The 51876-nt window shown below is 42.0% G+C and overlaps 1 protein-coding gene across 1 annotated transcript; it reads left to right on the top strand.

The window, feature by feature from the left end:
- Positions 1 to 20449: 20449 nt before the first annotated feature.
- On the top strand, positions 20450 to 43945 carry htr2aa (5-hydroxytryptamine (serotonin) receptor 2A-a; the record flags this gene model as incomplete). The annotated part of the gene is made up of 3 exons (XM_079277497.1): positions 20450 to 20921; positions 36931 to 37131; positions 43083 to 43945. 3 exons carry the CDS (start codon positions 20450 to 20452, stop codon positions 43943 to 43945), a joined length of 1536 nt encoding a protein of 511 aa, XP_079133623.1.
- Between the last annotated feature and the right edge of the window lie 7931 nt (positions 43946 to 51876).

Below are 51876 nucleotides of genomic sequence, written 5' to 3'. Positions count from 1 at the left end.
CCCACACACACACACACACACACATGGATGGATGGGAGGGGCTAGTCAAGTCTATCAGAGCATCTCAGGATGTTGTGAGTTTAATCAGACTGAAGCAGAATCGAATAAGCTGCTAATGGGCGGGAGTGGGCCATGAACGATAATGTCTGATGTGTGTGTGTGTGTGTGTGTGTGTGTGTGTGTGCACGCTCCTTTTGTTACTGTACATTTTGTGTGTACCGCGTGACCAGAAAAACAAATAAATCTGTACAATGTGATGCCATTAAATTAGGGCTGAAACTAACGCATCTACAATTACTTCCTAAAAGATTCCTTTGTTACCTTTTTTCTATCAATCAATATTCAATTCAGGCGTATCCTCAGGTGACATCTGCAAATGAATCGTTTTGACTGACCACGAATCCAAAAGATTTACAGCGACAATAAATCAGAGCAGAGAAATTTGAGAAGCTGTTTGACTTGATGAACGACTTCAACGAGTAATTTATTGTCGACTGTTTGGAAAAGAGACGCCGCGGTTTCCTCATGAACATGCTGCGTTTCTAAGCATTAAAGTGACAGTCAACACAGTAAAGAAAGATCCAATTTGGAGCAAGATGTTGTCAAACTGATGAGTTTGGACTGCAAGGACTGGTGGTAACTACACTGCTGTTGTGTTTATATCGTCAATGATGCTCTATTAGCTATCAGTCAGATAAGAAATGTTCTTTCAATATTGTTTTTATGCGTATTCCACCAGCCAACTCTATTTAGTTCAGTACTTTCCCTTCATTTGTTTCAATAACAACAGACAACAAATATAAAACAATTGAGAACATGAAGAGAATGAATTGTCTGTGACAGCTCTATATTGCTGATAATGCTGGTGTGTTGTGACGTGTGCACCGACTGCCAACAGAGGGTCGTCTGTAGAAATAGAACAGGCCGGATGAACTCTTGGATTTGGGCCATTTTGCACATGTCACACCTGGACCTGCGTTGGCATCGTTCCACTGATCTGAGTCACGGATCATCAGGTGAGAGAGGACAAAATGGAAGAGACACAAGAGAAAGCTCAGATAAACCCATAACTGGGCCGAGAGAATATGCGATGCGATTGGTAACACGAGCCGCCGTCCTCCAACAGGACGCCGACATCTTCTCAAAGTCATGAAGCCTTTGATGCAGTGTGCACAGCTCATCAGATTGGAGCAAATGGTAAATGGATAGAGGCTCCTTTCTGAGCTCAGCCCTGCTAATTACATGTTCCCCCATGATGTTAATCAAATAACATGCAATCACTTTACCAGCAGGAGCCGGAGGGAGACGCAGGGTTTTAAATGTGCTGGGTAATTCACCCCCGTATCTGGCTTCGGGAGCATGACAGGGATACTAGATGTTCACATGTCTCATCTGTTAAGAATCCTGCAGGTTTTTACTTTGCTACTATCAGCCTGTTCACTGATTGAATTCCCTTCTCGCTCCCTTTTGAACTCGGAATACTTTTCAATTAAGAGGAACACACACAGAGGAGATAAGAAGGAATAAGGTTCACGTGCATACACAAATCAGCTGTTATATTAAAGCCTTTATTTCTTCAATCATGAGTTCAGTATGAAAACAGTATCAGTCAGACACATAATGATTTATTTTCATTTTAAAGCCACACTGAATAAAAGTTATTGAGGGAAATATCAGATCATGAAAAGACAAATATTTCTAATAAATGAAGAAAGTTGTTTGTGGTCCGGAGCTTTAACTACCATCACAGTAGAAGTCCCACAGACTCACAAAGGCTCAAGCCTTCTAGTTGTCACACTGTTGACCTCTGTGGGGCAGAGGTCAAGTCCTTCCCCACATCGAGGTAAATGGTAAATGGACTGGACTTGTAAAGCGCTTTTCTAGTCTTCACGACCACTTTCACACTTCTTGTCATTATTCACCCATTCACACACATTCATACGCTGATGTTGGGGCCATGCCCACCATCAGGACGAACTATCATTCACACACATTCATACGCTGATGGTTCATAACAAGCTAAATGTTCCTCACAGTAACTTTAAAGTGTGGCAGATTGAAAAGATCTGCTTTTTATAGATAAATGGATTCAATTAGAGATTATTCGATTTTTAAGATTCGTGTCAACCATTTATTTCTAATATACATTAAATCATCATCAATTTGATCATCAATTTGGACCATAATTTGCATGCTCACCATAGGAAAAGTGATGCACAAACACAATCATTGTAAACACCTTTCTACCCATAAATTGAGAGAAATGCCTCAATTTCATCTCATATTCTGCTCTTTGGATGTCAAGAACACTCATGTTTTTAGACACTCGGAGGCTCTGTTGCTTTAGATATTAAGCACCATGCTGAGTTGTAGCTGAAAGTCAACCACGCGAGCCGCTCTGAGAACTCTGTGGTTCGTCTTTTTGTGTTTTCACAGAAAAACATCAGGGTGTTACAGTTCTCTTGTTACGACATGATGTGCAACGGCTGTCGTCGGGGCTATTAGAGCTACAGTGAACAGGAAGCTCTGCTTGTGGAGTGCCTCAGATGGACGACTATCCAGCGCTTAGATTCAGTAAGCAGGAGTGTGTGATGGTTATTAGCAGTAATGAAAGGAAGAGCCGAGCCGTATGTTTACTCCAACAGCTTGAGGAAGCATCTGCATCGTCTTTCAGCAGCATCATAAAGGAGACGAAGGAGACACTTTTCCTCACTGATTGTTTCTCTACATGAAACACATGATGTTGATTCAACAGCGAGTCATCTTCACCTCCCAGCTTGTTTAGTGTCTGATGAATAAATCAGCATCACGTCTGGGATCTCCAGCTGTGAGCAGTTTCCCTCTGAAGACAAACAGTGTTTTGTTTCCTGATGCTGCTTTCCGAATGTATTGCTTATCCGTGACATGGTGGCTGGTATTTTCCCCTCGAGAGTCTTTGTGTGTGCCATTCAACATGTGGTCCTGGAGACACATACAGTACTGTAGAGGGAACTACTACAGTATAATCTGTGAGTACTTTGCCAGGTGTTTATATTTCTGTCTGTATGTGGACATATTTTATTACAGCAAGACACAGTCACGAAACGTTACATGTATGTAGTCGAGGTCAACATGAAAGCCACTTAACACCACCGGCCCTTTCTGGCAAAGCGGCTGGAGCGATTTTATCACAGGATGGTCTTCAGTTTGTATTCTTTCCACTTTCACATCGCACTGTAGGCAAAGTCAACCAGTCTTTATTGCTCCATAAAAAACAGTGCATGCGCAGAAGAAATGGACATCGATGTCCGTGTGTGGCGCTCACAGTTGGAGCCGTATCGGGAGGACCACATGGTCCCACAGGCTGCTCAGTGAAAACACCTCTGCACTTAAAACAGACTTTTTATTTGATGTGGGAGAGAGGGAGCACTGAGGAGGACATTTCATGAGAATGTGATGGTCAGACATCGAAGTCACTGTCTTTTTGTCCACAACTCAAGGGTTCATTCTGCTAATTCTCATAAATATCCAATTGGATGAAGTGATGATATTTTGGACGGACATGGATGTAAACTGCTACTTGACTGGTTGGCGGAGGCGGTCATTTATTTGTATGAAATTGTCACTGTTTAAAACTGTGCTGAATTATCTGTCAGCAGTTCCTGTTTTCAGTGCACCCATAGATGTACAGACAACTGTCACTGGATTGCTTGGAAACTGAGGAAAACTTCAAATACGTGTTATTCACGGGCAGGTTCTGCAGCGTCTTTTTTTTCGATCATTTCTTAGCAGATTTATGGACGTTTAATCTGGATGGACATCAGAGATAATGATATCCTCGGGAAGAGCACGTCCTTTTGAATTATATCAGTAATTCAGAATGATCCGCCAATTACATTATGTTTGTGCGTTAATGTTTTACTGAGTACTGGCTCTGAGAAGGGTACAGTACAACAATGTGTTGTGTATTTTATAATTGCAGCGATAATGCAGAATAGATGCTCATTACAGGGCCTGTGGTGTGGCTATACCTGGGGTATAATTTAACTGCAGTTTGCTGGAAACTGTACAACAGGACGTGGTTTTCCTCAAGCCTTCAGTCCACAGTTATTTCCGAACATCGGCTCGGTGAAAATTCCTTTTTGTCACTCGGTGTGATAGATTGTCTCTGAGGTTTATGAGCCATAGGTGTGAAAACACATGTGACCGCCAGCTACACTGTGTGTGAGTTTCTGGGAAGTGTGGAAGATTCTGAGGAGAAACACTAACTGTAAATAAAGAAGTCCATTTCCACTTCATCCGTCTCCTGTCTTTGCCATCTCGTATTTGCTCAGAGGGTTTCCTTTCTTCTGACTCATCTTGAAGATACAATCAGGGTCCTAATGAAGCAGAAGGTGGAGGTAACATGGACTCCGGCCCAAAGGGACTTGCTCACTCCAAACAGTGCTCTTCTTGACTCATTGCACTACAATACATTCAGCCGCTGTCATTTCTGTCCACCATGATTAACGGCTTTTGCTATTAACAGGAAATTATGGGAATGATGTGTCAGCTGAGGCAGACATCAAGCAGGAGCTTGAACGGTACAGACGATGTTTCTTCAAGCATCAATTACATATTTTACCTTTATTTAGCCAGGAAAATGCCATTGAGTTTTTGAATCTCATTTACAAGGGGGTCCTGGCCAAGATGGCAGATTAAAAGTTTTTTTTAAACTACTCCTTTAAATGTAATACAAAGTGTCAGAGTGGTCTGAGCAGAGTCAGAGGAAGAGCGCTGCAGGTTAAAAGTATTAACGTGGATGTTTTTCCAGCGGTTAGCAGTGCGCACAGACGCAGCACTTCTCCAGGATGCATCCGCCACAGTAAAGCCGGCGCTCTGTCCCACGTGTCAGCACAGCGGTGGTCGCGAATTCCAGGGAATCATCCGCGGGGAGATGAACTTCGAGGCAGCGCCACGCTTCAGTGTTCAAGGTGGGAATCGGAAAAGAAAAGCCTGTTAAATTCTGGGGATCATTTAACTCTAAGTTTCCACCGGTCTGCCTCTGACATCCGCTCTCAGTCTGTTCTTCCAACAACGGGCTGAAAGATGCCAGACTGAAGGAACTATTTCAGCACCGGGCTTGTGAGGGACTGAGGTCATCACTCGCTCCTCTAGCGCTGCTGACTCAAAGGATTCCTGAAAGAGCTTCATTTAAAACAGCATTTGCAGGAGCCATTTCCTGTCTGAACTTCTGTATTTCCAAATGTTCATTTCCTCATTCCTTCTGTGTGTCTTTTCTTTCTTTCATAATTGTATCTGTGCTCCTCGAATTCTTTTGTTCTGTGCTTTCTTATTCTTATTCTCTGAAGGGAGGCAGGAGTGTCACTGACATGCTGTGAAATTGGGACATTACATCATCGATACACTCGCGCATTTTGAAGAGCTCTGACCTTTCCTGACCTTTCCTGACCTTTTGCTGTCCCCCATTTATATTCAGCCGGATTCTTCTTGGGAGGAGACCAAAAAGGCTTCTGACGGTTGATTTGGCTTCAGCTGGAGAGCTGATGGAGGATTAGGAGACCAGCCAAAGTACAGCCATGTTTATTACTGAAGCCGTAGTCGGAGGTGTTGTTGTCGTGAAATATGTTTCTAATATTCATCTCCTGTCATGTGCCTCTGGATATGATGCAGTCCAGTAGCCTTAACAATAAACATATAGTGAAATGAATACCTCTCCGAACATTGTTGTCTTTGTAAAGGTAAAATGTATGGCTGGACTGTTATGGCTGGACTATAGGTGCACCTAATAAAGCTGCCACAGAGTGACTTATTGGACAATAGAGTGACGAACAACAATCGATATAGTTAGAAAAGTCACATTAGAATAAGTAAGAATATTCAACATTCTGTGGTAAACATAAAACGTCCCAAACCAGGTTTGAACAAATATGTAAACAACTGTGTTAGAAAAACACGCTGATAATTGAATGGTTATTATCAGCTGCTGCTGAAATGAACACCATCTGCAGGTATTTGGTAATAAACCAAAGTATTGGAGACATAAAAATGTTGACCTCATGATGGCGCGAAATGAGAAGTCAGAGGGTCACCAAAGTTATAACAATTCATCCTGAGGGGAACATGAATGTCTGTCACATAGCATCACAATCCATCCAATAGTTGTTGAGATATTTCAGTTTGGACCAAAGTAGTGGCTGAAAATTGCAGTTTAGTTTCCTTGGACACACATGCTTGTACCCTCTTGTAAGGACCCTCACACATCATGTGTTTCCTAGCCCCCTACCTCTAACCCAAACCTGACTCTGACCGTAACCCTAAAACCAGCTCCTCACCCTCTTTAGTGCACACAATGTCCTCACTGTCAGTCCAAAGCTCACATCGGTCCTCACAGAGGCAGAAATACAACAGAACACACACACACACACACACACACACACACACACACACACACACACACACACACATGTCCAATAAGCAGGCTGACCTTTGGTGACCGTTGGTCACTGAAAGCAGAGCCCCACCTGCCTCCCTCAGCTCTCACGTCGCAGCCAATTACAGCGGCTTCCTGCTCGTCTGATAGGATTTGAGCGGCCAATCAGCGCCAATCAATGTCAGTCCGGAGCAGAGGGACAGCAGCTGTTGCCATGGCAGTCGAACGTCACATCACGACTTCCAGACAGCAGCGAATGTTTCTGTCGATACACTGTACCACACACACACACACACACACACACACACACACACACACACACCTACACACACACATGATGTGGATTTAGGAACACAGTAGTGCAGATGGTTTTATTTGCCGATTGCTTGATTGACAGCTCCCTCTCTGGCTCTGAGCGTGCTCCGTCTGTCAGAACAGCGGGAGAGAATAAAATGGTATTTCATTATGTTGGGCTTTGATGCTGTGCACTGTTACCCTGAACTGTCTGCACACTCGACTCATCGCGCCCTCATAAACTTGCAGCCACGGGGGAAATAATGTCCAAACTTCCACCACGCCTGGAACTTATTTCAGTCTTTACACATCCTCTCCAGTGTAAACATCGAGCACGTTCTCTTTCCCAGGGCGTCAAATACCGACGCGTCGTCTGATGCCAACGCACGAAGCATCCTTTAGCGTGTGTGTGAGACGAACCAGGCTTTCATCAACAATGTTCTACCAGAAGACCGTAGCTTGAAAAGTGTTGTTGAGTTATTCTGTAATGTTTGAACCAAAACCACATTTCCTAAACCTTTGTGCTTTTGTTGGCTCGACCTAAGCAAGCGTTTCTTTGTTGGACTTCACCGCGTTAACGTGTTTACAGTTTGACGCGCTGAAAGAAGAGAAACCCCGACCAAGCGCCATGTGTGTGACGAGTTGGAAGTGGAAACATCCCGTAACGCACTGCCACAAAACAATTCAGAGTGATGCAGAATAATTCATGAGCCCTCTCATTTATGCATTGAAAGTCCACATGTTTTACTTCCACAGGCAGCCGTTCAAATCACACAAATCTCATCAGTCAAATGTTCTTTATCTGTTCTGGGAATGTAAACGGAAAGATCATCCATCTCCACAGAGACTCTTTCACGCATGGGAACTTTCTTAATAACTTGAAAGAAGACAAAGGAGATACATTACCAAGACTATAAGACATGATGTCTTCCATCTGGTCCCCCTTTCTTCTCTTCTGTTTTACACATATTTGTTTCTATTAATACTTGTTTATTGTTTCATGTGATTGATTAGTGATTGTCTGTGTGTATACTTTATTTTTGTGTTTAAACTAATTTAATTGATGTCATTTGGTAATGTGATCAATATTAAGGATGCCATAACTCAGAATCCATCCACTTCAGTAACTTAATCCAGAAAAACAGCAGATGTGTGGGAGCTGAGAGGCAACAGTGCCTCTAATGTTATATAACAGTGAGCAAGTGTTTGTGTGGTGCCCCAGAAATGTGACAGGCAGTGAGGAAGACCGCCCCGAGGCCTGTAGGACCTCTCGAAAGAACTCCAGCGCGTCTCGGAGGCAGAGACGCATCGCTCGCTCTTATCTTTACGCCGCCGACACCTGAGATATCTGCTGCGCGTGCGTCCGCTTTCACGTGTGCTCTGTGTCAGTTTGCAGGTTTAGATTTTGTGCTACACATAAATGAATCAAACAGCACACCAGTTGGACCTCTTTTCAATTGTTTATTCCAAGCTATTTTTTTCTGTTGCATTATGTGTTTAATCCCAAACACAATCCTGCTCCGGGTCACACCGGCAGCGTTATTTAGACTGGTTTCGTAAAATGTTTCGTGTTTTTTCTCAGGGAATAGCTTCAGTCTTTGTTTAACCATCCGTCAGACATAACAGTCCAGATATACACAGCAGCAGCAGCAGACTGCCATTTGAGGCAAAGGCTCAGTGAACTCAGCAGAATATCGTCTTTTCACTTTGTCTCTCTTGTAGCAGACTGACCGAGCAGCTGTATTTTCCAATAAGCAGACACAGCAGAAGTATTCTCTCTTTTTCGGCTTCTTTCTAAGCAAACAAGCAAAGTTTTCAAATGCCAAGATGGCAATTAAAGCTGTGTGTTACAAATGCCATTAAATGTGTCGAGAGTGTGTCAAAGAAGGCAGACAAGACCAATTTGAGGCTTTCTTTAACAACAGCGGGTTCATAACAATCAGCTCAATCGTGGTTTTAGTCGTTGAGACTCCCGTGGTGCTTTGCTTGTATTGACAGCTATTGTCAGATGAAAAACAACGACGGACAAAAGGCACAAACAGACAGAACAGAAGTGAGTGCACAGCAGCCTCGATAACTCAAAGTGATGAAGAAAGATTCAAGAAGAGGTGTTGTTGTCCAACAGTTGCGGCACGTCCTGGGTTCTTAAATAGGCAACAACGAGTTTAAAGTTTATTTTTTGATTCAACAACATAATTATTGACAGTATGATCGTGCAAAACACTGAGCGAATACAACCAAACAGCCTAAACTGGCTGAGTGACACCAGTTCATATGGTGTAACGAGGTGAAAAGGTTCACAGAGTATGAAAAAAACAAATATATGTCAAAGAACTACATTTAGGCTGTTATACAGCCAGATCTGGCAGAAAAGGACTCTTTCAGGGTCATTGCATTTCAATATAATGTGTTGTCAGCAGACCAGTAGACAACAGTAACAACTATATGGCACCAGCGAACCGAAGCAGTTCAGCAGGTAAGAGCGGCATGACTACATCAGTCGAAACTAACAACAGTGATGTAAGTGTCTCATCTCCCTGTGCTTTAAGTGCCAACGAGAGATTGATTATGTACCACTCAAGGATGAGGCTCTCAGACTAGACACCAAAAAAAAAATAGACAGATTGTTGATAGATTGTTGCACAACAGAGTTAGAAGAAAAAAATGGATTTCACACGACAAGTCCTCCCGGGAGCACTGGGAGAATTACCGGTGGTCTGGCCAACTGATGAGATCAGGAGCGCCTGCTCTTAAACTTGAATGTATGATCGCTTGTCTGGCATCACACGCGATTTGTTGCACGGATGTTTTCACCAATGCACCGTTCAGTCATGACATTGCATGTATTTAGCTGAGTCTTTTATACAAAGTGACTTACGATAAGTGCATTCAACGATGTCGGTACAACCCCAAAAGTGTGCAGGAATCATACAAGTACTTCAGGAAAGATACCGAAGTACTTCAAGAGCTACATTAACGGACAATAAGAGAAAGAGTTTATTTTCCATGGGCCAGGGTTGGCTGCACCAGCTCCAAGGTGCAATCTGAACAAATTATGTCCGATGTCAATGAGTATGTGTTACACCATCGTAGAGCCAGGACAGCAAACGTTCCTCCTTCGTATTAATGGAGTAGCAAGCTGATTGGCAGCAGCAGAGAGTAGTGGTTGGGCTGGGGTGTGTGGTTTCCCCCTGTCCTGGATGTAGAGTTGGTCTAGATGATTCACAGCATGATAGGTAAGTACCAGCGTCTCGAATCCTAGTGGAGCAGCCACCGGGAGCCCGTGCGAGGTGCAGAGGAACGGGGTAGTGTACAACGGATGAGCTGCAGAGGTCGCCTGGCACATGTAGGCACACCTGTCTGTAACTGGAACAGAACCTGCCGCCTCCTCACCTGCTCCCTGCCTGACCCGTCCCTCACCCAGGAGGTCCAGCAGGAGGATGACAGAGGAGATAGATGCTGCATTAGCTCCCGCTCTACTCGTCACTGCATGGATCACACGCGGGAGAGCAGTGGGGAGATAAAATGGGCAGCGCAGGAAGAAAAGGTGAGACAAACTAGCAGGTCTGTGTCCTCGGCACGTCATAATATCAACTACTCTTCCCCTGTTGATTCTGTGTTTTTAAAAACTAATACATGGTATCATATATCTTTTTTCTTTTTCTTTTCTGTCAGGTGGAGGATGATGAACCGTCCAGTCAGCGCTCTGGGGAAAGCCAGCAGCAAAGCAAACGCTCCAAAGCTGCACAAATATTATGATTGACTGTTGAAACCGTACACACGGAGCGGTTTGTAACTATTTTGGAGGTTTGTTGAAGCAAGTTTTGTTAGTAATAAAACTCAAAGATATTTTTCTGGCAAAATATTGCAACAAAGAGTTACAGTATACCAGATAAACACTTAATATATTAATTTATTATCCTAGCCCAGTTCTGCTGAAAGACGATATTCATAAGTTAACGTCACAAGTTAAATATTTTGGGACGTTGGGGTCTCCCTAAGTCTTCTCACAATAAGCTCTCTGTGTAAGGATTTGAAGATGGTGTCTTAATAAGTATACAAAGCGACACTTAACCACAATGGGTTAATACAAAAATGAACATATCTGCATCTATATGTCGTGATTATTATTGGAGAAAACCTGCACTGATCACACACAGAAGTAGTGTGAAAATTCATACTTTCTTTCTTACTTATAAAAAGGGGCAGCTGGCATGCACCTTAAAGTAAACATTGACATTCTGTCGCCGGAGTCATCAGTCACATTCGTTTGTCACTGTAGTTTTTTGTCTGCTTGAAGAACCCCATATTCCATTTCCTCTCCTGATTTGTGAAACTAAACGTAGGACTCTGAACGTATCCAGCGTGACGCTGTTGGATAACTGAATGTGCTGCAGTAAGGTGTGAAACAGCCCTGTTCTCCATCTCTTCAGCTGTAACTGGTCCTGTGATAGAAGCACCAGATCCACACAGTCTCTCCATCGCTTCTCTATCAGACAGCACCGCTCTCTATCTCATTCATTTCTTTGCCGTCAGCCATCAATCATCTGTTCGTTCGCTTTGAAGCGCCCCTCTCCTCCTCACCACGCTTTCATCCTCTTCCTCTCAACTTCACTCACTTCTTCTTCTCCTCTTTACCTCCTCATTTCCTCCCCCCCCCCCCCCCCTGTTGACTCAGAATCAAGGAATTCGACCTACATCCTGCCGACTGCAGTAAACAACCCGTCCGTCTGTCTGTGTGAGATAAGCTGCAGAGGGCGGATACGTCCAGTTGAGTCAGACTTTATACATAAAATGTTTGTTTGATTTGCTGAACAGCTGGAATGTAGCAAAAATACATTTCCTAAAGAATTATACGCCAGGAAACTTTTATTCTACTCAATGCACCTCAGGGAGAAATAATTCACTTTTGACTTCACTAGTGACTGGTACATTTGCAAATAAAGATTTTACAACCAAAACACAAGTCACTCCTTTTGTATATTGGGGTATTAATACTTATTAATATTAAAACTTATCTAAAATATCTGAGTATTCTTTCACAACTGGAAAGCATAAGGCAAAATAGGAAAACATAAAAGATTAAATTCAACAAAATGTATTAAGAATAAGAGTTTCTGACATATAGGTTTCCTTAGCAGTAATAAATAATATTTATAATAAGAAGAACATTCATTTGGAAGCTTAAGAAGGTTTTGGGAAACTGGGCAAACCCTGACTATTAACCTACTGTATTATTTTCCCATATCTTTAATGACTTGTGGCAGCTCATTCCTACACTTTGAGGAAGAAGAACTGTGTTGTTATGTCAGAGCCTGCTGCCTCCCCCACCAAAAACAAAACAAAAGTCAGAATCACCTCCGAGTGACAGTCCAAGCAAACCGACGCGACCCCGCTGACATTCCTGTGAAGTGCCAGATGGGGGACACGGTGCTTGTCGAGTATTTTAAGCCGGTGGGTGTACCGGCCGGCCTCGTCTCTCTCTTTGTGTCATGCAAGATCATTACCAACCCTGTAGTCTGCGCTCATCCTCTTACCATCACATGTTTACACAAACACGCACGCACACACACACACACACACACACACACACACACACACACACAAAGAGCCGCACTGAGCCACCTGAAGGGCACCGTCTTATACAGAGTCTGATTGTCAGGTGGTATTTGGGAGGGCGAGCCATGGGAGAGAGCAGCTGCAGGCAATATCCAGGATTAGAGAGAGGTGGTGAATCACAAAAACTCTGCACACACACACACACACACACGCACTGTGAAATGTACACACTCAGATGCACGATCACACGGAAGAATATGTTTTGACTTCACTTGTAGACTTTTTTTGTCTCACTGTACATGTTGGAGCTCAAAACAAGCTGGAGTTTGAGATACGTGTTTTGTTTGTGCCATGATGTGGAATATTTACTTTCAGGATTCACGCATACACATGAATACTAAATGCTCCACAAATGCTGCTGCACAGGAAATGAATGTCAATATTTTTACGTTTTGTGTTCATTCTGCACGACTCGTCTGGGGAATACACACCAAAAATAAGGCGCTGTGTGAATAAAGGTTGATTACACAACGAGCAAATACATCCTCACGTATACAGACAAATATCAATACAGTGGTCTAAGAAGTATGCGTATATTTTAATTAAAGTAAAAGTAGTAATACTGCTCTGTGAAAATACTGGAGGAAAGTGGAAACAGCCGAGGGCCGAGGTCAAAGAAGAGGCAGCAAGGTGCAGACTAAAAGGGATATAAAAGGGTAAAGATGGAGACAGAGGGGGCTGACAGACGGGTCGGGAGAGGTGAGAGACGGGGGAGACTGGGGACAAAGAAGAGGGCGGAGGGAGGGAGGGAAAGGTAAATAAAAAGATGAGGAGAGGAACGTTTAAAGTACATTTACTGTTCAGTGTTCATGATGAGCATGAAAGTCTTAAAGCTCTTGCAGCTTTATCTTTCCCTCTTCTGTCAGCTTTCTTTCATTCTGTCTCAGAAAGAATGGACGAGAATGAACATTTTTTGAATAAAAAAGTGTTTTACTTTTTTATGATAAGATTTACTGAGCTTGGGCTGTAGTGCTGCTACACACAGCTGCAATCAACGGCCAAGGATACATTCTCAGCAGCTCTTTCATAGAGTACTCAGTAATGGCAATAGGACTACATCAACATGTATATTCCTTGATTTGCACCACAAGTTTCAAGCCAACTAAATAAATCCAAACACTCTCTTTTTCCAAAAAAGTATGCAACAAGCGCAGAATATGTAAGCATGCTTTAGATATCTGAACAGATACGACAACCAAGCTTTATAGACGTCAACGCTGTGTTTTTACCCCTAAATGTGAAAGACCTGTGAACGAACTAGAGTCATAGGAATGAATTCCCTGAATTTGTTTATACAACTATAGGTTCAAGGTTTTATTCTCATCAGAATTGCACACTGACATGCAGTTGTAGCCCCCTCGATTCTACAACACCTTTACAAACAGATATTTAAATATTTAAATTAGAATTGAACATAAGGATATAGAGTTGAGTAGAATACGAGTTTGACAAACACTGAACATCCTGAGTTGGTAACAAAGCTCTGAAATGAGCAACATCGGCAGTATTTGACGCTAGCAGTTGTCAGTTCACAAGGTCATTAGAATTAGAGTTTAGTTTTGACCAGCGCTATTTCAGATGATAAATTGCAAAAAAATCAGAACCAGAGGAGATGATATACATTGGAAAAATACCTGAAAATCATGCTTAAACTCTCTTTATCCATTCATTTAATTCCTCCACTCAGAGGAAGCAGGGCAGCTCCAAAGGGCCCCGATTGTCCACAGGCTGAACAGCGTTGTTGTTGCCGTGAGCGAGGTGCTTCCACATGTGGCCGGGTGACTCATACCTGCTGGCTGCATGAGTCAGGGGAGGAGAGGGGGCAGAGAAGAGACAGAGAGGTGTGCTGGTGCGCATATACCACAGAGCTCATTCTGCACAGAACAAGGCCATCATTTTCAACGCAGAGTGCAGCTGTGAGTTCAGCAGCATGCGCCTGGTTTTGTGGGCAAAACGTCACACCCAAATATTTAGATTTATGAAACGGATAGTCATTACGGACACTGTCATTAGATAAATTCACAAAAGACATAAAGATAAAGCTGAAGAAACAAAGAGAGACTACAGTGATTTCTATCTTCATCCAAAGCGGACAAACTGCATGTATGGAGCTATGGATCTATGGATCATGGATCTATGGATCTATGGATCTATGGATCTATGGATCTATGGAGCTATGGATCTATGGAGCTATGGATCTATGGATCTATGGAGCTATGGATCTATGGAGCTATGGATCTATGGAGCTATGGATCTATGGATCTATGGATCTATGGATCTATGGAGCTATGGATCTATGGATCTATGGATCTATGGAGCTATGATCTATGGATCATGGATCTATGGATCTATGGAGCTATGGATCTATGGTATCGATGTAACTTTAGCTATAGCTTGCAACTTGACTAGCGTGACAACAGCTATAGGGGAAAGTAAGCATAATGTTGCCGATGGTAATATTAACTGCAACAGGATGATAACTTTGTTTCCATTCTCCTAACATTAGAAATAGATGATGCATTGGGGGTGAACTTCTTTGGCTCCACGTAGCCACGGATTCATAAAGCAGCTGCACAATCTACACCATCCACTGCTTGCAAAGCACCACTATCCAAAAACGTTCTGCTGCCGGCCTAGAGGCAACAGAAATCGTGTCAGTAACGGGGGTATACGTGTGAATCGTGCCGGCACTCTTATTGATGCCCAAACTACAGCGAGAGAAGATGCTGGAGCAATGTCCTCCTGTGCTTCCGGCACCGCGCAATTTAAAGTGCACTTGTCCAGAGTCAAACACCCGGCACAGAGGAGCGCTAACATGATTGAACATTACTTCGACAACTCCAGATACACGTCAACAATCACCCCCAAGCTGTAAGCATGCTCGCCGCTGTGACTGTATTTTCCTTTGCAACTGTTCTGAGAAATGTCGCTGAAGAATTACTTTGCTTGGCAGCAGAATGATTATTAGTGTTCGATCCTGGGGTACTTCTGGCCCGATACGGGGCTGCTTACTGACTCAGCTCTCTGTTAAAAGATTGTCGAGCTGGTGTTCTTGCGAGGGAACTCGCCTGGCTCCGCTAACTGCATCATCATTATTGTTAACATGGTAGACATTACGCCTGCTAAACATCATCATTATTGTGGGCGTGTTAGCATGCTGATGTTAGCATTTTAGATCAAAGCACAGCTGTGTTTCAGCACAGCCTCACAGAGCTGCTATAGCTGTAGACTGTTAAGTCTGGTTTCTCTTTGAATTTTGAAGTCTCCTCTTGAACACAATTACATTGTCACTGTCACAGTAAACAAGAAAACAAATAAAACAAAGGCCAAAGAGCCTGATGGATGAGTCACACAACATCACGTTTGAGTCTCCAATGACAGAGGTTTAATCTGTAGACACTGAACATAGGATTGATGGGTATTTATTTAAATGAGGGTTAGCGAGCACAGTGAAACAGAGTTCATGTGTTGTGAGATACTGAGGCACACAGATGTGTGTCAGCTGTGTGCTACTATTGGTCCTGCAGGAAAGTGAGGGTGTCTGATCCCAAAACAGCAAACACAAACGTGTACAGCATGTTCATACAGTTATTACATCAGGGAATGTAAAATCATAGCCTTATAACAAGTGTGTGTCTGTGTAATTATTTTAAATGCCGTGGTTTGCTATTTCTTTTTCCTTAATCTTGTCTCGTCTCGTCTCTCTCTCTCGCTCTCTCTCTCGTCTCTCTCTCTCTCTCACTCTCTCTGTCTCTCTCTGTCTCTCTCTGTCTCTCTCTCTGTCTCTCTCTCTGTCTCTTTCTCTCTCTGTCTCTCTCTCTGTCTCTTTCGCTCTCTCTTTCTGTCGCTCTCTCTGTCTCTCTCTCGTCTCTCTGTCTCTCTCTCTGTCTCTTTCTCTCTCTCTCTGTCTCTCTCTGTCTCTCTCTCTGTCTCTTTCGCTCTCTCTTTCTGTCGCTCTCTCTGTCTCTCTCTCGTCTCTCTGTCTCTCTCTCTCTGTCTCTCTCTGTCTCTCTCTCGTCTCTCTCTGTCTCTCCCAGCTGCTTTGCAGAAAAACTATGTGTGTGTGTTTCATTGTTTGCACATATAGTGTGTGTGTGGAGGATTTAGTTGTTTAGGTTTGAAGGATAACAGACAAACTGCTGTTGTCTCTTCTTCATCCCTGTTGTCCTCTTTATCTGCTTTCCCTCCTGCTGACTCTTCACATTTATCTCTTTATCGTTTTATCATTTATCGCTGTCTATCTATTGCTAAATTATCTTCACCCCGTTTTCATTCCTGCTTATCTGTTTCCCTCCTTCTCCTCGTGTTACAAGGCAGGTCGGTGTGTGTGTGTGTCTGTGTGTGTGTGTGTGTGTGTGTGTGTGTGTGTGTGTGTGTGTCGGTGTGTGTGTGTGTGCCATCATTGATCCATCAATAACGTTTTTTAGAGAGGCTCTTTAATGGTGGGATTCCTGCAACAGGGACAGGCAGGAAACAAATCAGAAATTGAAAGTGGGGAGAGACGGAGCCTGAGAGAGTTTGACAGACAGTCAGCTTGAGAGAGAAGATTCAGTAAATGATGGAGAGTGCGAGAGACACTTTGAGACTCAGCAGGTGAACACGGGAGACAGTAATTACCCTTCTGACTGAGAGGGAGAGGTAGAACGAGAGAGAGACTCAGAGAGACCATTTCATTCATTCAGTCTGAGTCACACCGGGCGCTTACTGTCCCTGATGTTGTTTCAAACAGAAACATCTTAATTATAGCAGTATACCAAGTATACCAAGTATATTTGTCTGAATACTACAAACATATCTTATTTAATGTAAGACACCTAACACGTAGCATGTAAGTGAAATATAGTTCCTTGTTTTTAGACGATCTTGAATATCTTGTTATGTACAAATTAAATACTACTTTTTTGCATAAAATTATTTTTTGAAAGTCTAAGATTAAAAGTCTAAGATTACAATAACAAATCCGAATTTTCTTCAGAGTTAAACATGAACTGAGTTTGAAAAACAGGAGAGAATCATGAGTCATAGAGACAGAATACATGGAGAAGTACAACAATACGTCCTTCCTTTGAACTACAAAAACAAGGATGAAGCCGTTCTTCTCTTTAAAAATACATAAATACAAAAAGGTGAAAAAGAAATGGAAAAAGAACACAGTACACTGTGACGGTAGAGAACAGACTCCTTAAGTGCGTGAGTCACAGGAAGAGGTTCAGCAAAAGAAAACGACAAAAAGAGCGAGAGAATAATGTTTGATAATCTCCATTATGAGGTTTTGTGAGTTTTTGCCTAATTGAACAGCTTCCGTGTGATCAAGGCTTTTTATTTCAGCAGCTGTTCCGGAGCATGAAACAGCACTTACTTCACCTGAGGGGAATTGAAGGAACACAATTTTAATTGCATGATTTAAATGTTATTTTTTTGGACCTGACACAACAACCCCACGTCAAGTTGTCAATGGTTTGTGTGGTCAAATGCAAAGCTGTGTTCTGTCTTTCTCCAGTCACCATTAGATGGAGCATTAACAGCTTCATTACAGTTAGTTACCACTATTTGTTCCCACTTTACCTGCTCTGTCAGCTTTATGCGTACCCTGATCCCTCACAATCATTAACCGTGAACAAATAAAGGCTGTGTGGCACCTTGAAGGAAAAACAGCTGTAAGGATATAAGGGGGGCACGAGAAGAGGAAATAATCTTCACGACGGTCCAGTGTCATTTATATGACAGTTGGTACCAATGCAATTCTTTCCAATCTCTACATAAGAACATGTTTTTTTCAATGTCAAAACATGACTCGTTGATTTTACGGTCAGATTTTGTAATGCAAAACCCTGTCCTAGCACTGAAATAACCGCTATTGCACCTGGATTTGCTCTGATTCTGCTCCAAACTGTATATTCTGTAGCCTGCACAGATTCATTGAGCTCCACCTTCAGCCCTTCTCCTCACACTCAGGCTGCTTCTGTGTTTGATACTATGGCAGCAGACCTTCACTCACAAAAAACATAGCGGAGCACTACAGAGCTTATCTTAACTATGCATGAAGCTAACAGATGCAGATGTTTCATGAGCACACAAGCAGCCCAGGTGTGAGGAGAAGGGCTGAAGCTGGAAAGAAGGAATTTTGTGCAAGCAATAACATAACTGAGTCTACAGTTTGACCTAAAATCCAAGCGCAAGCAGGGGCTATTTGAGTGTGAGGACAGGGTTTATGGGCTTTATGACGTGAAATGAATGAGTCATGCTCTCAAATTTAAAGACCATGCTCTTGAATAAAGACAGGAGAAAAACTCCATAGAAACCTGACTAATGAGACGACAGTGATGAGATGACTGAGCCCTTCAATTAATTTATATATGCATATACGTATATATATATATTTATGTATGGAGGCAGAGAGACAGAGAGCACAGTTGAGTGAGAAAAACCAGAGCACAGGACTTTCAGACTCAGCAAAAGAGAGAAATGGATGTACCGAATGTGAGAGCGAATTAGAGACGCTTAAGATAGAGAGAGAGAGCCAATACGGAACAAGGGAGAGAGACCCTGGGTAAAGAGAGAGAGAGAGAGCAGTGAGAGAGCTGCGGAGAGAGTGAGGGGCTGAATGTGAGAAGCAGCGTGAGGAGAGTGATAGCAGAAAATCATTCAGCTCCTGATCATCACTGAAGACGACTCAACAACTAACCGACTCTCTCTGGAATCCTGAAATCTGCAGGAAACCTCTTCTGCGTGCTGACGGTTTTAAATAAGGAACGAGACTTCCTTCTTCTGTTAGTTTTTCTTAAGGAAAGAGATGTGGAAATATCCTTCGAGGGAAAGATGAAGGTTGTAAGAACCTGAAGATTTTTGTTGGAGCTGAAGGAATACCGAACCAGATCCACGTTGGTTTGTGGAGGATTTAGAGCGTGACTGACATTCTCAACTGAGGGCTTATGAAAGCAGGAGGAGGAACAATTTAAAGACTTAAGATCTCTGTTTTTTCCTGTTGGGACTTTTTTATCGACCAACTGAATGTCTGTGAAGAGGCAACAGAGAGGAGAAAGTTAGCGAAGTGTCTTCAGGTTATACGCACACGTCAAACATCATGTTCATCATCAATCTTTGTCGGCCGCAGACGCACTCTCACAGGTGCAGGGATGAGTTGGGACAAAACAGCAAGGACACTAGAGGATTTCCACACACGTTCATGACCACGCGCACACGCAGCAATTACATCTGTGCAGGTATGTAGTGGAGGGGAAACCCACCATGACAAAGGAGACCTCTTAAGATCGGCTTCAAACTGAAATAAGTTACGTGTTTCTCTGCGTGTGTCATTTAAGAGTGAACATGAAAAGATTTGTGATTTTTTTGCAACCGTTCTTGGATGTTTGCATCATGACAATCAAAGACTAAAGGTCAAGCTTCGTCTGTTTGAAAAGAGACAGAGACTTGGAGGACATGAAATTCAGATTTGTAAGATCTGGGGATTCAGATGGGCCTAATGTTTTTATCACGAGCCCAGACTTCAAGGGTGAGAAATCTGCAACTGTGTCCCCCATCGCTCCAGCGTCAAATGGATTCTATAATCGGAAGATGAGTAGAGGTTTTTCTTCTTTCTTTTTTTTATGACTGAAAACATGTGAGTCAAAACCACTCCAACATTTGGTTTGGAATATTTCGAGCAGAGCCCAACTGGAACTATTCTTCCTGTTTGTTTTTCCAGTGCTGTGGGTCGGGCTGCACACAGTCACGGTATTAACCAAACAATTTCATTTCTATCCATTGAAAATTGTCCGTTGAGCTTGAACAGCTGCGCTTTTTGTTCTGCTGAATTAAGCAGCTATTTTTGTTTGCCGGTGCGGACAAGATCGTCATCTGTTGATCCTTTGACAGACGATTTGAGGCTTCAGAGTTTCCTCTGAGATCATGAAGTAAATACGTGACAGCAGATATTGAAATACAATTCATTACTCCAGTGATATATGGTGTTATATGGATGGCATTCACCTGGGGAAAGGATTTGGAGAGTGAGTAAATGATGACAAGACTTCCCTCTTTCTGTCTCCACTCTGACCCATTTTCCAGGCAGCAGTCCTGAGGCGTTTCTGTCTCTGGCTGTGACGCCCTCGCCGAGCCGACGCCATGAACCTGCGTGGTGGCAACGTGTCAGAGTTGATCTCCGACACCGTCAGAGTCGTAACCACTCTGGAGTCCAATACCTGGTCTCCACGTAGATTTGAGGAAATCACCCTGCGGATCAATAACGTGACAAACCCGGGGTGTCACGGGAATGGCGCGCCCCGTAATGGCATTGACGTACAGTTGGGGAACTTGTCTTACCGTAACGTCGGAGGAGTTTATGGCGAGGAGGGCGGTAGGATTTACGGGTCTCATTGTCCTCAACAAGAGATGGCGGTGGAGAAGAACTGGGCAGCGCTTTTGATTTTACTCGTCATCGCCGTCACAGTCATGGGCAACATCCTGGTGATCCTGGCTGTGTCCCTGGAGAAGAAGCTGCAGAATGCCACCAACTATTTCTTGATGTCTCTGGCGGTCGCCGACATGCTCCTCGGCATCCTGGTCATGCCGGTCTCCATGGTGACCATTCTCTACGGTAAGCTTTGAGCAACGCTGATATGGAGCCTTATTAAGTTGACATTTGGTGCGTTGCTGACTCGAGTCCAACAGGCACACAGTCGTTTTCCCCTCAGAGTGTTTGAATTGTTGTCTGACAAAACAAACTGCACCTGCCTGCATGTTTCAGGCTTCACTCGCTCTGCAGAGTAAAGTGGCCCAAATGTTATTGAAATGACAGCATGAAGAAAATAAATGACAAAAAAAATCGGACATTTCCTTTTCATGCTTTGTTTTCACTCTCATGTCTGCCGTGACATGTGTGACTCTCGTGGGCAGATGGAGAACAGCGCTGATGGCTGAAGTGTTGTTGTTGACAGTGATGTGTTTATTTTGAGCGCCGCTTCAATGCACACAGAAAGCTGCAAAACCAGTGAGTTTACGGGGATGAAGAAAGGAGCCACAGGAAAAACTGCAGAGAAAATATCTGCATGTAAAGTGGATTGAAAGAAGCAAGACGAAGCGAGCGGAGACCTCGCTGTTGGGCCCATGTTGACCACCCGACCCACCACCTACCACCCTGTTTTGAGTGTCCATGCGCCCTGTCGCCTCCTAGCTCCCTTTACATACAGTGCACACAAACTGCTCAGGTCTTGAGTTTAGATTTTGAACCCTTCTAAAAGACAAGCCTGCAAAATCTGTTAAATATGCAGGACCCCCGTCCTAACAACCAGATGTTTGTTTTGTGCTGTATGGGTACGAACATGTTCTGCTCTGCGTTTGCCTAAGAAATAAAAAGCTGAATATATATAATTGTTATCAGGAAATCTCACTGAGATCAAGTCCTCTTTTGTATGACATACCTGACCTCACATTTTAATTGGAGTTTACAGTTTTGGTGCAACAGAATTAAATGTGACCAAGTTTAAAGATCAAATATTTAAAGAGACGTTTAAAGAGAAGTTGAAAAGTTCTTCATTTGAAGCTAGTTTTAAAGTTGTATACCACATAGTGTAAAGTTTAACCGTGAGATACAAAGTAGTGGAAGTTCAGTATTTAGCCGATGGGGTAACAGGTTTTAAATTTGACAAGAGAAGTGATACTGGGTCAACTTCTGCAAGAGACCGTTAGCCCTTCAAATAATGCACATGCGTACATGTTTGCCTGCTGAACACAAAGTACACCTGAGGCTGATGGTAATGTCATTAGTTCTGTAGGTATGTTGCCATAACCCAAAGTATCTCTGTCAAAATATTATATAGAATCTGAATCCCATTTCATCAAATGTCATAGCAAACCAGACAATAGCTGTTGAGACAATTGACTTGAAAGAAAATAAAGTTCACCTCATCTTTACAAGTCCGTAAGATATCTGTGTAATATTTGGTACCAATCCATCCAAGGAGCTGAGTGAACATTTGAACAATTTCAATATCTGCAGCAAATTCCGTTGCAATCCATGTAACAGTTGGAAATATATTTCACTCTGAACCACAAATGTCAGCGCTGGAAGAGAAGTGAGGACGAATGAATGCTCGTGCAAGATTTCATGGCAATCCATCAAATAGTTGTTATATTTCAGTCTGAACCAAAGTGGTGGATCGACCGATAGACTGACATTGCCATCATTCAAACCGTGATACCAGCATGAAGAATAAATAAACAAGTCTGGAACCATAACTTCAGAAGCCTGCAGCTCTTCTCTCCTCTGCACCTGAACACTGATGTCCCTCTGCTGGTGGTTCAGGTGGCAGCTGACTAATGATTCCCTCGGTCAGCTTCAGGAAGCTGAATGTTTCCTCTCTGCTCGCCCTCATTTTTTTCTGTTTATCTGTCACACACACACACACACACACACACACAGGCACACACCGTCCACTGTCCTTCATTGTTGCCCATTTCCAGCTGATCCTGGCTCTTCTGCCTCCCTGAGCTTCCCCCTGTGTCTCTGGAAATGTCACGAGCCGCTGCTCACATAAGGGCTTTAAGCCTAAGTAGCAAATTCATTTGCATGAGAACGAGCGGCGGGAAATTAAAATTAAATTAGTCAGAAGGAAGAGCGCTTCCAAAAAGGACGACCCCCGCTGCTTATTACTCGCCTACCCCGCTCTTTAATGAGAAGACAAAAGAAGTCATTAGCCACGCCGACGCCAAAAACAAACACACGCCACAGTTATTTTCTCATGTTGCTACTCAGGATCGCCGATTCACATTCATTTACTGATTTAGAGAGCAAACACAGCATTGTTCCAGAGGTGAGAGGGCACGGCGATATATCACAGAGTGAGCTGGTGGCCATGGGATAGGTCATTATTCATGTCATAACGACGATTATGGGAGGAAATCCAGAGATGAGGATGTGAATGGTTATTAATCAGGGCATAGATTGGTTTGTGGTTGATGTCCTGGCAGTGCAGATTAGATTATTAATGGTGTCATTGATGAGTTTAAGGGCACTCATGCATGAAATAACAGGTGGAATCGCAGGTGGTCATTTCAGTATTGCCATCATATATTAAACTAGTTGAGACGAGACGTGACAATATAGTGTGATTACGATAAACAAGGTAAAAGCAACTGCAAATTACGTCAATGTAGCGGGAAGTGTAAACTCATGAAACATGATTCGGACAGATGAACCATCAATCAAATGTGTGCCGAAGCCAGTCGCAAGGAGAGTGAAAACATCTTCAGTGTCTTTGTTCTCTAATCTATGCTAACCTAGAGTAAAGTCGGGAATGGGGAGATAGGCTTGCATCTTTGACTTTTCATTTATTTAAGAACCAGATCTTTTCTAACTAACTGTGAATCCAGCAAAGATGTCTATGAACAAATGTAATGGGACATCTACTTCCCCCAAAGGTCGACGTACAACAGCCGAGTGCATGTTAAAACCACTGTCCTGATTCAAGCATCGATGCCCATCAATTCTCCAGGAAAGCAACGATTTGATCACGTCTTCTACCCGGATCTGCAACTGCAATCATCAGGTCAAACTTAAAATGTGTTTAATCGTTTGGTTTATGACCAAATACCCGCAGAACTAATGATATTCCCATCATCCTCAGCTGTACTTTGTGTTTAATGCTAACCAGCAAGTGTTAGCATGCTAACATGCTAAGATGGTAAACACTTATAAGCAGCATGTAAGCATATTATTGTGAACAAGTTGCCATTCATAGCATTTAATGCACCAGTGTGTCTAGTTCAGTACAGTCTCACAAAGCTGCTAGCATGGCTGTAGACTCGTAGACTTAGACTTCTATCCACATTTCAGAATTTGTCATCGCTCTCTGAATCCCATTTTGGGACACATTATGAGCTTTGTTGTCAGGATTATTCTCCTCTGAGTCACTGTACTTTACCCAGTGATGGAGTACAGACGTACATTTGATATGACGTAGCATATTGAGTATGTGAAATACTCGTCGGCTTACCAGCCAAATATTGTTTTGGCTGACGTGTTTATCTTGTCAGTTGGCCCAGTGAGGATTTAACAGATCAAGCTCTATCTATTTGATTAAAATAAACATTTCAATTGTCTTGGGAAATTTGGGATTAGCCTAACCATTGAGCGCCGTGTGGACAAAGAGCTTGATTCCTAAATTATACATGAAAATACAGAAGGCAAATATCATTTCATACTGTGTAGTTTGGGTTTGCTCCTTCCTGTCCTCGCTCTTGTTTTTGTGAAGCACTCCCCGGGGATGCGCTGTCAAAATAAACTTGACAGACTGATGTGCTTTCTCACCTTACGCAATCCTCCTGACACTCTTCTCGCTGGTGTAAAGAGCTTGAATAACTTAGGGGTTTCACTTGACGAGAATTTGCACCCATGATAGTTGAAATGTGCAGTTGAGAGCTTCTCTCTGAATTATCTCCCATCTAAAACACAGATAAATATTGAGATTGGCTCCTTTTAACAGATGGCTTCTGCATCTTTGGCCGATTTCTCGGGAGATATTCAAGAAGACACATTTATTTCCCCCCGAAGAGATCGATGGCACTTTGAAACAAAATGCTTTTAAAGGTGAAGGCACGTTACGGTTTGTTGGACTGTGTGACTCAAGTCAGCATACAGACGATTTAAACTCCGAGCGGATTTTTGCAGTTCATCACATCTGCTATTAGCAAATGTCAACATTTGTCAGTGGCTGAGCTGCTTCGGAGGCAAAAAGTAGTTAAATCAGTGGAGTTAAACTGACTGCAGTGTGAAAAGTTTAGGAACCAAAGAACTGGCAGAATCCTTTAGAGAGCAACTTTAGCTAATTGGCAAACTTGAATTGTAAACAGGGAACACACAAATAGAAATGCTGGCGAAGCTGTTCTTTATTCATTGTGTTGGAAGGTCAGCTGAAATACATCTCCTCCAAAACCCTCATGTAAGTTGGTAGTGCAGTACAAATTAAAAGATTTAGAGAGATGGTGCACAATTACAATAGAGACTTGTGACGTAGTCACGGCTTGTCATCAAACAACTTGGTGAATTAAAGGACGGGTTCACAATTTTTCAAGTCGGTCTTAAAACAGTTGTCAGGTGCCCAAGTAAACATCGGAACAGTTAGTTTGCTGTAATCATTCCTCCTGTCCAACATTCATCTTAAGTTAATATGAGTCAGTCGAATCAAATAATTATCTGCTTTTTTTATTTTCATTGTTTTAATACTAAAATGTCTGTGAAGTGATTTTACAGGAGTTGTCCGTTTAGCACCACAGAACAAGCCAGAACTTGTATTTTTCCGCAGTGCAGCATTTGCAAGGAGCACACGTACCGTAGTGTTGCATCGGTACGTGTTTGTGTATCTGGAGCTGTCTCACCTCCTCGGCAGTTTGACGAAGGTCTGGGGGCCGTCGTGTTTTTAGCCAAGGTGACAGCGTGGCTCCAGGGAAGGCGGTGTCGGCCTATCGGGCCCTCCACTTTGGTCCAGACTGAAGTATCTCAACAACTAATGGATGAACTGCCAAGAAGGTTTTCACAGTAATTTGATTTCTCCAGCTGTAATGCGTTGACGAGGTTGTTCTTAAAAACTGTAACATATTCCGAATTATTCTTAGTCTGAATTCTGAAATCCCATTCACTGTTTGTGCTATCAGACGACTGCTGAAGCTGTTGAATTAGCAGCTCAACATCCATATCTTACTTGTTCTTCCGGGACCTTCAGTCGAACGTCATTTTACATTACACAACGGCAGTAAGCCTGATTGATTGGTAGCTTTAGGAGAATACAAAACAGCTTAAGTGGTTTTAAGTGAGCTGGAAATAACTGTATCTGTTTGATGTGCACTTGCAAACCTCGTCACACACTCAAATAGTTTTCAGCATAAAACGGCCTCCACTCAACCCCCCTCTTTTCACTCAGGACAGGGTTTTTGTAATTCAGTTGCTTCAGTAATCAATGCCTCTTGTGGTAAAGTCTCTCTCAGCCTTTGGTCCTTTGGTCACTATAGGCACCAGTGGAAAACAGAGCACCTATGGGAACAGAGTATTCCAGTCTGAGCTCAGTGGAAGCTTGCCAAGACAACCAGTTTGCCAGAGCAAATCTCTGTTCCTGTTCCAGTCCCACCTCTGCTCTTTAGAGGCACAGAAATAACAGTCATATGGATCTTTCTCAATTTTGGGGTTTATTTTCTCCCTCCTCTCCCTCACTCCTGCTTTATTCTCCCTCTTCATGTGGTTGGCTTTCCTCTCAGAGGGCGTACAGTATGGTAGACAGAGGACGTCTGTCTCAAAGTTCTCAGGTTTTGACGTCTTTCTTTGGACGGGCAGCAGCAGGATGAGATTCACTCTGTTTCTTTCTGGAAAGTGAGATTTTCATGTGTTTTTCATTTTTAAAAAGCAGGTCTAAGTGCTGTATAAATACTGTGAAAGCATAAAAACGCTCCGTCCATGGAGGACTATTCAGAAACTGAGCGTTTAAACGAGCAGTCGGGATTGGGATGTGAACTACACGCTCAATTTATAATTTCACAGTTTGAAAGTAAACATTAGAAATGTGTCCCAGCGTATTTCCCGTTGCAGTGCAAGAAATGTATAAAAGGTTCCTTGTTGCTGATATGAATGACGTCAGCTGACAAGAAGTAAACACGAGCCCAAGTTGTTGCCGAGTGACTGAATTCCTTTAAAACGCATTCAAATAGAAGGTGAACACAGGTGTATTCAGACAGACAGTGAGAGAAGCTTTTGAACATTTAAAGCATGTAAACGTGTTGTAGTGGAAACCCAAAGTATGGACGAAATCATGCGCTGATGAAGTTATTCAGAAACAATCTCAAAAGAAGCCAAACACAGCAAATCTGTGACGTTCTCTTATTTTCTATTCAAGCGGTTTGTGTCATGTTCTTTGTGGCCTGTGCTGTTCATGCTAACTACGAGGAGTGTGCATGATTCTGATTGATGTATTCATTGGCAGGGGCAGAGTGGCTCACCTCAATCGGAAAAAAAAGGTGAAGGAGACCGTAAAAGCCTGATCTGACACAGCTCCAAACCAACAAAAAAACACGAGACATCATTAGAAATCAATATTTTAGTTTCTAAAAGAATATCTGACATGAAATTTTGAGCTACTTCAAGAAGATGACTGACTCCCGAATCATTTTCCAGGAGCAACTTTAACTCTTGTTTTTGCGAACATTTTTGGTTTACATTGTGTATTCCAGGGTGCATACGCCATTGACATCGCCCTCATTAGACCTCCTACCAGAAGGGCAATTATAGATAAAGTGATTACGCGATGACACGATTGTTGAACTGTTGAATCACCGAAATCGACCAAATGCCAATAAACAAACGACAGAGACAGAAAAGGTTAAACAGATCAAACATGGCTGAGGAAGTTCTACGTTATGTTGCTGTGGAGGACATTTCCATTGGAGCCAAAGCCCTCTGAAAGGCTCTGGACACAGTTTAGGCTTTGATAATCTGAGCTCACTTTTTACTCTGAGAAGTAGGGCGGGTGTAACAAGTCTTATATAACAGTGGAAAAGTCCTCAGACGCTGGTTTCGCAGCCGCCTTGATGAGGCAGTCGCCCTGAGCAAAAACAACCTCGAATTCCTCGCTCGCTAGAAGAAAGGATGAGGAAGGGATGTGGACAGAAAGTGAGATAGAGCATCCCAAGTGGAAAATAGCCAGTGTTGTGCTCATCCATTTGTGCGCAACTGCATGAGATAGAGGAGATTCTTTCTTTCTGTGTGTCTCTGAGCTGCAGAGCGAAAAAAAAAAGCGGCCTGAACAAAAAAAACAAAAAACACAGAGCTGCAGCAGCAGGCAGGCAGGCATTCAAAAGCATCAGCCTTCTTCTCTCTCGCATGACCAGACGGAACAAAACGAAACAGATGGAAACAAAAGGGCAGAACCATTATCAAGCTCTGCTGGCCAGATGTGAGCCAGCAGGGCAAAAGGTCAAGATGTGGAAGGAAAATATCAAAATAAGAGTGTGGAGGGGAGCAGGAGCAACCGGCAGATTGGCAGATGAACACCTGAGACAGTAGAGATAGAGGTGAGTGCAGGCTCCAGAGTTGGTTTAAAGCAACACAATAGCTGACGTCTTATATAATACACTGTGTTTAAATATGTTGAAAGAAGGAGAGCTGATTTTTGTGCCATTTCAGGGATAAAGAGGAAGTCCTATTTCCTTTTCTATTGACATGTATACTGACTGTTGCAGGCAAAACATGGTTTAGTAGAATTAAAAACAGAACATCTTGGATTTTGTTTTGCATGATGCATAAATATTACTATTCACACAAACAGTGGAATCAGTGGAGATGAGGAATTAAACCTTTTGACAGGATAGAAATTTTGCTCGTTGTGTGAATTTGAAACTGACATTCCCATTCCAAAAACATAAAATGTGTACTTCTAAAAATGGCAACACTGCTTTGGCACGCTGTAATTTGGATCGAGCACATTTGGTACGCTCACGGGGGACGACACTCCCTTTTCAATCCACTGAAGACGCCCGTCAGCTCCTCACATGTACGACCGTCTGAACACGTGGTGTTTAAATGTCTGCAGGGTCACAATAATAACATGCAGACATGTTGATTGAACTGTCTGTATTCATGTACCTTCAATTCATGTGTTTCTTTCTCAGGCCCTGAGCAGCTTTTGTGTTTAGAGCAGCGTTGAATGCACTCGCCCTCACATTGCCAGTTGTATCTTGCCAGTCTATTCACTGGAATGACTAATCATGTCGTTCTGTTGGTCTCTGCTGCCCAGTCATGTCCCTCCCTGATGACTTGTGTTTTTGTGTTTTGCTTCTGGAACAGTCGACTGCATTGACTTTAGTTGCTTAAAGCAACTTCCCCTTTTTGCTCCTCTTTGGCTTCACGTCTCTTCTGCTCTAATAAATATTGACTTTATTATCATAATTACCACTGCTGCTGCTGTTAGTCATCTAATTATGATTGAGAAAAAGCCTGTAAAGCTGCTAATCAATGACATAATTTCTTTCGGCGACTTAACCTCTGCACCTCTTCGCCTTTTCTTCTCTTTTGTACATAAATTAACACAAGTTGTGTTTTATTATTGGTGATCAATACTGCAGTTATGGCTCCTTTGCCTAAAAACATAAGTCACACTGTTTATACGTTTCCTTTTTAATTGGTCCTGATTAATGAGTTAATGAGTGCAGAGCCTTGGACTCAACAACAGATAAAGTAATTCCTGCTTATATAATGACGTCATGCCTTTCTTAAGTGTGAACTGGTTTTGAATGGTTTCATAATGTAACATAAGCTCTCTTGGAGCTCATAGCTGCTAAACTTGATATGTGAGCGGAGCTTAATAGATGTTGACCGCTGCACTTCGTTGACAGTGACGGAGCCACTAAAGAAAGAAGACAAAGAGCTAAGCAGCTTAAGAAGGAGCTTGTTTAAAAAAAGAGCAATCAGCCACTCATTAATATTCAGTGAACAGTTCTTACACAATGTAGGTGCGTGGAAACAAACAAGGAGTCGAGTATTCCCTTTGGCTGATCTCCAAAAGTCTCCAATTTAATTAATTTCTTAATATTTGTCGCTTTTCCCAAATTATGTCATTACTGACTGAATATCTTTGGACATTTTATTGACCGGTCATTCCCAAATTCCCATTTTATTAGGGCTGCCAAATAATTTCCGTTATCTTTTTTAAAATATACCTATTTATATCTGCAGTACTTTTTTAAGCCACACGAGGGAGCCTTAATCTTCATATTGTTCTGATGATTGTAGCCTACTTATAAAATGCAATTTAATATGAAAGGGCCTGTTAAGAGCCTAAAGACAATTATTTGGTCTCATTCATGAAGTATTTAAGTAAGATTTGGAATGGATTACTTTTACTTTTAACAAAGAACATATACATTATAGTATTTCTACTTTTACTTGAGTGAAAGATCTCCCACATCTGTTTATTTCTTTCCTTTTGTGTTTAGTTTTTGACATCTGTAACTCACCGTTGCAAATTGACCTCATTAATAAATGTCTCTTTGGCTCACAGCATCCGACTCTTTTAAAGATTTTCCAGCTTTTTCAGTTATTCAGACTTGCAGGCCTCCAACTAACTCAGTGTGTTGAAGTAAATGTGTTCTTCTCCTGTCTTTAGTGCAGTCTTCTTTAGTTTCTTCCATTTATTTTTAGTAAAATTGCACATAAGTCACTTTGAAACTGTCTTGATGTGTGCCGTAAATAACAAACTTGTTTTCGCCAGTTCACTTGGACATCTTAGATACGTCAACAATACGATTTGAGAGAAAGAGAGAAAACCCTCCTCGTCTCCCTTCCTGTGTGTATCAGTGCAGAGCTGCAGGGAACTTTGTCAGCATGGCATCGTGTCTAAACAGACGTTTAATGAGCCGGCAGACAATCTGTTTTACACATGAGAAGGTTTGGCAATGAGATCAGACGGAACAAACCCATGAACCCACAGAAAGACAAACACATGAAAACAAAGGTAAATATAATGAGGCATAATTTACCTTCAGACCAAATACAATGAGTGATAATCCTAGTACAAAAGTATTTGCATAACAGTACCAAAAGTAATTGTTATGCAGAATAGACCGTTACAGATATATATATATATATATATATATATATATATATATATATATATATATATATATATATATTATAGGATTACAATTATGGCTGCATTAAAAGAAAATGACTTCCAGGAGCTGAGGAGAAAGCTGGAGTTTTTTTAGTTTTCCTGCTGAATGTGTACATTAAGTGGTCAGTGTGGGTGGAAACATTAATCACAGCGTACATACAACACAGTGCTGTAATGACAGTCATCAGGGATGCTATTTGTGCAATTACGTTAACACGGAGAGTGGGCTGTGAACTTCTACCACACAACTACTTTTAACTTCATATGTAAGAAATGAGGAGGAAGAGAAGATAAATCAGGCAGAAGCTTACGAACTCAAATACCCCTTTTCCAGCAAAATGAGCACATACCGGTATATTTAGGATTTTTTAAACATGCAAAAATTAAAGAAGCCAAACAAGACGTCCAACGAACAAACAGGTTGTTTACAGTCCTCCATTTGCACTCACATTTTGAATTGGTGTCTGCCTTTGAATACTTTTTATAGGAACTTTGACTTTCTAATGGCATGTCATGCCGAAAAAGAGGTTTGGCAGAGCGATACAATACATACACATTTCTTTTGTATGTCGTGAATATTTCACGATGTGCAATACGACTGTGCCTCAATCTTACACCGTCCTGGATTTGTTCATAATGAGAAAGATATGGAAAACACAGACGTATCTGTCAACAGGAGGCCATTCGATCAGTCGCTTTGGTGCTGTCATAACTGCTCCTGAGGGAGTGTTTCTCACCCTTCGCTCTCTCAGCCCTCACACATTTTACTTTTTCAATCACCTTCATTGTTTCTACCTTTTGTGGCTGACATCATTTTGTTAATTTGAATCACAATTCAGCTCGCCACCTGGATATGAACTCACAGCGAAGACAGCACTTTGGCAATTTCCCTGCATCCCCAAATCCACTCACATGATCAGCTGATCCTTCGTACATTCGATCAAATCCAATTTAATGAGAAACCTTTGGAGATATCTCACCAAGAGACATGTAGCTGAAAGGAACCACTTTCTTAATGGAGATGCAGTCCATACACAGTGCATTTTGTAAAATACAACCAAACTGAAACTCATTTGTTGTGGATTAAAACATATTGGAAATATTATGTTCAACTTGAAAAATAAAGCTGTTTTTGTTTTGTTTTGTTTGGTAACCGTGAAACTTACCGTCACCAGTTCACAGTAAAGTCCGCGGTCTTCAGATTAAAATGCTTTTATTGTGAAGCACATGCAGCGAGTGGCAAGATATCAGTGGCAGCTTTAAGAATATTAGTTTAGTGCTGCAACTGAACACTGCGGGACAGAAGACTGTTTAATCTGGATGAGTGCTGTTCAAGCAACACCAGATCTACTTAACTGGGTCAGTATTAGAACGCTGCGTCTCTGTTTTATGTCGATAAAATAAATGTATTTTGTTCAACAGCCTTTTCTTTCAAGGACACTCCAGATTTTAGACGGGATGCTTTGATCTTGTTGGTCGAGAAACACGTTCGGAGAGGAGTGATTATAGGTATTTGAAAGCACGTGTGTGTGTGTGTGTGTGGGTGCATGAGTGTGTGTTTGTGTGTGTTCCTGGCTTCATCTGACATCTGGCAGAGTTTCTGACGAGGTAAACAAGTTGGATTTGGCGAGACAGGAGGATCAAGCTGAGCCAAGCCTGGGTTGAGAGTTTGTGAATCTGATGTATTGTGATTCAAGTGTGCGTGTGTGTGTTTATGTGTAATGTGTGTTCACCAGAGTCACTGTTTAGTATGTAGACTACATGCTGAGTGTGTGTGTGTGTGTGTGTCTTCATCTTTGCTGCACAAACTCTCTCTGCCTCACTTTTCTTTGCTTTTAAAAGCAGCATGCACACTTGGCCTGAACAAGGCCGTCTCTGAGCCTTCACACTGTTTTCTCTCCATTGAAGTGCCTCCAAAACAACATTCAGAGTTCTCTTTCCTTCTTGAATCAGGAATCATGATCCTTGTAACCAAATTACCCAACGCCTCGCTGAAAGTCTCTCCTCTATCTTAACTGAACACCGCTTCACGTAATGCCAGAAATCCGTTCCTACATATGCCCCCTGATAAAAAAATAAATAAAAAATGCTTTTGTTTGTTTTAGTCCAGTGTTCTGATTGCATCACAAAGCTCTAAGCTGCAGTGTCTGACTCCATCATCTCTTTGTCTTATTTTGTCCCTCCAACAAACCAAGATGTAAAGATAATAAACTTGCTGCACATTAAAATAATTCTTCGCATGTGATAGAGCAGGGGTCTCAAACTCCCGGCCCGCGGGCCGATTCGGCCCGCCACGTCATTTTATGTGGCCCGCGAATCCGCCACCAAAAAAAATTAATACATTTAAAAAAAAGATTTTTAAAGTTAGACTTGATAATAAAAATATCCCCATAGTCAAAATTATGAGATAGAAAGTCGAAGTTATGAGATAGCAAGTCATAACTATGATAGAAAGTCATAAATCTGAGATAGAAAGTCAAAATTATGATAGAAAGTCAAAATTATGAGATAGAAAGTCAAAATTATGAGATACTTAAACACACAGTTATAGAAGCAGCTCTTTGGCTGGTTACTGTACATTTGACATGGAAATGTATTGTGAGTACATTGAAGACTACTTTAAACTGTGAATGCAGAGAGTTATTGAACAATATGTTACGAGTAGTGACATTTACAACCGGCCCTTTGTGGGCGGCCGTGATGCTGATGTGGCCCGGAGTGAAAATGAGTTCGAGACCCCTGTGATAGAGGATGTCTAAATTTAGGATTTTTGATTGAAAAATGATTTAAATTTGTGTCAGTTAATGATCATTTCAGCTCTTATGTTTGTGATGATTGCTGGTTACAAAGTGACTGAAGGTCTTTTATTTTAATGTAAATGTGCACTACAAACATGTGCATGGAAGCAAAGTAAACAGGCCCCTGAAAACAACTTCAGTTAAATGTATTACTTTAACATTTAAATTACACCGGGATACATTGTCAGACACTGCAGGATGTAAAAAAAGAAACGCTCCTGACAGTTTTTTTTCTGATTTTTCTGATCCGCTGCGGAGTCTGTATCATAATCACTTAAATGATTTAGTCTCCGTGAAACTTGAGCTCATTTCTCTAACACGCCGGCTTGTTAAGACTGCTTTCAACAGGAAGAAAGCGGGTGTCTTTTCACAGTTGAGTTCTGGTGCAGAGCTGACTGGGTCTAATTGGTGTCAGGTACTGAGGAGTAATGTCACAGTCGCAGCCTTTCCTCTGTTGAGGTTTTACAATCCGGGGGATCCAGAAACGTCGGCTCTTTGAAAGGAATAAGGCAGAGGTGACAACGGCAGAACATGTTGAGTTTGAAACCACAGCGGCGGTCTCATAAGGACGGGAGCAAAAAGTCACATCTCAGCAGGCCCTGTGGGGTTTTCTGGGGGGGGGGGGGGCGGGGATTTCCTGCTGGACAAGAAACAACAAACACAAGTCACACGGTTTAAAGCAAAAAACTTGTGTTAACGTATGTTTCAGCCCACGAACTTTAAATTAATTTCCTCTCGTCCATGCAGCCAATTTGCAGCAAATGTTAATGCTGCTGAGAGGATGAGTACTGATGACTTGAGGTAATCCTCAACATTTCCACTTGTACTTTGTTGAAAATAGAGAATGAGGCAAAAAAAACATAACTGACTGAATGGGAACTTTAGTTTGGGAGAAGAAAGCACAAAGAACGAGAAGGAAGAATTCTATTTGTGACTGAATGCGAAAGACATTCATAAAAGAAGGTGATCGAGACGACGAAGGACAGAGGGAGAGACGGAGGACAAACACCTTTTGAGTGTAAAAGGAGGAGGAGGATAAAATGGAAAGCTGAAAATCAGACGAGGATGAGGGTCTGGCGGTGACTATGGTGATATGGATCAACATGGATGAGTCATCTGCTAAATAATAAAAGCCTTCATCAGGTCGTCCCTCACCTGTTGCATGGAGGTAACGACAGAGGATATAGAGGAGGAGGAGTAAATGCTTCATCTTGACCCTGAACACGATGTAGACACCCTGGCTTTCATTTTTAAAGAAAAATAAAGATGGGTTTCTTATTCCCAAAGCCCGTGAGCTGGTAGTGATCGAAAGAATGAGATGGCAGATACAAGCGGCACAAATGAGTTTCCTCTGCAGGGCGGCTGAGCTCAGCCTCAGAAATAATGTGAGGAGCCACCCGGAGGGAGCTGCTCGGAGTAGAGCCGCTGATCCTTCGTGTCGAAAAGAGCCAGAGGTGGTTCAACATCTGATCGGGATCCTCCTGAACGCCTTCTTTTGGAGGTTTTCGGGACATGTACAACTGATACAAGGCTCCGAGATAGAGCCAGAGCACGCTGGAGGGATTATATATCTCACTGGGAACACCTCAGGAGGTGCTGGGGAATACGGAAAAACAAAGAGACAGGCTGAGGTAAATCACTAGGAACAAACAAACACTGAGCTAGTCGTGTGCAAAGAACTGAGACAATCTGGCAAATAGGTACTGAACAGCGATGGGTTTAAGTTGTCAAAAATAGTTGAGATCCCAGGGAAGCTGCTTTAAATGAGGGAATACATGTTCGGTATGTAAATTAGGCTAAAAGGATCGATAATGGAACACAGGTGAGGAACAAAACTGGCGGGAAACTAGACAATGGCAGGAAGTAAAGTAGCTAGCAAGTGAATACAAAATAAAACAGGAAGTGAAATTGACAGGCAATAAAGATTTATTAATGAATTGATTTTTGTCCGTCGATACAGAGAATGAAGAAGACGCTGTAAAATATCTTGTTTAATTCATTTTTTTTCAATAAATGAATGATCTCATTCTCCTTCTGATTTTATGCTCCACATCTTCGAACTGCCTTGAGTGAAATTACCTCTTCAAATAAACTTCATCTTGATGGATAGAATCTGCCTCCATTCATGTTAATATTCCGAATATTGTATAATGTCAGTTCAATCTGCAGCTGAGTGGTTTAAAGACCAATTTACTGGACTAAATATAGAGATGGCTGCTGTAGGCGGCCATGAAGGACACCGCTGTGTGTGTGTGTGTGTGTGTGTGTGTGTGTGTGTGTGTGTGTGTGTGTGTGTGTGTGTGTGTGTGTGTGTGTGTGTGTGTGTGTGTGTGTGTGTGTGTGTGTGTGTGTGTGTGTGTGTGTGTGTGTGTGTGCGCGTGTGTGAAGGTAACATGTGTGTAGTTCCAGCCTCTGACCGTGTGCATGTATCTGGAGCGTGTGCTCAGGTTTTGAGGTTTTGGCCATGTTCCATCTGTATGACTCACTCCATTTATCACGGCGTGGTCACTGTGTTATTAGCTTTTCAGAGGCTACAGACGAGCAACGAGTCCATGAAAAGCATCACTGCGGCCCCTCCAATGCGTTTTAATACGGAGTCCAGTTATATTAAAACAAATACAGTCAGGGACGAAAACAAATGCTGCTGCAGCGTCATTATATGGAACACAGGAAGTAGCTATAGATTACTTTTTCAGACGGGCCGATAGTTCTGGTACGTTTGTTTTCACACTGACTTTTCCAGTTGTGGAAAGTAACTATGTACATTTAGTTTATTCTCTTCTTTCTACTTCTACTCCACTTCAGTTATCTGACAGCTTTATCCACTTTACACATTACAATAGAAACAAAACATACGAATCTTCGGTGATTCATCAATTAGTCAACTGACATAAAATTAATTGGCCACTATTTTGATAATTGAAGTAATTCTTTCATTCAAAAACATCTCATGTTGCGACAAAAATAAAGGTTTGCTGGTTTTCATTTTAATCCGATTTTGAATGTATTTGTAATACTGCTTTCTTTTCCATCTCAGCCAAGCAAAACTTAAACTTTTTTTGATTTCTGTTGTCAACCTTTTATGAAAGGGTTGATCAGAGCCAGGACGCTAACAGTGTTTTACTTCTTCTCTCTTCCTCGTGCCTTTCCTCTCAAGATTATGGGTGGCCGCTGCCCTCTGACCTTTGTCCCATCTGGATCTACCTGGACGTCCTGTTCTCCACGGCGTCCATTATGCACCTCTGCGCCATCTCTCTGGATCGATACATCGGCATACGCAACCCGATCCACCACAGCCGCTTCAACTCCCACACCACGGCCCGCATCAAGATCATGGCAGTGTGGACGATTTCAGTGGGTAAGAACACACTCAGTTATTTCATGTTGGAACCAAAGACGAGTTTTTCTGTTTGAAAAGACACGACGTTCGTGTCATGTGGTCTATTTTGCGTTTAAGCTCTGATATTTGCCTTGAATCTACATCAACTTTTTAAATATAGCTTAATATTCAAACATGAGGTGCTACTTTGTATGAATGTTGAAGCTGTGTTACAACATCAAAAGTAAAGTGTTGTGTGCTGAAAGTTGTGTTTGAATAAGTGGGCTCGTATCGTGTTTGAGAAAGAGAACTGCATATTCAAAGATCCGATTTTAAATTTGAACAAGTTAATGATTGCAGATGAACAAAATGACTCAGAAACGCTTTGGTAAATTCCTTTTTGTGGAGAAGCAGCAGTTAAAAAGGTGAGGAGAGCGGAGAGAGGGCAAAGCCACTCACAATGAGAGTGGGAGGGCAGTCGCATTAACTGCAATTTTGTCCTCTTCCAGATAAAAGTGACGTTTATGACTCCATATCATTTTTATGGAGATGAGGGAACAATCAGGTCCTGATATTTGGCTTCTGCCTGGCTGGCTGCACGGCCATTATCAGCGCAAAGAAGGAGGAAAAAGAAGAAAAGAGTATGAAAATGTGTTTGTGTTTCAGCTGATAACATTTCAGTTATAGCAAGCTGCAAAAAACAAACCATCCGTCATTGTTTGATTGAAGTTGAATTATCAGAAAGCTTTTCCACTTTCCTGTCCTGATTGATTTGTTTGTTGTTCAACATGCTCTCACACTAAGCTAATTAAAATGAGAAATGTTGGAACAGTTCATTTTTATCCATGTGGCAGTGAGCCCAGCCCTTAGATTCTATCTGAAGAATGGATGGCAGGAACATCACAGCTCGACTTCAATGCTGTTAATGATTTACTGCTGACGAAGCCGAGTTAACCCGATGTTAGAAGACACAAGACGAGCACCACTTATTTCGGGAGAGTGACATGAATGTCAAAATGTACAGGATGAAATGTGACATATGAATAAATGTCACCTTGACAAATGTAATGTCACTTGTATGGATTACTGAAAGGGCCCAAGGGGCTCTGGACAAGAGCCTGTTTAAAGTTACCGTAAGTCATCAAAACCACAACATGTCGTTTTTACACTTTGGTTTTTGTACGGATGAAACACACACGATATACAACATGTTAATCAGTCAGCTTCAGAGGTGCTGGTACGATGATGTTTGTCATCAAGAGAATATTTTCTGTCCTTCAGGCTGTTGGAAACACACCAACAATGTGACAATAGAAACTCGTGATTGATCTGTTAGGATACAGCTGTCGGGGACTAAAGTGGCACGTGACTTTTTTGGCAAATATCAAATCATCTGGCAGCTCAAAAGCATCATCATGAAAGATATAGTCCTGCTGAATAGTCTTCGAATGGTGGAAGTGAAGGACGCTGGAGAAAAGCCTCTTTGCAACAACACATTAATGTTCCTCTGCTTTTGTTTAATTTCAAGTAAAACTCAGCTGCCTGTTTATAAATATCTGCCATTCAGATGCGTGTTATCATCATCATGCTCATAAAGAATGACACTCGGGTCATATTATTATGATATTTTTCGTTAATGTTTCTCCTTGTCCTTCAGACTCTCGGCTCACCTGTATGGTCAAAAGAATAAATTATTAACGTGTCATTATCTGTGAGCAAATGAATGGTGCTAGTAAGCCTATGAGGTTCAGAAAAGAAGCTTGAGTGCTGCTACACTCACAATGATAAAAAGCATCATATTGTCCCAAATACAAAATTATATTTTGTTCTGGAAATTACAAAAAAGTCGGGTTGTCTTACATTCAAGGGCAATTATATAAGAGCAACACCAGCTCTTACAGAAAGTGTTGCATTATGGGTTGTTTGTAGCCTTACATTTGCTATGCTAGTGTCTCATGGTATTTTGTAAAATCGTATTTTGTCATCTTTCACTTTTACGAGAGAATCAAAGATGTGGATTCTATTTTTCATGGATTAATAATTTCGCAGGAAAATTTTCCAAACAGGACAAATCTGGAAGTTTGTTGTAAATTCAAAAAGTCTTCTTCCAAAACAGCTGTCCCTCAATTAACGGCCTTTGATCAGGCAGCCAGTTAAACATAAACTGAAATTTAAAATAAGTAATAACAGTAAATGTAATATGAACATATGAATGTGGGGCACCTATCTTCACATCGGTCTCCACATTTGTTTACATGCATCTTTGCAGAAATACAATTCCAGCCTGAGTCGTGAGTTTGTTTTTAAGCTCGAATTCAGCTTAAACCTGATTTAAAGAATTTATTAAGAAACTAGTCAGGGTTATTTGTATTTCCCAATATCTGTACGTCTCAATGGGTCAACAACATAAATGTTTGGGAGCGACAGTTTAACGAGAAACTCCTTCCTGCTGGTTGCGACAAATGAACATTGTAACAACTAACTGTAGGATTATCATGAATCCACCGTAGTCGGTCGATACAATAAATCCAATGAAACACCTTCAAAGACATATTGGTGTGAATGAGTTCAACAGCAGTTCCTCACATTGTTCACAGTTTAAGAGGGGCAGGTGGAGCAGGTGGGTGGAGGACGAGGTCAGCGAGGGTGGGGGAAGGGAGAGCTCGGCCAATCAAACTGAAGAAACAACTCCTCTCCACTTCCTTTGTTCATCAAACCAAATAACCCTCCTTACACTTATTGTGTTTTCTCCAAACTGTATTGACCAAAAGCAAAGGCATTCATTCATTTGGAGTGAGTTGTCAGCCTTGGCTTAGTGCCTCGGAGCTCCTCGGCGGCCCAGAGGTCTGTGTTTTGCTTCCTGTTGCCTCCACTTCATTAGCGCTGTCATTCTGCCCTGTGTGCTAATGACCGAGTGATGCCGGAGCTGCAGATAGCTAATTTAGCCTTCCTTCCTCGTCCAGATCCAAAACACGATAGCTGGGATTCGCTCGTCATTTACGATCTGTTCCAGATAAATGAATGCGGTGTAATTCATCTGAGATCTGGAGATACACGTTTCAATGTTTCACTGTGTTCTTCAGCTCTTCTGAGCAGATAAAACCACCTGCTACTGAAAAACAACAATGAAACAAGACATAAGAATGACATGGTTGAATGATATTTACTTTAAGTAAACAGGTGATTCTCAGGTGCAGGCCCAAATTGATATAATTAAGGTTAAATATCTGTTCATATTATTAATTTCCACCTTTTTTATATTTTATTTGCTGTCTTTCCTATTTGTACTGCAACTGCTGCACATTTCCCGCGGGATAAATGAAGTTCCGTCTCTTCGTAAATATATAAACAACCATTGGACGAATTGAGACGAAAGGTGGTTCAGACATTTGTGTTCCCCTCGGGATGAATTGTAATAACTGTAATAAATACGAGTGCCTGAAAGCAAAGAAATACGGATCGAACATAAAGCCAAAGTCTTTCATTCAAGGTGTGATAATAGGTGTTATAATGGATACATTGTCAGTTCACATGATTCTTTAAGCCTCTCATGCAGAGCCGACTACATAAATCCATTTCATTTCATTTCTGTGAGCGGGCCCGATGTAAAGATGCGGCGCTGTCACAGGCGTATTGATCAGGCTGATTAGAAGTTCTTTTTCTCTCCACCATCTCATGTCTCTGATTTCATGTATTGAGAGCAGAGCGTTGCCATCAGGGAGAGAAAGAGAGGAAGGAAAAAAAACAGACAAAAACTAGCTTGTGATTTGTGGATTCTGTAGAAGTGTGGGGGGATGGATGCTCAAGGGGGGGTTATCTGAAGAACACAGTGAATCCAGGCGCTCAAATCAACGATGTCACCTCGAAAAATCACACTTGATCCGCTGGATATGAAGCAGACAGTCACGATATTTCTTTCTTTGTATACAACTCTCATGAAAAGTCTGTTTCCACCTCTCTCTTCGCCTTCAGTCCGTCACACAGAACATTTAAACATTCTAATGCTGAATAATGTGACTGGGATTAGTCAGAAAATGAATCAGCTGCATTTTTAAACACACACAGACCCTCATATTCACAGCAGACAGCCTGTATTCACCCTCTAAATCTCATTTTGTAATGAGGAGCCTGCGGCGACTCCACATTCAGCCTGAATATTATCACCGTGGAGTTTTAATAACAGCAGATGCCAGAAAAGTCGTTGTCCCTGAGCTTCCTGAGCTTCAGGGTCTGGTGGGTCCCATCACTGTGGCGCTTACATCACCTGTCAATCAAACAGTTTCGCCTCGTCTTTCTTAAAGAGTCTTTGGACGAAAAGTTGATGCAGTTTGAGTGTCTGCAGTTTGGAGGATGGTGTGTGCTGGTATTGCTGCGACGGCTATTGCTGATTGTATAAAGAATATTGAAAACAGTTGGGTCGGTGAGTAGGTCAAGAACCAGAGACGGTTAGCTTAGCTTAGCATAAAGACTGGAAACAGGTGGAAACGTCTAGCCTGGCTCTGTCTCATCAGCATGTCAGTACTCATGATGTCTTTATGTCGAGTATGAAACGGGCAAAAGGTAAAAAATGAAATAAATATTTGTCAACTGAAAATCCTTCCGACTGAATCCCTCCAGCTGCTTTTCTGTCAAACCATCCAGACTTAATGAGAATAATCCGTCTTTGACCCGACTGCTCCCGACGTGCAGCAGCCATTACTGGCCACCCTCGCTGTGTCTGTCAATCTCCAACCTCCTGGCCTTCCTCCTCTTCCTCTCCCCTGCATTATTTCTATCTCTCTCTCCTCACTTCCTTCATATTTGTTATGAGGAGTTCCTGTTGATACGGTGTGCGCAGCTATCATACCCGGCTTATCCAGAACCAGAAATATATAAAACATCTGATGAAAAACGACAAAACAGCGAGAACAAAAATAATAATTTAGGTTGTGGAAACTAAATAATAAAGACGGCATATTTCACCTGGGAGATGGAGACTGAAAAGCAGCCCTATTTCCTGGACTTCACCTTTGAGACAACGGTTCAGAAATGTAGGTTAAAGATTGATACAGAGAAGCAGGGTCGGCCACAGAGAGAGCGGCGGAGATGGTCGGACCTCGGAGAGGCTGTTGAGAGGGAGAGGTCCCTCACCGTGACAGACAGCCAAAAAAAAAAGCTTTAGCCCCAGACTTAATGGAAACTTTGACAGATTTAAAAAGGAACAGGGACTATCAAGTAGCACTGCTTCTCTGGTGAAATATTTGACAGACCGTACCTGTGCTGCCTGCAGTTAGCTGCTGCAAGGGGAAAAAAATGAACGATTATAAAAATCATCAACATCATCATAAAGTGTGCATCATCTGCTTGAATGTGATCAACTTAAATGAACCATGTTAAATATAAATACACATTCATGTTTCATTTTGGTAGACTCGCCTTTGTCTCTCGTTTCAGATGGTTCACTTTCTGTCCTTGTATGTTTCCCGCCTGTGGTATTACCCACCTTGTCCTGATTAGTTTCACCTGTCCCTCATGACCCTTCCTCCCCTGTGTCTAGTCTTTCTGATCCCCTTGTTTATTTCCAGTTTGTCCTCCAGCCTTCTGTTCCCAATGACTTACAATTGTAATTTAGCCCGTTGCTTCTGTATATTTAGAGCCTTCAGCGTGGCGTTTTGGACTGTTTCTGGACAGAACTTCTGTGTACTGAACCCTGTTTACCAGTAAAAACTTTCTTTTCTATCTTCCCTGTGCTCAGAGTCTCATACCAGTGTGAAAGTACCTCCATCTTTTCTCTTTCAACAGATAAAACATCAGCAAAAAGATCAGGGCCATTAGATTCAAAAAAGGTTTATTTTTTCCGAGTAGGGGTGTTTCGAACCCTAATTCTTCCACCCCTGCAGCAAATCAAGCTTTCCTTTCACACAAGCAACAAACATGTACATAAATCACAGAGATTGTTCTGGGTTTGTAATTTTCTTCTCATCTCTGTGCGGCTTCCTTCCTCTCTGCAGGGATCTCCATGCCGATTCCTGTTCTTGGACTCAGAGACCACTCTAAGGTCTTCAAAGATGCCAGCTGCCTGCTGACAGATAACAACTTCGTGCTGGTCGGCTCCTTCGTGGCCTTCTTCGTGCCCCTCACCATCATGGTCGTCACCTACTTCCTGACCATCAAAGCGCTGCAGAACGAAGCCACCCTCTGCTTGGACCAGCTGGTCCCGCGGCCTAAATGGAGCACGACATTCACCTTGAGCTTCTTGCCGCAAACCTCGCTGTCCTCTGAGAAACTCTTCAGGCGCTCGATCAGCCGCGAGGCCAGTGGCAGAAGAAGCAGCGGCGGCCTGGGAGGCGCCCGCGGGAGCATCTCCGGTTCGCTCTTCGGACGCCGCACAATGCAGTCCATTAGCAACGAGCAGAAGGCGTCTAAGGTCCTCGGGGTGGTGTTTTTTCTCTTTGTGGTCATGTGGTGTCCTTTTTTCATCACAAACGTGCTGGTGGTGGTGTGTGACCCGGCGGTGTGCGACGCAGCACTCATGGGAGGCCTGCTGAACGTTTTCGTGTGGGTGGGATATTTGTCCTCGGCGGTCAATCCGCTGGTATACACACTGTTTAATAAAACATACCGAGCAGCATTCCTGCGCTACGTCCACTGCCAGTACCAGCCGGAGAAGAAGCCTCTTCAGCTCATACTGGTGAACACCATCCCGCCGCTGGCCTACAGCTCCACACAGCTGTCCCTGGGCGACATCGAGAAGTTACGAAACGGAGTGGCTCACTCTCGTGGCGAAGTGACGGATTTCTCTTCACCTGGACAGGAAACGGAGAAGTTCATGCCGGACAAAAGTCACGGAGGCAAGGACGAGAGCTGTGTGTGAATAAAAGGCCTGCTTCAAGGTTGATCCTTTGAAACGCACGGATTATAATATATGAAACCTTTCACTTCTGTGGTCACACCATACTGACATAACGCGAAGGGTTTGAGGTTTAAAGTGCCAAAGACAAAGTGCCTCCCAGTCAGGGTTTAAGAAACACTGAGGTCATGAGTTTCCCAACCTCTCAAGAAATTACAGTCCGAACTTTTACATTTCCTGATCCCACTCCTCATCACAAGGGTCTGAATCAGCTGAATCAAGTTTGTGAGTTCTTTGTTACAGCAAAACTGTTTTTGATAACCTAAAAAGGATCAGTCAAGCAGTGCTTGTTTCACGGAATAAAATGTATAAAGGTTTTCGAGACTCCTCCACACTGCCAGCACATGGAATTATTCTCAGAAAACAGATTGTTTGTTATTCACTTATTTTGTAAAGATATTGAATCAATCAATATCTTCCAGTCTGGGAACAGACCAGGTACCATGGGCATATGGTCAGTGCAAAAGGTGGCATATCTTACCTATTCTCCGACAATCTCTTTGGACAAAAGGATAAAAAATGTAGTGGATTCTTCACATGATTCAATTGTTTCACGGATGCTCAGCTGCAGTGACCTCGCCCCCGTCTCATTTCGCTGGCTCCCTGTTACCAGTCAAGTGGCCTCTTCCTCCCATCATACCTTTTGGTTAGGGTTAGGGTTAACAGGGATTAAACTGAATTTCTTGCGACCTTATCAGATGTTAGAGTCGGGGGAGGGAGATCCAGGATGAGCCTGGCGCACCGGGACTCCAGACTTTGTAATTTCTGTTGGAAATAACAAGAAAAATATATAATTACGTCTGAAAACAGATGCTCACGAGATAATGATGTTACAGAGAGACGTGAATAAATCTATATTTGTATTTTGTGGTGTATGTGAATAAATGTAAATGAATGTTGAGGTCAATACGGTGTGTTATTCACAAGGATCATTTCCACAGATGTGATGCAGTATGAAGATTGTAAAATGAGATTACGTTGACAGGAAATTAAGAGGATTTAACTGCAGATGTTTCCACTGTGAAAGTCGTACTTTTCAATGTGTTCTTCTCAGATTAATAGCGCAGACACGAGCGGAAAAAAACATTCACTCACCACATTTGCATGAATTAAAGTTTTTGCTTATGAACAAACTAAAGTCATATTTAGTGTGTCCTGATGACTTTCCAGAGTCACAAACCACTGTTCCCAATTGCCGTCTCATGGTGGCATCAGTTAAAACGTTGTAATCGTCCCGTGCCACTACAAAGATTGTGAAATACTTAAGTTCGGTTTAGGAAAAGATCGTTGTTTGGGTATAAATGACTATGGTTATGCCGTCACTGAAGTATACAAGCAAAAGGACAAATAAATCAAAGCTGATTTCTCGTTTCACAGGATGAAGGGTGGAAATTCATGTGGAGTAAAAGTACAATGTAAAGGATGTAAAAAATATTCACTCACCAGAATTCACCACAAATTACCGGTAGTTCCCTGATGTTTCCTGTTTGTCGTGGCTTTGATAAGTAGGATGCAATGAGGAGTTCATTGCAAAATGTTAATTGTCCATCTACTGGACCGTGCTTGGAAAATGATGATTTTATTAGGGTAATAGCTTCTTTAAAAAGAATCATGTTTTGAAACTTTATTCCACAAATCATATCAGCTTTACTTTTTGGAGTATTTCATTTGGACCAGAACTCTTCAGATGTATTGAGATTGGATGGAGCGTGCTCAGGGTTTATTAAGAGGTATAGAGAGATATTATGATGATTGTTGCACTATATGTGACACAGAGGGATTATAAATTACAGGGAGGTTTTTTGTCATTACCACAGCTGTTGTTTACAGCAGCAGGTAAAGTGCTGTGGCCCAGAGAAGGACTCTGGCAACAATGAGGCTGCTCATTACCAACAGCAGTGAAGAGAAATATGAGCTCAGCAGGTGGCTGCTCTCAGTGGTACAGCAACATTCAGCAGTGATGCATTTTCTCCAACCTGCATTAATAACATAGAAACAGAACATTCGGATTCTTCAGCTTCCATCTGTTGGAGTTTATTTCTTGATCTGGGGCTTATTTTCATATGTTTGGGGTTTATTCCTATCCATTATGAAGTTCAAAGAGATCTGAAGGCGTGGCGATCAGTTTTGCCCATTTATTAACACTATTTGGAGGTGAAACTGAAACCAAAAAATGTTGGTAATAGCTCTCCATTTCATAGAAAATCTGTGATGCACTTAAAGTTCTAGTTCTAATTGGTGTTTACAAGACACAGGTTGTGATGTCATTTTAATATTTGCCTTTGTTTTCTTTTGTGAAAACGATGATTGAAAATTGTAGGACTCTCAATCTCAATTTAGTTTTTTGTTCAAGATGTTTTGTTCAATGTACAATAAACATTTTGGACCAGTTTTGAAACTTTTCTACCTTTGGACTTTGCTGTAAATTGATGGTTCATGTTCCCGCTCTTTTGGGCTGAACTGTAACGATGATACTACCCGGCCTTCTTACAATCATTTTCAACAAAACCACGGAAATGAAACCCAGGACGTTAAAGACAAAACAAACTGAATTTTCCTTTAATGCTAAAGGAACCACAAACCTGACTCTGGTTTGGAGGGTTTTGTTTTTGAACTGTAGTGTCTATTTTGGAATTTGATGTTTGATGGTTCGCCATGTTTCTGTCGACTATATCGAACACGGATTTTCTTTTCTCATTGTTTTCAAATCAAAGTAAAAGGAAAAACTGCAGACGAAGCGTTTTCCGTTCGTGTAAGACTTTTATTCATTCAAGTGGATGAATAAATGTTTGTGGAGATAAAGAGAGAACAAGGACACGAGGCTTCATTTCTGTGTTCATTTTTCATATTTTCTACACCAGGGGTTCCAACAAGTCCTCCAATTTAAACCACATACATATCATCGGTCCCTGTTTTCCAGAACGACAAGCGTTTTCTGGTCCGAGAGCCGGTACACAACGCAGTTCTCCTGTTCAGCCCCGAGGTCTTTGAAGTCCCTGAACCCAAATAACTTCAGATTCCCCTGAGACAACAGCTGGTTGTGTTTTGATTCACAAAATAAAATGGGTTACTGGGAGAAACCAGGCTGAGGCAGGAATTCAGAGACCGTGTTTTCGTCTGCTGTAGAAACATGGTTACTGTACAACCTGTGTTTACATTCATCCAACTCTCCCCGCCTTGTTTTTCAACCAGAACTGCCATAGTTATAGTGTATTAATAATGCATAATGCCTCAGTCTTAGGGGTGTTTTTTCTTCTTCATTTGTCTCTTTTATTTTGTTATTTATTGGTCAGAGACAGGTTTTCAGGATACACTGCCATTATATGGCAACACACATCAACCCTCCAGAAAAGAAGTAAACACACGGGCTAAATTGAAGCAGCAGAGATCAAGACATCCTGACTTTGACTTCATTTCCAGCTATCTGATGTCTAAAAAGTTAAAATGCAAATAAGAAGCATTAGCTGCAGATTGGAATCTGATAGCCAGATGTTAAAAAGGAACAGATGCAGCCATCTGCGTATTCGATACTCCCCCCAGTGCTGTAGAAAAAGGTGCTGTCCCCTGTAATAACACCAGCTGAACTTAGGAATCCCGTTATCTGCGACAGGAAGTCCAGAGATATCAGGAAATCAGAACAACTTTAATCACCTACAGTATTAAAATGTAGCAAACACATCAATGCAGCAGTTCATTGATGTGTTTCATCCGTACTGCTTCCAACATAATATTCAAATATTGCAGCCCTCATTCAGCCTCTGAAGAGCCAAAGTAACAGCAGAAAACTGAGTCAGTGAACATTTTCAGGCGTATTATTTTTCGCTCCCCCTACACCACTGCTTTTTATAATAATAACGTCTCCCTTTGCTTCATTACTAATAATTCATCTTCAGACTGAAATAAATTCAGAGCACAAGCTGGAACTTTGGGAGGAGAGAGAGTCTGATATCGCCCACAGCGAGTACTGTCCAACCATCCAATTTGTCTTTGTGAAGAATTTATCTTTTCCCCATCTGTCTTCTGCTGTTTAAAATAGCACAGGCCAAGAGCTGTTCACACACACACACACACACACACACACACACACAAAGTACAGTAATTACAAAGTCAGCTTTCATCTTAGCCTGATTGAATAATGTAATAAGGCAAATTTGTAATTTGTGATTTTGGGCTATTCAAAAATTAATTGAATTGAATTGAATTGAATTAATATGAATATTTGTTGATCCGTTCATTTAAGCAGTCAACAAGCAACAAGTGTATCTGTGTTTTCTCCTTTCCGTCTCTTTGTGAGGACCAAATTGGGTTGAATGCCTTAAGGCGACATTTTGGACATTTAAAAAAAGACATTTGTGGATTAGGAGGACATTTTTGGATCGAGAGGATGTTTTCAGGAAGTGGGAACATTTCTGAAAAGTGGAGAGATTTCAGAAATTGAGGAAATTTGAAAAGTGGGGAAATATGTGGAAAGTGGGGACATTTTAAAGGTGGGGACACTGTTAGAAATTGAGGACATTTAAAAAGTGTAACATGCTGATGTTTGGCAGGTATGTTTACCATGTTCATTGCTTTATTCTAGTGTTAGCATGATGGGAATGTCATTAGTTTTGAAGGTATTTTGTCATAAATCTAAAAAAAATTCAAATTAATATTTTGACCTGATGATTATTCAAATAGTTGTTGAGATATTTCACTAAAAAACTAAAATGTCCACCTTATGGTGGCACTGGAGGAAAATCCAAAGGACCAGTATAATATATCTGTGGGACATTTATTAGACCGACACTGCCATCCAGCCACGCTGAGAGCATAGATAACAGATGTAATAAATAAACCTACAGAAATCAACACACTGCACTCTCATTCGGTTGATGTATTTCTGACATGAGCCTCCCCCCCCCCCCCCCCCCCCACCACGATGTGAATCCTCCCTGGTGTCTGAACTAATGGACGGGAGTGTTGTTTGTGTTGAGGAGATCATGAAAGCTGTGGGTGTTTAATCCTCTGGGTGGGTCATAATCCATCAGCCCGCTTTCTGTGTGTGCAAATGATGGTCGTGAAATGTCAGTCAGCATGAATGCTCTGATTGGTGCACCTGCTGCTCCACACACACACACACAGACACACATCGTTGCCCTTTAAATACACACTTATTTCCTCTTTTTTTAAGCGTGTTTCACTCAAGCTATAAATTATTCAAACAGGCGATCTCTTAAATATTCTCCCCTCCTCGGCTCACTCACCAAAAAAACACAGATGAGGCTAAATCAGCCACAGAGAAGAAACTTTAAGGTTAACGTTGAGTAAATACTTTACTTCCTGGCAAAGTTTGAAGATTTCAAACATGGGCTTACTGGTGCTAACTGAGTAGGCGATAAGAATTTTGTCCAAAGTGCTGCGGAGATAGACGTAGGCAGAAGAGGGGATTCATTAAAAATCAGAGACAGAGAAGGAGGCAGAACACATGAGAGAGGAGAGAGAGAGATGAAATGAGAGAGGGGTTTGGAAAAAAGGGCAAAAGGTCCTGAAAAGACACTGTAGATAGTAAAAGCTTTTTTAAAGTTCAAGGTGGAGGGACAACAGGGGACGAGGATCTGGTGACACAAAAGGAAGGAGACAAGGGTGAAGGTGTGACAGGAGGAGAAATGAGGTCAAGAAAAGGAGTCTGAGGAGGGAAAAGATGGAAAAGAGGAGAGGGGAGTAAAGAGAGACCAGGGTTGGAAATACACAAGACATTTAGGGACGGCTCTAATGTACTCATTTTTGCTGCCACTGCTTTCTCTATATAAATGTATATTTCTCTGTATGTTGAGGTTCCTAAAATAAATATGCTCTGGATGATTTGAAAAGTATTGATAGAATATGTTTGCACAGTACGTCCTAATTCTGACAGAGAAAGAGAGATGAGGCGGTGTGATGGAGGAGATGAGGAGGGGGGGGGGTGGAGGAGAAAAAAACATTCCTCAATACCTTTTTACTCCTCCTCTCCTCCTTCCCTTCCCAACGCAGCAATAGTTAAATCAAACACACATTTGTACCAACTCCTTCTGTCTCATACCTATCTAAAAAGCGTGCGTTTTTTTTTGTGGTGCATTTTATATTCTGACGGCGGAGGATCAATACAATTTGTTGGTGACGCAATAAGTTACGATAGCTTTCTCCATTTCGGACTCTTCGGCTCGGCTCTGTCAAGACACCAGAGTTTATCTCGCCTCCCTCCGAAGCAAATGGGCAATTAATCAAATTGTCACAAACTAATTAGCACACAGTGAACCAGGGGCTTTCTGGGGCGACTGAGGGTGTCGGGCCCGGCAGCAGTCCACTTTGCCTGGTTGTTAATCCAAACTTGTGTGTGACAGAGAGACAAAAAAATTCAAGAAAAGCATTCATCAAATGATTGTTTTTCTAGTTATTTTGCTGAAGTCACCGACTGTCTGATAATTATGATGATTGCTCTTTGGTTCTTGATTATTATGATTATTATTATTGACTTTCAGGATACCTTCAATGAATCCCCCGAGGAAGCGTTTCTGAGTAAACCAATACAACAAGAGCAGATATCAGACTAAACCAGAGGGCATGTTGGCAGGAGGAGATACCACAAAATGTATCCCAAACATTTGACTCATTTACTGTCTCCTGATCCTTTCCCCTCTGTCTTTTCCCTCAGGAGATCTTGTATTTTATATTTGCCTCAGCGTTCAGGCTCTGCAGGTATTGATCAGCATCTGTTGCTGGTTTTACTCCATTTTTCACAGTGTTTACACTTAGCAGGACGACGATTCTCTGACTCAAACTATTTTGCTGGTGATTTTTGACGAAGATTAAAACACCACCACGGGCAATTTAGAATTTAGGGTCATCATTAAACTTAACCGCTGTCTTCGGACTGTGGAAGCCGGAGAACCCGGAGGAATCCCACACTGACACGGGGGGGGGGGACATGCAAACTCCTTTCAGAAGGGCCGGCCAGCTCTAGTATTTGAGAGAAGTGTGTGCTGAAGTGTCAAAATAAAAAACTGGGAAACGGTCCTCAGTGGAGTGAGATTTCTGGAAGAAGCATTTTTTAAGTGGTGATTATCATTTTTTCATGTGAACATGTTTCCCTGGTGAGAACTCCTCTTCGCACAGCTCGACTTTTATCAACCGAGGAGAGAGGACAGCGAAGGACTATCTTTGAGTTTATTATAACTTCAGCTCCACCCCGAAACACAAGAACAAAGCCGTTTCTCTGTCTCCATGGATCATCCATTCTTTCTGATTGATTCATTGTGTCTTCAGTCTTTGTGATTCAACAACTAACCAGAGGAACCCTGTTGTCACTCCCGTTCATCAGTCCGATAGAATCCCTAACATTTGCCATTTCAGTTGGTCAAACCGAGTGAAGACTTCTTTGATGATTTCGAGGTCAAAACAGCAACGTCCATGTTGAAGATGGAGAGTTTTAGACGCCTGGTTTAACTGTTTAGCCACACATGGAACTATGCATGGTCCACCACTTTGGTCCAAACCAATATATCTTATCTTTTCTCCGAGTTCATCTCTCCGTCCAACAACACACTGAGCCTCTTCCTCCTCCTGCTGTCTGCAGAGCCCTCGATGTGATTTACCACCAGATTACGGGAATCCGGCCATCTCTACTCCATGTTTACCCACAATTCATAGCTTTACCAGGCGCCTGTGCCTTTCCAGCACTGCCCAGATGAATAATGCCCTCTGAAATCCAGCATGCCCACATGCTGTCGAACAAATTCCAACAACGCTTCATGATAACCCACATTGTGCTGATTATAATGTGTGTTTGAGGAAGAAAAACTCTAATTTCATATACTTATATATGCATATATATGTAATACATTCCTGTTTACATTCAGTTTAATATTTTTTCAATTACT

The sequence above is a fragment of the Melanostigma gelatinosum genome (genome assembly GCF_949748355.1).
Source record: "Melanostigma gelatinosum genome assembly, chromosome: 10".
NCBI classification, from domain to species: domain Eukaryota; kingdom Metazoa; phylum Chordata; class Actinopteri; order Perciformes; family Zoarcidae; genus Melanostigma; species Melanostigma gelatinosum.
This window is presented reverse-complemented; position numbering and strand designations above follow the sequence as displayed.